Genomic DNA, 72,089 nt, shown 5'->3' on the forward strand with positions numbered 1-72,089 from the left:
CTTCCCTGCCCAAATCCAGTCTTTAATGATGACTGCACACCAAGTCTTGAGTTGCGACCCAAAGTAGCCAAACTTAGCATATCAGGTTGCAGATCTTGTAAGAAAAACTATTTTATCAGGTAACCAATGTGAAGCTTCCTGCCCCCTACCCACCCTGCCCCATCAGCTAGCAGGTTATCTAGACAGCATCGTAGATCAATGGCCTGTTGGACTCAAAGAAGCCACCCCCAAAAAAATTGTATAAAAAGATTTATTGAAATTTATCAATGACAAACAGACATAAAACTCAAAGTTTGGCTCTTCTGAGGGGGAGGAAAACCGGTGCAGATGTTCTTTTATACAGATGAAACATGGGCTAGGAAGTCACGTCACTTGGAAAGCAATCCAGAAGAGGGACAGGAAAGCAAACCTGTACATTCACTAGGAATTTGCAGTCATTTCAGATTTCCACTAGGTAAGAAAATACAATTTTGCGTTAAGTTTTTCCGTGCTCGGGTGTATGAAAAAAAAACCCAGCCGACATGCAGCAGTGTCTCCCGTGCCTAGGTCTGTAAAAATGGTCTAGGCCGAGCAGGACACGCAGAAGAATTCTCCTGTCATTTTGTAAAACAAAGCGTTCTAATATTTTACAGAACAAGATAGGGACAGTTTTGTTTTTTATATCTTTGAAAGAGGTTGAAGTTTGAGGGTTTGCTTCTTCTCTTTTAATTAGAATTACCGAATCCATTTTACTCCTAAACTCTGAAGCCTGCTGTTTCCAGCTCTCTGGCTCATCACTCAAGAGTGACATCAGAGTCTTCTCAGGAGAGCAAAGCCCACCACCGTCTGGGAAGAGAGAAAGGGGATGGAAGACGGGGAAGGTCCCCTGACCAGTGCCAAGATTCGCCTTTAGGTTGCTATTTACAAGCCAAGGCGCTTGCTGCCTCTAGCAGGCCGAGAAACGTGAAAATCATGGGATCCAGAACAAGAGGTAAGACGCGGCTGGTGTTCAGCCCTCCTGGGCTTTGAGAAACCAAACTGAGGCCAGCCCTGGCCTTCCAATCAACTCAAGAGACTTGGGAAGTATTAGGAAATGTCAGAGATCTCCAAATCGTCCTCTTTGAGGGTAAGGAACAAATGTTCACTTGTGTGTACTCAGCTATTGCATTTACAGGGACAGAACCAGACACAAAGAAAAATTAGGGGAAAAAAATAAAGAGTGGCAGTAAAAATAGTATTTTATTCCACCCCCTCCCACCCTCCCTCCCCCCACAACCCCCAGGACACTTTCCCCTCTCGTTCCCACAGCAACGTTACAATCAGAAAAAAATAAGTTTCGGGGGGCAGGATTTGGGGGGGTACGGGTAAAAACAGTCAAATCACAATAGGAATTTTTCAAAATAGGTTATTCCACTTAGTCATCGTCTTCTCCCTCATCTTCAGGTTCTCGTTTTCGCTTCTGACCCCTTTCTTCTTCTGGAAGAGTAAGGAAAAGGCATTCAGGTTAGACATGGATCTCGCCTCTGACTCCGTCCACCCACCGGGCAAGCAGGGATCCCAAGTCTAGGACGCTTTGCTGTCCCTGGCAAACTGAGGCCAGGTCCTCAGGGTCCAGCAATCTACTGTGACTGAAGGGGTCAGCCTGCTACCCTCGGAGAGTAAAAAGGCTGCCATACCACCAAGCTCCTCTTCATCTTCCTCATCGTCTACTTCCCCGTCATTATAACCTTCCTCATCCTCCTAGAAGAGAAGAAGACATTGGATTTTAGGAATGCCCTGGCCTCGGACATGGGGAAGAAGCCACTTTCCCCGACGCTGAGCTCAGAAAGGTGAAGGCCAGCCTCTCAGCACCCCCAAGGCTTGGTCAGGTGAATCTAAAGCAGAGGTTCTTTTACATGAAGGACGACCTTTATGAATCTGTAGAAAACGGGTGTTTCCGGAAAACACCTGTATCTCATACAATACCTGCAAGAATGGGGAGTGGGGGTGGATTCGATGCCCAGGTTAAGAATTCCTGAACTGAAGTCCTTGCAACTCGGGCAGTTCTGCAGTGTGCCCACCCAGGGGTAACAAGTTCCCCTGCCGACTCTCCATCACATGAAGTGGGCTGAACTTTCATCTGCCCTCAATCTAGTTTTGGTTCAAAGGAAAACCCCAATCCAGATTCCGTGGGTGGGTCCAGCCTCACCCTACCCAACCCCTTCACTTTCTTACAAACTTGGATCACTTGGGAGGAGAGGGAAAATGCCATGTCCTCCCCTCTCCTTGAAGAAAATCACTTCCAGCTCCTTGAGATTCAGCAAGGGGTGTGAATTCACCCTCAACCCAGGACCACACTTTATGCTGCTCCTGGGGGTCCAGGCTAGTTGAATCTGCATGATACTGTTCCTGAAGCATCAGGCAACCCATTGTTTAAAAAGAACTTGGCAATAGACTTCTTTTTGTCAAGGGAAATATCCTTTCATAATGTCACCAAATAGTTCCTTAATCAGTCTGTTTGCTAAGACTGTGTGTGTGTGTGTAAGCTCTCCTTTACTGGAAGCTGGAAATCTGCAGATGGTCAGTGAGATTACAGAAGAAGAAAAAAAAAACACACCACCACCACCCAATCCCAAAACAAAAACCTGCATTCTGGAGGTGCCTGTGACAGGAAGAGCAAGTCCGTTAGCCAAAATGCCTTATTGCCTTGTCCTGGCGGGGGAGAGGGGGGAGCCCGTTTTGCTGTCTCTATTTTTAAAATACACAATATTCTTTAGGGGTGAACTTAGCAGCCTGTACCTGGGCAGAGACACCCAGAAGCACCACTCGTGGGGAACCAAGCCTACGTCACCAGCTTTTCCTCTGACCCCGAGCTGCCTCTCCCCAGCATGAGGGACCAGCCAGGAGGTCCCACCTGAGAGGGCCTGTGTGGCAGATAGGTGTCCGTGCCCTTGACAGGGAGAGATAAGAAATTAAGGGAGAAGGCAGGTACCTTGTCTGTGCTGTCACCATTTTAAACCCCTCACTCTCTAACTTTTGCAGTCAGATTTAGAAAGCTGAAAAGTCAGGGAAAATGACTGTGTTCTAGAAAGACTCAGAAAATCCATCCAAGTACAAAACCAGGCACACAGAGCCAGGACCTTGAAGGGTGTGAAAGCCGAAAATAGTAAGTGGTCAAACACTCCCTGTCCTTAGGGGTTTTACTTACAAATTATTTTATCCTCTAAACAATCCAGTGAGTTGATCCCTATTTACAACCCAGCTGTAAAATGACACCTATGAAGAAACGGGCTCAGAAGGTCAAGCAACTTGCCCAGGGACACACAGCTAGCGAGTGGTAGAAATGGGCTGCACCCTGTCACAGACACATCCCAGACCTTGTTAAAAAAGAATGCCGGCCAGTGTGTTAGGATAATGGCACTTCAGCCGCTGTGTGCAGGGGACCCTTGCCACCCTCTTGTGGAATCCAGCAGTGTCTTATCCTATTACCCACCACTTCAAGGCAGTCCTTGGTTTTTCCCTAGCATATTATAAGTGCTCACTGAGAATCTGAAATAACACACGAATGCAAAAAGGTGGAAGATGGGGATGTGGATTCTATAAGAACTGATTCTCACACGGAAACAAATGCCAGGCTGTCTGAGAAGAGTACCCTCCTCACTGGCCTCCAGAATCCCCTCTTTCTTTTCCAGGGCCGACTGCATGGCTTGCCTCTCCCAAACCAGCCCAGTAACAGGCCCTAAAATGATTCAATACACATTCAGGGTTCCTGGCTGCTAAGGCCATCAGTGAGACAGTTAGTGCGACAGATTCAGACGCAGCAAAGCAAGTAAGGGGGGCTCCAAGAGATGGTCCCCCCAGCCCAGCCTCTTACCTCTTCCTCTCCACTCACGTCCTCCTCTTCCCCTTCCTCCTCCTCCTCCTCGTCCTCCTCGTCTTCCACTACCTGAGCATCTTCATCGTATTCTTCCTCTGCGGGTGGAAATGGGGACAAGGACAAAGGGGTGGTGAGCTGACCCCTCTTTCCCACAGTACAGGCCCCAGGTTGCTGGGCCTGGCACAGGAGATGCACTCCTTGATAAAGGGGCCACAACTCCCACACCCACCCAGCTCACAGCCTGGATGCTTTAATGTGACTGAACACAGCCTGAAGTCATCCAAAAGATAAGCATCCTAGAATGACCTCAAAGGTAAGCCCTCTTCCCAAGTATTCTGAAAAGGAAAAATCCCACATGGATGCTAAGATGGCAGAGAAAATGCCAGATCAGAGAGCCAAGTTACAGAGCCCAGGAAAGCCAAGAAGTCAATGCATTCAGAGACAGCATCGAGCCAAACTCCACAGGTGAGGAAGTCGAGTCCCAGAGGGGAGAAGTGACTTGTTCAAGGTCACACAAGGAGTCAGCTACCGAGCCAGGCTTAGAAGCCTGGTCTCAGGATTCCAGTCCCGAGACTTTTCTGTCCCAGCACAAGATAGAACAAACTAAGGCAAACAGGATGCCTGAATACCTAGTAAAATACTCCCACCTAAGAAGGGAAAAGCACTCTTATCTGTGAATTATTCAGGCAAGATCTCAACCCTCAACTTCGGCCACGAAGGACCTGCAGGGAAGTGGCGCTGAGCTGGCAGTGTGGAGAGGAGAGGAGACGGGAGGTCCTCCTTCCTTTTCCTTCTCTCCTTCCTGTAAGTCCCTGACTCCTTACTGCACCACTAGGGAGCCCAGGGTGCTGCCTACAACCTCCTCTGCTTCCAAGATCCCTGGGGCGCCCAAGTCCTCACCCCCAGGTCCTGCCATGGGGTCCTATGGGCGGCAGCCACCAGGGGGCCCCACAGTCTCACCGGCCATGACCTCATCTCCTCCACATGAGAAGAGGCCTTGCCCCAACTTCCTCCACCTGCTCATCTCCTCCCTGGAAGCAAATCCAAGCCCAGTGTCACACTAGAGAGACACTGTAGGATCTCATTTTGGGGAGGACTTTGGAAAAGGGAAAAAAACTGAAAGCAGGATTCAATTTTTTATTTTTTTTTGGTGTGGACCAATTTTATAGTCTTTTAATCTGTCACATCTTTTCTTTTTTGGCTGCAAGGCACGTGGGATCTTAATTCCCTGACCAGGGATGTCCCTCAGATGGTTTCTAAGGAGGTACCATGCAGTTGGAGAATCTCGGATGTTTCTCTGGGCTCAGGCCCTGTTATTACAGGGGTGTCAGTTAATGAGACAGACCACGACAGCAGTAAACAAAGTGGACAGCCTGCTCCCCTCCACAGCTCGAGAAAGAGGTCGACTGCTCTCAGGGACCAGCGACGCCCAGTCTGCCCCCCTGTAAGACCCGGCCTGGCCTCCCCTGGCGCCACCCACCATCCTCGTCCTCCTCGTCGTCGTCCAGGCCCTCCACGTAGCCCTCGGCGTCTGAGTCGGGGGCCTCCTTGTCGTCCCGGTCATAGCCATCAAGATACGTGAGCTGCGGAAGGAGCTTGAACACGTTTTCTCGGTAGTCGTTCAGGTTGGTCACCTCACAATTGAAAAGGTCTAAGCTCTTGAGGTTTTCTAACTTTTTCTGCAAGGAAACAGCAAAGTCAGCCAGTGAGCGGGATGAGGAGACAGGTGTGCTGACGTGAGACAGCATGCAGAACTCATGGGTGAGGAGCAAACTCCGGTTTGGCTCCGCTTGGCTGTGTCACCCCTGGCGGGGAGCCTCCTGTTCATTCATGTGAAAGATGGGGGGCTGGAACTGAGGATCTTCAAAGCCTCACCCAATGCCAGCACTTCTATTCTGCAATTACAGCCTTTGCCATAACACGGACAAGTTTGAAATTAACCTGGGGCTCTCTTGTTGCATAAGCCAAGAGCTCTGGAGCCTGCCCTGTGTCTAAGGAGCCACAGAGGAACTGAAAAGGCCACAGGAATGCAAACTACCTCCTTCTGGGAATAATAATAATGGCAATTAATACTGCACTTTGTGTATTTACTCAGTTAATCCTCAACACACCAATAAAGGAGAAATAATTATTAGTTCATTTTATAGAAGAGGAAGCAGAGGGCAGAGAACTGGGTTTTGATCAGGCAGTCCAACTTCAGACCTGTGATCTTACACTCTGCAGTACTGCCTGTCAAAGAGGACAAGAGAAAAACCAGTGAAGGATCCAGATTTTGTCCACAGTACTTAATAGCGATGGGTTTAGCTGATGGGCTCTGGTCCATGTCACACTTGTTGGGAGCCGGATTCTGATGCCCGGGAAGTGAAGGGTCACAGAGCTGGCAAGAAACAGCTACATCTTTCCAGTTCCCTCATCTTCCAGGAGGAGGTATCCCACCTCAGGCCAAGTCCCTGCTCCAGTGGGGCCAGGCCTAACTGGTGATTGAAGAAACTGCCCCTCAAGGTCAATGTCAGCAACAAGGTCACTCTCTTGAGATTTCCTGATTTGAGACCTGGTCATTTTCAATAGAAGGTCAAGGGTAGGGAGGGAGTTTGGGCTGTGGGCTGGGTGGGTGAGGCCCACCTCTCCCAACCAAATGCGGCTCCCCACTCTCAGGAGTGAGTGAAACACAATAATCACAAGAAACACAATAATCACAACGATAACCAGGGAAGAAACTACAAAGACACGAGTATTCTAGGCCAAAGGAACACTGTGTGTGTGTGCGCACATGTGCATACACAGTCTCCATAACTTGCCTCCCAAAACACACACACACAGAACTTGGAAGATTTTTTTTCAGTTTATAATAAAATTATGAAATCGAAGTTTCTAGCTAGATAAATATAGCTGCTTTCCCCTAGGAGATCAGAAGTCCTAAAAGAAAGTTCTATGGGAAATCTATTCTCGTAGTTGACCCCATGCCACAGACGGGCAGGTAAAGCCTGAGTCTGGAGGAGAAATGCCAGCCTCCCATTCTGCCACAGAGGCACATCAAGCAGCCCCTCAAGTTACCCACAAGGTACAAGGAATGCTTTTTGGACAAGAACCGAAAACTGAGAGAGGCCCCAACTGCCACCTTCTAGACCCAGAAAAAGGAAAGGTGCGAACTTAGCCAAATATCCTTATGGCCCTTTCCTGATTCTAAGGTGGCCAACTTACAAAGTAATTCTTACGTATATATTTATGCTAAATGTCAGTTTAATGCAGTAGTATCTCTATATTTCAAAAAATAGAAATCAATGATTAGTTAATCAAAAATTAATCAATGGTACATCTTACAGTTGATTTCCTTAAAGTCACGTGAATACATTCATTCGGATATGGGTAACACAGAAACTGCTATTCTGACCATGACCTGCCCTTTTCTGGTGAGTGTATCCTGAAGTCTGGGTGTGCTCAGCTCTATGTGGACAAGCAAAGGAAGACACGCTGCCCAGGTCTTTGAGTCCATGGTCACCATCTTAGCCAGGACTGCTGACCAGGGTCACTCTTCTCTACACCCTTTAGAGAAGTGCATGGGGCTCCAGTCATCCCAGGGCACCTGCATCAGGCCCAACCCACCTTCAGAGGCACCAACCTCTGGGCAGTGACCCAAGGAGAAAACAGGCAGCCACCTTCAGGGCCAGCTCAGTTCCTGGATGGCTCCTCTCTCCCCAGTGAAAGGCACAAGCCAGGCTCTAAGCCCAAAGAAACGACAGCTCGGGTTTCCAAAGCTGAGTGGGAACTCTAAGAGGAACAGCACCAGGACCAGAAACTGAGGCCTGGGTCCTACAGCATCCTTCACACCCTCAGGCTCTTGGTCAAGCTCTCTTAACTTCTCGAGGCCTCAGTTTCTCTACAGACAAAGCAGAATTCTATCTCGTAGCACATAATTAAACACAAAAAGCATGTCATACAAATGTAAAAGTAGTATTCCCTGGTATCAACCCCTCCCATCCCAGAGGAGAGGGGAGGCCCCGATGACTCACCAGTGGCTCTATTGTGCTGAGGTCTTTAATTTTGTTGCCACTTAAATTTAGATGCGTGAGGTTTGGACACTTTTCTGCCAATACTTCCAGGCCCCCTGAGATTCTGTTATCACTTAGTTCAAGCTAAAGGAGGCAGGGAGAGAAAAAGCAGAAATGACTCTTAAAATGAAGGCTCTGGGCTCAGGCATTCAGCTCTTTGCAGACGGGCCAGGAAGGGAGTCAGCTCAGGGAAGGGGCAGATGTGCTGGGGCTCAGCCTGGCCCCCCTGCAGTTATGCTCCCTCAACCTGGAGAAATGACCAGGTCCTCCTCCCTAGCCCAGCTCCCAAGCACACCCGCGCCTCCGCTCTATTTACCTTTTTAAGTTTGTTTAACTTTGGTAAGTTTGCGACTGAGGTGAGGCCGACGTTGATTGTACTCAAGAACTCCAGTTCTTCAAATTCATCTGTGAGGCCTTCGATTTTGCCTTCATTCGACCGACAGTTGTCCAGGACGAGCTCTTTTACCTGGGAAGGGAAGGAGGGAATGAATCAACCGGGGCGAGAAATGGGGGTTGAGGCCGGGGATGGGGGGAGGACAGGAGGCAGACCAGGAAGCCTCGCGGCGCCAGCGCCCACCCTGGTCTTTCTCTGCTTTTAGCAACACTGAGGCGGGGTGGGGAGAGGTGCTGCAGTGACTGGAACTGCAGAACCAGGGGGCACTTCTGGACAGGCATCTTGGCTGGACCGCTGACAGCAAGGTTGGGAGTCTCTTTCCAACCCTGCTGCTGCACCTCAGCCCCCAGGCTCCCCACTGCACCAGCCACAATGCTGTTAGGGAACCTCTGGGACTTGCCATTCCTTCTGAGCCCCTCACCCCAGGGTCCGCCATGGTCCCAGCCTGACCACCTTCCTGAGGCCCCCTACCTACCACGTCCCCTGCGCAGTCTCCACCGTCTTTTCACCTCTGAGCCCAGGACCCTCTGCGTGCGGATGGGTCCCGGCATGTACCCGAACCCTGTCCTGCCACCACAGTCAGAGCCAGCCCGCCCAGCCTGGCAGTCATCACCTGGTCACTGGCTTGGCCTGCCCCACAGTGAGGGCTGCAGACCAGGGACCCCGCCGACTCTCCATTCTGTAGACCAGTGCTGTCAAACAACTTCCTGTGACGATGGAAACCCATCCAGGAGAGGAGCCACTAGTCACATGTGGCCCGGTAAGGTGAGACTGAGGAGCTAAGCTTTAAATTTTATTCAGCTTTAATCAATCAAGATGCAAAGAGATACATCAAAGTTACCACATGGAATACCACAGTTCTAAACTTTGCTCTTCAGGTCCTGAGAGACAACGTGCAAGGAAAATGGACATCCACAAGCCCAGGATGAACCCACACAGAAATGCTGGGCTTGGCAATGTCCAGAAGTTAGTCTTTGGAGATACCTCTGTGGCCCTGCAGGCCTCCTGCCTCCCTGGAGGTGGTTCTGCCCTGTTAAGAGACCTTAGAGCCCCTCTCTTATCTTCTTATCCAGAAACTGCGCCCTAAGCCCTTTATTTCGAATGAGGGAGAAAGAACTGATAAAGAGCTACCATCTCACTGAGTTGCTAAAAGGCAGATTTGGCTACAGGAGAGGGTCCAGGCTCCAGCACAGATGGTAGGGAGACAGTCTGAGGAAGAGTCATCAGCTCTCAAGCCTGCCATGACCCAGGGGTGTCAGTAAGGGACGCCAGGGTGCCTGGCCTGCCACCAGATGCCCGGAGCTTTCCACTCCTGTCCTGAGCTAATAGGGGGCTGCTCCCCAGCCTTCCATGGATGGTGGGTGCCTTAAAGGTGATCCCTCCTGGCTGCACCTGGTGCTTGACACTGCACTTCCACCTGCCTGGTCTCTGCAGCCTCCAGGAAACGTGTACTGATGTTGCCTGGATCTGATGCTCCCTGGGACTCCCATCCCTAGGTTTAGATTTCTCACCCATGGGTCACTTGAACCAGGCCTGTCCTGTCGATAGCAGTCCTGCATTATCATTCCTGCCCCTCACAGCCTTTTTTCCTCCTGGATAACCTATCCTAACCAGTCACTGTCCAGGGCTGCTCCCCACCTCTGGGCAGGTCCATTTGCCCAGGGTGACTGTCCACCAAAGTGGTCCTCTTACTCGGGCATCACTGGGCATATGTCCGCATGGGAGAAGAGAGTCCCCAGCAGGTGCCGCGCCCCTCCCTCGGTCTGCCCTTGGCAGAGGTCAGACTAGGAGAGCTCAGGGCCTGTTTGGGCCACAGCGCCCTGCAGGCGCCCTGCTGTCTTCTTCCTTGGTGGAGAGAGGTGGCCTGCTCAACTCAGGACAGGGGCAATTTGGCAGGAGGGGTGAAGCCAGGTGCAGCAGCTCCTATCCAGAGCCAGCAAGCTCCTAGTCAGGCACCGGCGCCAAGGCCCACCTTTCCCTTGGATCTGAGACGGGGGAAGTTAAGTCCTTTCCCACTCTTCAGGGGAGGACAGATGTCCGGGTCAAGCCCCCTTCTCAAGGTCACCGGCAAGAGACGGGGAGTAAACCCCGGGAGGCCTTCTGCCCTGGGCAGGAGGTCAGCGCAGAGTCAGGAAGCCAGGTCTTTGAGGAGCGAGTGCCACCTCCTTCGTGGGCAGTTCTTGCTGGGGTCACACGACTAGGCTCCTTCAGTCACTCCTTTCCTTGGAAGGCCCTGGGAATTCTTTAAGTTCCATTACGGAAAGACAAATATGAGGAGGCTTTCCAGTCCACCTTCAAAGATTTCAGACATGTGGCTCTCTAGAGGGGTCAGGGCTTCTATTCTTGTGGCCACCAGCCAAGGAGGAGGCCTCAGTAAGGGGGGGCCAGGAGGCGGTGCTGCAGAGTCAAGGGAATTCCTCCGGGAAGTCTGCCTCTTTCCCAGAACGGCTCACTGCTGCCTGGGGATTCTCCAGATAGACCCAAGGTTCCAGTCCCAGCACCACGAAACGGGTGGCCATTCCTCTTGGGGACAATATCCTAGACACCACTACTAAGAACAATGATTGTTTCTTCATTAACAACAATCAAGGGCTCTTTCCTGAGCCCTCAGCAGGCACTCTTTGCAGGCACCGTCTCATTTGATCCTCATAATCGCCGCATGGCGTGCTCCTGGGGTGCTATCCTATTGTACAGCCAGATCAGAACCACTGATCCTGAAGCTGCAGGAACAGGCCCTGATGGTCAGTGTTGCCACTGATGAGGAGGCTTTCCTTGCTGTTCCCAAGCAGGGTACAGGTTCTCCCAGACCCCCGAATCCAATCCTACAAACTACCCTGAATGCACTAAACCCCCTTCAGCCCCTTTTCTAGCTGTTCCACTGGTGGGATGGGGGCTACTCCCAGCTGTCCCCCCGCCCCACCCCCGTTACACTTCCTCGGTAACCAAAGCACAAAACCTAACCCAGCCCCCATTCCAATGACACTGCAGTCAGGAGCAAGGATCTGGACAAAGGCCGGGGGCCTGAGACCCCGCTCCTCCCCAAGGAGCAAAAGGCTGCTTCCCGTCACTCGGGAGGGAGAGCCTATGGTGTCTGGAAGGCCAGGTGGCTGCTCCTGGTCTGTGGGGCCTTTGGGATCCCCACGGTTTCTGCATTTCCTTCCTGGCGGGGTTTCAGCACAGTCTGGGGAGAGATCAAAGTGGGTGGGGTAGGTGGGCTGAGGCTTACACCCTGAGGTTGCTGATATTACCAGAAAGCCCAAACCACGGGGGAAACCCACAGTTTCTTTGTGGGGTGATGAGTCACATTGGGGATGGCAGGTAAGCAGACTGTGATGTGTCTGTAATGGACCAAACAGGAAAAAACAAAAGGTCCAGTCCAACAGCTGACCTGTCGAAGGCATAGTATCCAGCCCTGTTCCACCTGCCTCCACGCAGGGCCGCGCTTTCTTACAGCTCCAGGGCGTGTTTCAAAACGTCCAACCCACCCCAAGCTTCCTTAAATTGACTCTTAGAAATCCTGCCGCAATTCCAGCCCACTTCCTCCCATCTCTCCTTAGTGCTGCTGCTGCAAACCCTTCCTCCATGTGAAGAGAACATCCTTGTTACATCCAGGGTGTGTTCTGCTTAAAACAGAAAAAAAAAAAGTAAGGCCCATTCCCCCCTGCCAAACCCTGGGTGTGAGCTAAGTGCAAAGTTAAAATTAAACTGAAAATTTGTACTTTGGGTTTAAACTCTCTCCCAATCCCACTGGCCGTTTAAAAATACCAAAATGTGGTGGTTACTCTCTCTAGAACCAACGACTGGACTTACTCTGCTTCTATCAGGAGCTTTTCAGTCACTCCAATGACAACCCTCCACAGGAGCCTTTGGCTCATTCCTCAAGTGTTGTATGCATATTCATACTCGGGCCCCCCTGGAGGTGTATGCATATTCATACTCGGGCCCCCCTGGAGATGTCACTAGGGCACTGAAGGTTCCTAAGAAACCAGACTGCCCGGCTCCGGCATTTCCTGAAAAACGTGTCCCCAAAGCAAGACGCGGCAGTCAATTCTCACCAAGGGGCGCTGAACCGTCCATGATAAACATGAACACATTATTACTCTAAGGAAGAACTCGTTGTTTGTTTCAAAACTGTGAATCTTGTCTTCACAGATCTCTCAAATTTGACCATTCTTCTCTACTGCCAGCAATGTGGTCCTGTTCACGGTAGTCTAAGTCACTCTAGATCTGATTCTGCTTCCAAATGGGGTCTCTGTGACAGCAGGAATGCTGGACTACTGGGAACAGACCTCCACCCGGAGGCCCGGCCCAGCTGGCTGAATGACCCTGACTCTATCCCTGAGGTCTCAGGCTCTGGCTTGCAGAAAAGGGACAATGATATCTGTTTAGCCTATAAAGCACAAACTCTGGCCTAGAAAACATTCTTGGCTTCCCGCCGCCTCCGGAAAAAAAAAATCAAGGTCCTAAATTGACCTAAGGAGGCCTTCTACTGTCAACCTCAGCCAACTTCCTCCAATCTCATTGCCCCCCACCCCACCTCTCACCTTTGCCTACAGACCAAGTTAAGCCCCCCTCCCCAGGAAACCTTCAGCGCCCAGCTCTGAGCATCCCAGGGCACCGAGGGCAGCTGCCACATGAATCATTTAATCGTGTATTAAGCATCCGATCCTCCTAGAGGTCAGGGACTGTCCTTCTCCGTAATCAGCCTAGTGGGGAGCGGACAGCCGAGCAACTGCTTAACAAATGTTCTGTTTATCGTGCCGGCCACAGCACTAGGTGCCAGGCATGCAAAAGGAGACACACCATTGTGAAATTAACAGTGCAACTGGTCTGACACAGGTTGAACAAGCCCTCCCTTTTATAAACAATAACAATGTGTTCTGGTGTGTCTTGCGTCTGCCAGGCAAGCCCTGTGAGGAGCTCAGTCAACAGTGCACCCTCCTCTTGACCTGACCCAGTGCTCTGCATGCAGGTTCTCTTGCCCGTAAGAAACCCCCTCTCTCCACCCAGTAAGCTCCTGTGATACTGTCCATCTAAGCAGTGGAGGGGACGCGGAGCCAGTAACAATCCACAGCTGGGGCCCCTGCCAGCAGGAGGTGTGGGGGCAGGCTAGGAGACAGACGGCAGGTAAACAACTCCGGTCCAGTGTGCCAGGGAGCAGGCCCGAGGCTGGAACAGGGTGCATGCTGCACATGCCTCTGCCCGGAGAGGACAGACACGCTGAGCACAGGCAGGAGGGACCCAGCGAGACCAAGAATTAGGATGCACTCTAGCAACGCCAGGGCTGGCCAGACAATCTGCAGGGCCCAGTGCAAGATGAAACTGGAAGATAAGAATCCCCAGACACTGACAGCAGCGCATTAAACCCAAGAGTGGGGAAGTACCTTCTAGACATGGGGCCTGTGTGGTCACACAGGCCACACGCCCGTGAAGCTGGCCTGGATTTAAATGGACAGCTTGGGCCTAGAGCAAAGCCCTCTGAAGGCTAGAACCAGAGAGAAGGAAGCTCAAGAGAGGACTGCTCTTTATTCTTCTAGCACTTTCCAAGGCAACATAGAGAGGTGGACAGAAGGCAGGCTCTGGAGGCAAACCGACCTGGCTCAAGTCCAAATTTCCCTTCGCAAGCTCATCACCTCACTTCTCTTGAGCTTCTGTTTCCTCCAACGACAATAGTGCCGTCACCCGGGGTTGGATTAGATGAAATAATGCGCAGAAGGCACCCCCAGCTTGGAAAAAGCCAAGCTCCTTGACCCCCAGCCACCTTCACTGCTGTCCACGGTCAAGGGACAAGAAGGCATCAAAGCAGGCCCGCAGCTCTGAGTCCCCTCTGCTGCCCGCAGGGCGCTTTCATGGAATGAAGGCCTCTCCAGGTTCTAGAGAGCTGAGAATGGTGTGCCCCGAAGACAGGCCTCTGGATTTTACAGCTACACCTCGTTTTCTTTAGTTTTTCCCACTCACCTTGATGTCTGATCTCTCCTTTCTCCAAATGGGCAGGCAACAAATATTTGTAACTGTGGTTTCAACCTTGTCAGTCCCTGACCAATCTAGTTTTCAGGTCCCAACCTTGCCACAGAAGAAGACTTAAATCAGATTGACCCCGTGTTTTTTTGCTGCTCGTGGGTTTTAAGTAGGTCAGCTTTTAAATGGGCCATCCCCTGTTGCAGATCCCATTTCTAGCTCGAAGGCCAACCTAAGACACCAAGGCAGCAGCGAAACGGGCTTCTTCCCAGAGGTACTCCATATGGATGATGGGTGACTGGTTTTATCCTTTTAGCCATAAAGTCTCTAGTTTTGCTTAACAATCAGTGTGGCAAAACCTGCAAAAAAATCAGTCAGATTCCATGGGGGGAACCATCAGGCTCTGGGGGAAAAGTTGGACATTGATTTCAAAAGCTTAGAAAGGCCTTCAGGGTCATCTAGGTCAGTGGCTTTCTGACCACAACCCACAGTAAAAAAGACATCGACACCTTGGCTCAGCACACATATATTTTCGTGTGTTTACATGCACACACATAGAAACAAAACTTACCCTGTTACAATTTTTCTTTTCTATTACATTAAAAGAAAAATTAACCTGACCCACAGTTTTCAAAATGTTGCTCTAGTTTAGCCCTCTTTTTCTAGAGGAAGCAGTAAGGTCCAGAGTTGGCTGAGAGCCCAGGAACCCCAAGCTGGGTGATTCTCCAGCCACAGCACACCACTGTTCTGATCAGAAATCACAGTCCCCAGTGGAAGACCCTGGAACCAACCATGAAGCTCTCTTACTTCTGCTAACAGGAGGTTATTCTGCAGCCTCAATGGTAGCTAAGACTGGGATCTCCACACTGCATAAAGATCTTCTAAATTCTTAACTAAGGGGCAGGGTCCTACCTTACTTTAACACAAAAAAATCTCTCCCAGAAAAAAGCATCTAGGTCTCTGGATTTTGTTTGTTTCCTACAATAGAGCTCTGAAGGCACTGGGTGGGAGCACATGGCCGCGGGAAGTCGGTGACGCCATCCTTATTATTTTAGGGAACCATGGAAGGCAGGCTGAGGCTCGCTGCGCCACTAATGAAGCTGTCGGCAGGGCCCGGGTAATAGGCTAAGCGCTGGCTGGGGGAGGGCCTGCATTAACATAAACCCTGTGACTGGCTCCCTCGCCGCCTGGAACCAGCTTCCTACCTCCTCCCCCAAGCGTGGGGAGGACTGGGCTTCTGCCTCAGCAAGGCAAAGAGAGGAGCTGGTGCCACTGCAGATGCTTCCCGGCCAGAAGATCGGACTCGGTGGTAAAGTGATGACTGGCACAGTTGGTGCAGGACCTGGCTGGGCAGCGGCCCCTCTCGTGTCAAGCCTTTGCTTTCCTCCCCTAAGCCTCACTCTTTCCTTCCAGCCAGTCAGTTCCCCCTCCTGCAGGAAGCCTTCCCTGACTGTCCACCCCTTGAACTAGCCATGCTTAATTTAAGAGCAGGTGAACAATTCCCAGAACAGGGGTTGGGGGGGGGGGGGGGCAGAAGGCTGTTTGGGAGACAGGAAGAGGGGAGGAGTCAAGCTGGGTCTGACTTTAGTGTGTGTGGGTGTGTGTATGTGTGTGTGGCGGGGGGACAGCACAGTGGGAACGGGGGAGCTGAAGGTTTTAGAACTGGTAAATGACACGATCAAGTGAAAATGTAGCAGGCTGCATCTTTTAAGTAGCTGCCCCTTGCTACCTTCAGTGGGTACTGGAAGGTGTGAGAAGGAGTTGGAAGCAGGCCCCAGTGAAGGCTTGGTCCTGCTGGGCTGTGTTTGAATGGAGACCGGGAGAAGGAAGGGTGGTAAGACGTAGAGAGGTACAGTGCCCAGGATGCTGGTCAGGAGGCCTGATGACCTGGACTCTGGGGCCCACTTCGCCACTACTTGCTGTGGGCCCCGAGGGGAGTTGTGTCCGACTCTCTGGACTGCTGCGGTACCCTAACTCGCACACTGGACTGACAGACACAAGATCCCTTCTAATTACAAAATTTTGAGGGCCCGTCGACTTTTAGGCTTAGCCCACATCCAAACTCAGTCACTCGTTCCCAAAAGGAGGTGGGAGATTTTATGGGCCAGAGAAGCCCAGTCTTCATCGTTGAGATGCCAAAAAGGAAATCTGGACTGCCAGGCAATTACCTGGATAATTACTGAAATTCGAAAATCAATCATGTTGTCTCTTAAAACACACCAGGATCATAACAACAGCCCCCAGGGCTCAAGGTGTTGGATTTCCAATGTGGGAGACTGGCACCACCCGTCTGACGCCTGCCACCTCACAGGACAGCTGGGAGCAGGCATCTCAACTCATGGAGTGGTTCGGCCTGCTCTGTAGTCCTGTGGTTCATAAAACTTCCACGATTAACCAAGAGCCACAGCACTGGCCCTGTGCAACACGAGACCCCGAGGAGACAAGAGCAAGGCCCAGAGGGCAGAGGGGTAACATCTGACACGACCTTCCCAAAACGCTCCTTTGATCACGTCAAGTCCTGTCACTCCTTGTCCACAAGCCTCTAATGGTCACGGGAGTCCAGTGTCAAATCCAGAGGAGGATCCCCAGCCCCCCGAACATCAACGCCTCCAACTAAAACCCTGTGCTTCTTTCAGGCGTGTCCCTGCCTCCCCCTCTGCCAGCCTCCCTGACTTCCCGCAAATACGGTGACACCACCTGCTGCTTCCTTCCCATGTTACACTTTACAAAGGGCTTCTCCAGGTATTACACTTCACTGAACCCGCTGGCAACTGGATCCCACCCCAGGGACACCCGCCCCCCGCGCCCGTCCACCCACCAGGGTCCTCAGGGAGCCGCAGCTCGGCCAGAGGATGCCTGGCTGTCTCTCCTCCTGTGGTCTCTCCTCCGAACAGTCTTGCTGAGGTCTGAGGTCTCAGTGTCCCCTGCTGGTGCCCTGCCCAGGGGGGCTGGCTAAGTAGTCAAACTGGACTGGGTTACTTGAGAGGAAAGCATGGAGTGGGGGAGGGAAATAGTTCTGACCCTTCATTCACTTTTGAAAGGAAAGCACCCGGCTAACTCCACTGGGGCAAATCAACAAAAGGTACAAAAATGGCTTCCTGGGCCCCTAAACCAATTTCCAGGGATTTCAGCCCAGCTGGGCTAGGACCACTTGTGGAAATCCCACTGAGTCCTCAGTCAGCAGGGTCTGAAAAGAGAACACGGCTCAGGGTCTCTGCCATGGGTCTGGTGTGGACAGTGACAGCTACCTACCCCCAGGTACCAAGTGGGTGAATGGTCGGCAAAACAGAAATTAATTCATTTCCTTAGCTTCATCACGCGGTGATCCATAGGCCGGCAGCTCACAGCTCCTGCCGCCCAGCCCACCTAAGACGACACCACACCTTCAGACACAGGGCTAGCCACTTCCCACAGCCCTTGTATGGGCCTCTGCCTAACTTCCAACTGGCTTTAGAAAAGTGCTTCAGAGAACCAAAGGACCCATCATCACACCTCTGGGGAACCACTGGATCTAATCCAGCTCCTTGGGCAACTGACAAAGCCAGGTGGAAACCAACCCTGTGACTTACCCAGGGTCACAGAGCCCACCATGGAACTGAACCCTGGACCATTCTTATCCTCCTAACTTAGGGCCCACACCCCAAAGTCGCAGGTTTCTCCATGGTGATCTCCTTGAAGCAAGAGGAAACAGAGGAGGAGAAACAGAACAGCTGTTAGGAAAAGAGCCCCAGGCCTGAACCTGACCCTCTTTGTGCCTGGCCTGCCTCCCCACGTGGCCCAGGAGGGCTGGCAGGGCAGAAGAGGTGGGGGAGGCTCAGTAGACTCGGAGAAGAAGCCCTCGACCTTGGCCTCCTTCCCTGCCACCTCTACCAAAACGACAACCGCATTGGCAACGACAGGAGCCGAGCAAACACCGATGTACGGAGGGCCTCGCGTCCAACCACCGATCAGAAACCGCTGATTTGGGCAGAAATGGGCACCAATCATGCAAGAAAACCTGAGGCTGAGGACCGAAAGCTTTCTCTATCCAAGACCACAAAGCAAATTAGCCAAGGGTCACACATAAGAAGCGATCTAATCTCTTTCTCCCTTAGAGAAATGGCAGCTTGCCTTAGTCTGGAAATTAAGCGCTTGTGGTAAAAGTATTGGTGACGGAAGTGCAGGAAAGGCTAAGGAATAATGTTAGTTCCATATGCCACTAGCTGGAAGGGGGAACACGGAAGAGCAAGGACGGAATGGGAGCTGAGCGGCGGGTGGGAGGAGGCAAGAGGGCTGGATCATGGAGGGAGAGGAGGAGAAAGACAGACACTGGGAAGAGGACACGGGCAGCCAAGAAGGGCAGAGAGGGAGAAGTTAAAGGCTCTGTGGGTTTTTCTTTACTTTCAGAGTTCCAGCTTCTTCACCTCAATCTTGGTGGTAGAACTTTGCCCGTATTGACTGCTTTTTTAAAAAAATACAGTACAGGTTGAATTCACTGCTTTTCACAGATTTATAGCTGCTTTAATCTCGAAATGCCAAAAACAAAGACAAAACAAAACCTAAAAACCTTTATGATTCTTAAAGAGTTAGGGAGGGGCTGGACAAAGAGACGATGTAAAAAGAAGAAGAAAAAAAAAAAAATCTAGGGACTTCCATAGTGGTTCAGGGGCTAAGAGCCTGCCTTTCCATACAGCGGACCTGGGCTTCACCTCTGCTAGGGGAACTAAGATCCCACTTGCTGTAAGGCAAGTGAGCCTGCATGCTGCCACTCCTGAGCCTGAATGCCACGATGAGAGTCCGGGCGCTGCAACAGAGCACGTATGCACCAACTAAGACTTGATGTGGCCCAAAATAAATAAACAGAATAATGTTAAAAAAAAAAAAAAAGAGCCTAGAGATTTTACTCTTCATCACAAGCTCATAAAGAAGCTCCCTGCCAAGGCGGTTAACACAGACAAGGCCGCCCCTGATTGTGGTGACAGAAACAAGGCGGTGGACTGAGGGTCCTCGGTCAGGGTCCCAGAACATTCTGCTCTGACGGGACCAAACCTTAAGTTCCAACGCCTGAAACAAACCTGAGGAAGGCGACAAGGGTGGGGAGCCTTCTGAAAACTGTGACACTGGAAGAACAATGGAAGGAACCGGTGATGTTTAGGCCAGAGCTGAGGTAGACTCATGATAGTTGACTCTCCAACTGTTTAAAGGAGTGAGTCCTCTGCAAATACATTTATTCTGTGTTCTCCAGCGGCTCAAGAGCCAAGATCAGTGTGCAGGAACTACAAACAGGCAGTTTTCAAGCCCAGCGTAAAACACAAGAGGGTATTTAAATCTTTACAGCTGTCCCACAAAAGAAAGGGCTGCTCTAAAAGAAAAAAAAAAAAAATCAGTGCGTCCCCTGTCCCCTCCAGTGTGTACGCGTACACGTTGGAGGCTGCTCAGTGACTGCAAAGAACTGTACACATCAACAGCACTGAACAATTATTAAATGAATTAATAATATTGTGTAACGAAGCTCTGCAAAGAGATGAGCCTCGGGTCTTTTCACCTCTTAAAATGCTATTACTTAATGTTTAGGCCCGATTTACTCATTCAACAATATTTACAGAGTATCTGTCAGATGCTGGGCACCCGTCGTAGGCAGTGCCCACACAGCAGTGGCCAAACCTGGGTGCCTAGCACATGGATTTACCATCTAGCGAGAAGTGAGATAATAACACAATATGTGTATATGTCTATTATCACTGTTGTTGCTCAGTCGTTAAGTTGTGTCTGACTCTTTTGGGACTCCATGGACTGCAGCCCTCCAGGTTCCTCTGTCCATGGGATTTCCCAGGCAAGAATACTGGAGTGGGTATTTCCTTCTCCAGGGGATCTTCCTGGACTAGGGATCGAACCCATGTCTCCTGCATTGGCAGATGAATTCTTTACCAGTGAGCCACTTGGGAAGCCCATATGTCCATATACAACATATATAAATGCTCCAAAGGGGGGAAAAAAGAATCACAACCGTGATGAGGGAGACGTTTACAAAGTCTACCAGGGAAGGCCTATCCGAGCTGAGCGTTCACTGGGGACTTGAAGCCAAGTGAAAAGAGGGCAGAAGGAACAGCCTTGGAAAAGAAACCGAGCAGGGGGCTTGCTTGGTCCTTTTGGGGAACGGCTAGGACAACAGGTGGTGGGAACAGAATTTGTGGAAGAGAAGGAAAGTGGTGGGAAGAAAGCCACTGTCACACGCACTCGTGCACACCCATGGACATTCTACACCTAACTGGTGAAGGATGATGGGTTTCACAAGCAACAGAAGGCAGAACTACAACTGTCTGAACCACAGCAATGGCAGTAAGACCCAAGAGCTGACCATAAGCCAAGATTTCTTTTGCTCTTTCTTAGAGGAAAAACAGAGTGTTAGTCAGGATTGTGCTCACCCAATGTCTCCAGTATACCTGCTGCCTTGGCTACACCCCTGGGAAATAGCCTATGGCAGAAGGTTCTGCTTATGAGTGTGTGGGTGCATAAGAAGTAGTTAGAAGACGTGGTTTCATTCCAGGCTTTACCATTCAGAACTGTGTGGCTTAATTTCCTCATCTGTAAAATGGGGAGAATAATATCCCTAAAAACCCCACAGGTCTCTGTGGGACCAGATGAGGTAAACCGTGGTGTCCTGCAGGGCACAGGGAGGAATTTTACAAGCAAGTTTTATACCCAGAACTTGGCACCCCAGGGAGCTGAGAGGAGGTGTTATGTAGCTCTGATTTCCCCACACTGCCTTGCACTTAGCTAGCAATAAATGTTTGCTGAACTGAAAAGCATAAAAATAACCTGGGAAAACATTCTGCCATTTTTTCCTTCCTATTAAACGGTAGCACTTTGCCAGAATGCTCAGAACAGTCTCTCTTCTCGGAGATCCTTCACTTTGGGGGAAGAACCAACTGAGTCACATCAGGGCAGAGTGTTCAGAGGATAAAGTCCCAGGATGGGGACAGGAACAGGTCTGACTCCTCTGCAGAAGGCTCCTGGCCCTCTGTGTCACCCCAGGCTTTCTCCAACAGCCTGAACTGATCCAGGTCCAGGCTACCAATGGAAGAAGGGACTGCAGACTAGGATAGGGTCGGCAGCTCTTGGAAAAGCCCATGAAAACCAGAGATACACAACATATACAACATGCCATCCAGATGGAGCCTTGATCTAATCAAACTGCCTTGATGCAGACAGGGAGAGAGAAGACCAGATACACAGAACAGCTGAAGTAATTTCCACTCTTTCTTTTTCAATAAGTAACACATTCATTCTAAAGGTCTCAAAACCAAAAAACATAAGATACACAGTTCATTCTCCCTTCCATCCTGTCCAATTAACTATTAAGTATCCTTCCAGAGTTTGTTTACATACGTACAAATTCAGAATCTTATTTTTCTCTCCCAAATTAGCATATTGTATACTGATCTTTGCCTTGCCCTTTTCCATGAAGTTTGTGTTATATATCTTTTGCTGTAATGTTGCAATATAGATAAGCTGGCACATGTCATTTTGCATTCATCCAGCTTATTAACAAACGATATGGAATCAAGACCCCACTTTTGATCTGCAGGGCAGCAGTCGTGGAGACTTGGGAGTTCTAGAATCTAATGGGTTCACCACGGTACCCGTGTGGACAAGTTATCTCACCTCCAGTCACTCACGACTACTACTTAGAACCTGCCAAATGCTACTAGCTGCACCAGGCTCCAGTGGTAAAGGTATCCTGCCCTTTTGCCCCCAGTGTCCAGTGTGGGATGGAAAGGCAGAAGGGACCACTACAGCACCCAGAAGCAAGTGTACTGTGCCTCAAAGGCCAGCTGACCTCTGTGGACTTATCTCGCTATCTGGTAATGGGGTGGCCACATCTGCACCTTAGGGGATATTTAAAGGATCAAAACATAGTATCTGCCAAGTACCTGACATGAAGCAAGGCTTGGAGCAGGTGCTCAACAAAGGACAAGTCTAACTCCTGTCACAGGAGGAGTCTTGCTGATGGCAAGGACAGCAAGGTGTTCTAGGCAAAATACACAGCGCTGCCATGCCGTTCACCACACTTGCCTTACAGGAGGCTGGAAGGCACTATTAGTTTCTGAGGCAGCACTCAGGCCCCTATTTATGTCTTAGCTCACTTTTCTTGGAAAATGGTTTGGCTTTCTCCCACTTTCCAGACTCTCTTTCATAGTTTGAGGTCTCCTGGGTATGGCCCTCATTTGTGTGCACAAGCTCTCCTGTTTGAAGTACATTCAGAGTGGCCAGACACATATTTGTTAAGGCCCTGGCACAGAAAGGCAAGGATAGGCATGTGGAAAGTTGATTTTCCTAGGATTTCACTGACAGTGATATAAAATAATCATTTAAACGGAAAAAAATCTAAAGGAGGAAAACCACTGAAACTCACATTTGTTTTGTTTACTCTGAAATGTGTTCTCTTTCACAATAATACACTTAAAAAAAAATCAGAAATTCTGGCATCATCTGTTTTGCTTTCCTGGGGGAACAAATGCAGCAGACTTTATAACAGAAAAATAAATGGAAGTCAGGAGTCTAGAGTATTTCCATACTAGCAGCAGCTAAGAGGAGGCAAGAGGTCAAAGTTAAGATGCAAGGTTTCATGCACTACTGTGATGCCAATGACCTGGCTTTGCACCCAGCACAGCTCCTCAGTACTATGTGACCTTGAGCTAGTTCACTAGCTTTCTGAGCCTCACTTCCCTCCTCTGCTAAAGTGGGAATAACCTCATTTTGCAGTGTTTCTTTACAGATTAAATAAGAATAAATGAGCATCTATGTACCAGACACCGTTAACAGTTAAAAGCAAACAAAACACATAGAAAAGATATTACTTTCAATACTTATCAAAAAAAGATGAATTCTAGTGCCTTTAATTTGGAAGCTTAAAGCAGAACAGTAGGCATCAAATTATCCAGCCCCCCTAATACTGGGACGCCAGGCTCCTAACAGGCTGATTAATGAAGTCTTACTTCACCAGAAGCTCCTTTCATATTCATGCAAGACGCCAGCTTCCAGATGAAAACTCTCAGCCAATTAAAGCTCATCATGGTCCTTGGGAGAGGTGGGTCACAGCTGGATTTGTGACCTAACTGTGGGTTTCGCTCTCTAAAATAAGCCCCAGGACCTGTGAGTCCTGCCTTACCACCCTTCATCAGAAGGTTTGGCAGTGTCTCCTTCTCCCACCCAAAGGCATCTGGCCCAACAAATCAAGTGGGAGGGCCTGAGAGGTCCAGATGGAATCCAAAACGTAGCAATAGGGCCCCTCAAGAAACTATTTCAGAAGGACGGAGAGAAGGTGTGCTAGGCAGGGAGAGCCTGTGGCTACCCAAACAGGGCCACATCTCTGCCGAGACAGGAATAAGACCAGTTCCAGGTGGTGAGCCCGTGCCTGGGAGGCTGACTGGCGCTTACAGATGTTTCTGTTTCCCACCCCCCAACCCCAGCCATGAATGAGGAAATCAATCTACTACTGTTAATAAACATGATTTGGAAGTACCAATTTTTCAAAGTATGAGGGTCAGCTGGCTTGGGGAAAGGCCTAAGGTTGTCACTCTTTTGTATCATGTCATTAGCTCGTGAATTGGCATCTTAACCTCACTAGGTCTCAGCTTGCTTCTAGCAAGATGATTCGTAGACACTTTCAGATGAAACATTCTAAGGTTCCGGCTCCTGGGGGCCAGAAGTCTAGTGTAGGTTACGAGTCTCTGTCAAATGCCACCTCCTCAGGGAAGCCTTCCTGGATTACTTATCTCCTTTAATACAGCCTTATCTGTCTCCGTGGGACCTGTCACAGGAGCAGTCACACCTTTGTCTGGCTTATTGATGGTCTCCCTCTGTGGAGTGGCAGCCTGACGTGGGCAGCCCAGATAATGTCCTTCTCCTGTTCACTGCTGCATCCAGAATGCTCAGGACAGAACCCAGCACATGGTAGGCATGCCATCAATACTGTAAGTGAAAATGAATGACCCTGCAGTGTTTTCCATCTGCAGATCTCCCTCTCACAACTCTTGTTAACAGGGACTAGTCAGCCAGCACTGCTCACCATCAGAGATATCTGGAGCCACAACGAGCCTCCAGGGGCTAGCAAGTCATGTGCCCAATACAAGTCTGGCTTCCAGCACAGTGGACACCTTAGACCAGGATCCAGATCCCACTGGAGTTTAAGGCCACGGGTCTGGCTCAGAGGTGCTTTTTCACTTTCACATCCAACTTTCCTGGGTGGTCACTCCTGACAATGACCACACTGGCCACGGGAACTGAGAGGAGATGGCCGAGTGCTGCAGAGGCCAGCTGTCTGCTCTGAACCAAGTACTCCCTCGGTTTTAAGAAGCCAGAGTGCCACTTCTGCTCCCGGACCAGCTGCTTTCCCCCCAACACTGCAACCCCGGAGGGTCCCACCCGAGAAGACTCCCCAGGCTCCTAGACCACGCCTCAACGTACAGCACTCGTCTCCAAGACACACAGAAGCATGTCTGCAACAGAGCCGCAAGCTAGACAGGGGCTCAGAGGAGAACCACTCATTATGGCAGCAGGCCAGCCTCTGCAGAGGCTGAAGGATCAGGCCTCCCAGACAGCGGAGGAACTCCACTCAAGTCCACGCCTGCCCACTCTCCCTGGGCACCAGGGTACACCCGAATCCCCACGGGGAAGGGGAGACGCGCAGCAGGGCAAGGAATGCCCTGGTGACTGCGATGGCCTGTTCCTGGCCCTCCATGTGGAACAGGCCCCTGTGCCAGAACAGACAGATCCTCCCACCAGCCGCCAGGCGGGAGGCTGGAGGCCACATGACATCATCACAGCGCCTTCCCAATGCACCCAGCTGCAGGCGAGCTGTGCTGGGCTCTGCAAACCCTCAGTGCTGCCCTCCAACAGGGGGACTTAAAAGACACTGACCAATCCAAGGAGAGAAGAGCCACCATGTGCACCCCGAGGAGGTGATCCCAGACTTAGTGGAAAGCCAAACACTGCTGCGTGACCTAGAAATCCTGGGGACTTGTACATCTCGACATCACCTGGGATGGACACAACTTCCTCCCCTGCTTCCAGTGAGCCAAGGAGGGCTTCCTGGAGGAGACTTCTCAGGAGCTGTTTGAAGGAAAGATGAAGGCCCAGAGGTCTGTAGCCAGGATGGAAGGTGAGAGGCGGGAGGGGCTGCTGACACACAGCACTCCGCGTAGAGAGCCCCTAACCCCAATCCCTGAGATGGGAAGGGGGAGCCTGGAGCAGGGGATGTCACTCTACCCCACCTCAACAAAAAACTGGGGGCTAGGTCCCTTGCCCCTCCTGCCCTCGCCCACTGCCTGACAGCTCCAAGTAAGGTCTCCTTCTGAGGCGGGCAAGGACAGCACTCCCAAGTACTCCCACCACACACAAGCTCAGACACCAAGCAAGGGGGGCTGCCCCCCCCCCGCCCCGTTCCAGCAGCTCAATCAAGCCCAGGCTGGTTAGAATCTACGAACCTTTAGGGGCGGCCCACCTGGCATAAACCTTATTTCTTTTGGTCCTGACAACAGCCCCTGGGAAGAAAGTGTTAGTCCCATTTACAGATGAGGCAACTGAGGCTCAAAAAAGTGCCCTGCGATCGATCCTCCAGCCACCAGGCTCAGCAATCCCCGCACAGCTCAGTGCGTCTGACTGATGGCCCTCTGGTTCTCTCTTTACAAAATGCCCACTGGCCTTGGTCCCTGGAGATCAAGGATGGGCCAAGTCCAGCCTTGCACAATAAATTCCACTTAGCACTCAGCAGCAGCCTCATGAGTACAAGTAAATGAAAACTTGCAAGTGTGATGAGCAGGAATGTGGGCACGTGTGAGATTTGTGTGGCCACAGTAGGTGGCGAAGTGTGGGACCCGGGGGCAGGGGGAAGGTTAGCAGGCCAAGGACTGGCTACCAGCACTCCAGTAGCTTAAATTCTGCACCCTCTTTCCTGTTTTCCGCACTCCATTTTGCTCTCTTTCAACCACTTAAGTTTACCTCTTCCCACCTGCTGTGAAGCTCCACACCCTGCCTCAATGTGGTAGCTCCCAACCGCATTTCAAAGCCCCTTTAGAGGATTCTAAAAATACACAGACTGGGCACCACCCTCAGAGACTGATTCTGTAATGGGGTAGACTCTGGGAATTTCTCAAAATGCTCCCCTGGTGGTTCTGATACACAGTTGGGGTTGAAATCAGCCTTACCAACCACACACCTTTCCTCCTGCCTAATGTGCTGTGTTACATACACCTCCCAACTCTACCCCTGCATCATTCTGGATGCTGTGGACACAGCTCACGCCAGTGGGCTCCCCTCATCCTCCCCTCCACAGCCCCACCATTTACACCTGTGGGTCAGACAGTAGCTCAGGTGGAAGCTGCTTACATTACATGGATGAGTCTCTCCCCAGGATGCACGCCCCGAAAGAAATCTACAAGTAATCCCTTTAAATTTACTGTAAGAGTTGCGCTCCCCACCAGCCCTCTCTCTCTCTCAGGCAATTCTTGCACCTTCTGCAAGAGGCATTAGGATCCACCGATGCAGACCTTCAGGGCACTTCTGACTGTACAATCCCACCCAACCCTACTGAAGTGTTCCCCAGAAACACACAGGAACACCGGCAGACCTCTCTCCTCCAGGCTTCCCTCGGTCCTCCAAGCCTGCTCTTGCTGCCTGCAGATTCTCTGACTCATTTCCAGCCTGCGGGTAGGTAGGAGAAAGCCTCCTTCCCCTGCACTGACCGGCTGAAATCTATGGCTGATAAAAATTCTCTCACCTCAGACACTTGCGGGCTTTTCTAAGCATCTGCAGGAGCAGCCTAGGGGGCAGTTTTACGGAACCAAGGAAGACCCAAGGGAGCCTGGATGGGCCTGTGCAGACGGTCTGAGCAAGCAGAACCCAGTTTCATGCAACAATGGATCCCCGAGCACACAGACACATGCATTTCTTGTATGGTGTGAACCTTGGTAACCAAAATTACAAATAAAGTAAGCAATTGATTGGAGGAGTGGTCTCCTAAGTGGACAATCCTCAGACATTCCACTGGGGTACTTGGGGTTTTAATATTTTTTAACTTTTTGGCGTTATTTTACAATGTACATATTTATAGGTAGTGTAGTGAATGCGTGCTCAGGCCCTGCAGTGATATCTGACTCTTTGCAACCCTATGGAACGTAGCCCACCACGCTCCTCTGTCCACGGAGTTCTCCAAAGATGAATACTCAACTGGGTTGCTATTTCCTTCTCCAGGGGATCTTCCAGACCCAGGGATCGAACCTGCGTCTCCTTCACTGCAGGCGGACTCTTCACCGCTGAGCCACCGGGGAAGTCCAGTGTATGTGAATAATTCCTAACTAAAAGGCAGACATACCAGGGCAGGGACTCCGGTTCAGGTTTTACTGACACAGGATATAAAACCCAGGAAAATGGGAGGACCGCTGGGCTGAGAAAGTGTGAATCAGCCCTGCAGAGGCAGGAGCTCACAGCGACCCAAGAAAACCTGACACCAAAGCTGGTGATGTTTCAGATGCTTTGTTTCAGCGGCTCCGTGCTTGACGCACCAGACCGTGGGTGATGAAGATGACAAGAGCGTGCAAGGACCACGGCTCCGTCTCTCAACCAGCACTTCTACAACGCCCGACACGTGCCAAGTGCAGTGCTGAGCCCAAACGGGTCCCTTCAGTCATGCAGTCTACCGGCTACAAGGGGACAGAGATGCTATTTTGAACACTCACATGCAGGAATGCCTAATTACAAACTGAAGCTCTTTGAAGGCAATTTCTGTAAGAGTTTTAGAACAAAAGAACGAGACCGACAGCTGAGGAGGGTTGGAGAGATGATTAGCTGCTAAGGAAGTGATGGGGGCAGTCCCCATGAGTAGATTTGAGGGCATAAACTGTGGCAAGTAGGGCCAGTGCAGTGCAAGCGGGGGTGGGGGGCGGGGTGAGGAAAAAGATGAGAGCAGGAGGCAGACCACACAGGACCCTCACAGGTCTTACTCAAGCTTTTGGGCTTTATCCTAAAGAGAACAGTGCACTGTTAAGTACAGGGTGACACGATTACAGCTGCATTTTGCTAAGATCATCCTGACAAATTTGAGGCCTGGCTTCAAGAGGGCTGTGTGCAGGGGCAATCTACTGGCAAGCAGTAGAGAGTGCTATTTTGAATCAACAGGATCTGTGATGGATATAAAGATCACATGTGTGCATGTGGGGGGATGGAGGAGGCTGCAGAGGTCATGGGTTCCCACTGGACATGCTGAATGTGGGGTGCGGTGGGGACACTCAGGGGGAGACACTAGGTGCATCCTGAGCTCAGCCAAGGGGTCAGATCAGAGATGTTAACAGTAAACACCAGACCCCAGAAGGACAAAGCACCTGTAGCTGTCAGTGGGGAAGAACAAGATTTTTGTGAGGACAGGGAATACAAAACAAGAGAGCACTCAGGGCCTGGGCTTGACTGGGTCCAATACTTCACGTCTGCAGAGGAGAGTGAAAGGACCCCAGAAACTGAGGAGTGGAAAAAGCCATAGGAGGGGTATTGGAGAAACGGAGAGGTAACGGGGAACATACCTCATGAACGTCAAGGGTGGGGATACTGCCGCTGAGGAATCATAGAAAAGACGACAGTGAAGGCTTCTGGGATTGGGGGAGCTGTTTAGAAAGCCAACCAGACTGAGGAGGCTGAGGTGTGAGAGAAAGTAGAGACAATTCAGGAATTTTGAATGTCAAAGGGAAGAGAGTAGCAAGAGTGAGACAAAAGATCAAGGGATGTTTGCTAAGACGGGAGAAACATCCCAAGCTTGAGAAGGATCCAAAGGAGTAGCTAGGCACCCAGGAGGAAGAAAGAGGTAAGTGAAGGGCAGGCCCAGGTGAGACCCAAAGGACAGCTGAGATGGGCACAGGTTTGGTCTAGAAATCTCTTGGGAAACCTGGAGGTTTCCACTTTCTCTGTGAGAGGAAAGTAGACATACTTTTCTGCTGGCTGGGAGGCACAGAGAGAGTGGAGGGTCGGTGGGCAGTTTGAGGAGGACAGTCTGAAACAGTTGCTGGCGATAATGACCAGGCGTGTCCAGGAAAAGGGCAAGTTGAAACTACTTGGAATTCAGTGCTGGGGCTGTTCCTTGACATGTAGATGCTATAAGTACACAGCGAAACAACACATTCACTGTTGAACTGCTTGTGGGGAAAAACAACTTCTGGCAAGTTTGAATCTCTAGCGTCTAACCTCTTTTCCCCATTGAAACAAATGTTACTCTTTGATATGTCTGTTGATAATGTAAGCTTTTTTTTTTTCGTAAGTGAACGCCAACTGTGGTGTTCCAGCAGAACAGACCATAACAACAATGACATCTAACATTTATTGTATGCTTACTGTGTGCCAGACTGGGTGGTAGGTGCTATTACATCATCATTTTACAGAGACGAGCAGGGAAGGTACTGTGAAGTGGAGGGCTTGCCCAAGGGCTGGAAGTGGGGGCTACAGAGTACACACCCAGGCAGTCTTGGGGAGAACAGGGGCCAAGTGCACCCCCCACCCTGGAAATCTTCAAGCCCCCAGGCACCCAGTGCCACACACTGGAGTGGTGGAGGGCAGCAGCAGGTGAGCAGAGAGAATGGGGTGGAGGAGCATGCTTGGCGGAGGGTCACTGGCACATTCAGGACACTTGGGAGGTATCCATCCAGGTGGGAACTTAGGACTGTTGTCTAGTCGCTCAGTTGTTTCCGACTTTTTGTGACCCCATGGACTGTAGCCAGCCAGGCTCCTCTGTCCATGGAATTTCCCAGGCAAGAATTCTGGAGCGGGCAGCCACTTCCTTCTCCAGGGGATCTTCCTGACCCAGGGATCGAACCCATGTCTCCTGCGTTGGCAGGTGGGTTCTTTACCACTGAGTCAATATAGGATAGTGACTCCATAATGCTGGGAGAAGGTGAGGGTTGGGAACGAGTTAAGGAGAGCAGCTTGAGAACATGGGACCCAAGATGAGCTGACTTAAAAGCAGGAGGAATCACTACAGACTCTTGGTGGAGAGATTTTACAAAACTGCAAACGGCATTCCCATCACCTTCCCCCAAAATCAAACCACAAAATATTTGTGTGAAGGAAACTTAATATTCATCTTTAACCGTCTTTCAAACATTAACAAGTAATGAAATCAATTTACGGGTTAAAGTCAGCACTTTTTTTTTTTTTAATGAATAGAGAAGTGTTTTATCCATAAAGGAGTATACTGTCAGCTTTTCAGATAGCCTGTGTATGTACACATAAACTGTAAAACATTTACTATAGGAATGAAAAGCTTGAAAGTCACTGATCTCACTCAAAATTCCCATTTTAGAGTGGAGAAAACAGAGGCCCAGAGAGGACAAACAACTTGTTCAAGTTAGTTAATACCAAAGCTGAGAACAGCACCCAAGACTCTAATAGTTCTCTGGTAATTTCCTCACCAAACCGGAATCTCCAAAGGCAAATTTCTCTGGGAAAGACAGCCCAGACTTTAATCCACATTAAAGTCATAGTGGGGTAAGTAAACTGATCTCTTAGATCTGCTGCCGGAGAGAAGTTTTGGTAAAGAAAGCAACAGATGGGTGCACCAGGGCATCTGCTGAGTCAAAACAAAATAAATTTGCGCGAAAACACAAAGGTTGCAGGGTGTGGCCAATAGACGCTGGATGGGGCCCACTGCTGGTGAACAGATACATCTTATCTGACTTCCCAGGCTTCACCGTAACAAATGTATTCAGGACAACTGGTTCTATGCAAGCTGCTTCCAGTCTGGGAAGGGGCCCAGGGCCACTTTGCTCATCTACCTTCAACCCATTTTATTACATGAGAAGTTTGGAATAACAGATGCCTTCACAATTCTCCATCTCTGGCAGACTCCATTTCTTTAATGAAAACATCACTGCTGGGTATTTATCATCTGTCATTATTTCAATATATGTAATATAAGATTCAGACTCAGGTCACTATTTCTTTACTGGCTTGTGGGAGGAAGGCAGTGTGATGGGGTACCAGGGAAGGGTACTTTCCAGGAGATTAGAGTACTAGCTAGAATAGAGGGCAGACAGGTCAAAATGTGTGTGTTGCCAGGGAGGGCATGGCAGTGAACATCTCGAAGGGAGGACCCTGTCTGGACACCAAGAGTAATAGGCCTTCTCTTCACCAAATCAGAATACAGACTAAACAACTGGGTCAAAATCTTTCAACCAGGGCTTGTAACCACTCAGCAACAAGCTCTCTGCCCTTTTCCTAAGTGATACACTAGAGTAGAGGGCAGGCAGGTGGAAAGGACGCATCTGATGAACATCCTATACAATCTCCATAAAGGATACCCAAAAGTTCTGAGGTTTTTTACTTCAATGTGGTAAAATTAATATTAAATAAAACTCTGGATGACCAGCCCCCAGAGCTCAATCAGGTGGCTGAAGGATTATGTAAGTCCAGAGCAAGTCATCTTGAGAGGCTGGTGGTGCAGCAGCTGCCCAGAGAGGAAACTGGATTTGCTGTTCTTAAAGTACAGGCCACAGTTATGGGGACTGGGATCTGTGCTCTTAAGATTTATCACCTCCTCCCGAGGTCTGGCCAATCTAGCCATACCTTCATCAGCTCAGGCACAAAAGGCTACAGGTACAAAGAAGGGTTCTGGAACTCAAAACCACTTTGCTGCTGGTCTATCCCCAGGCAACATGCATGATGGAAGAGCAGCAGGCCCAAACTAGAGATTTCAGGATTATCTGTGCTTTTCAGTAAACTGTGCTCTGAGGGTCTGATGTCAGCCACCGAGTACACAGCTGTGGTACCTTCCAGGTCTCAACTCAAACCACTGCAATTAAAGTTCCTTCCCTCTACCTCTAAGAAGACATCTAAAACTTAAGAGTAACTATTTAACTACAAGACATGCAAAAGCCTTTTGAAATATCCTGAATAGGCAAGATAAAGAATTTTGGTTGGTTACACTGAACAACTTATGGATAGAAGGGATGCCCAATTTTACACCAGCAACAAGTAGGATTTCTCTTCTTTTGCATGTTTATGGATCAAGGCAGATTTCTACTAGACATTAATGGCACATGTAAAAGGACTTGTAAAGACCCCTAAAGCACCACCCACATAAAATTAAAAAACTTAAGAATTAAAAAAAATTTTGAAACACCCAGATCAAAAGGTCCTTACCAACAATCTGTTAAACCAGGGATTACCAAATCTTTTCTGTATGGGGCCAGATAGTAAACTTCACCTAAAGGCAAAACTGATATACTACATAGGCACTTTTTTATAATGAAAGAAAGCAAAGTCCACAATTCTTTTATTGATAAAATTCAATATATAATATGAGTACAATTCTTTTGGTAATAAAGGTCCAAGGAGACAAGTGGAATTCTTTGCAAGGGGGAAATGGGGATAACATTTCACTTAATTGGGATTCAAAGTGTTCCACATTATCAAACTGATTGCAGTGTTTACATGTACAAAGTATTCTTAGCTCACAATACAAAAACAGGCAGCTCACCCCAAACTTGGCAACGCCTGTACTAAATCAAGGCAGGAGACCCAGGTTCAATCCCTGGGTTGGGAAGATCCCCTTGAGGAGGGCATGGCAACCCACTCCAGTATTCTTGCCTGGAAAATCCCATGGACAGAGGAGCCTGGCAGGTCACAGTCCACAGGCTCCCAGAGTCATACAGGACTGAGCATGCACGCACGCACGTGCTTAAATCAGAGTCTAGGGATGGGGCCAGGAATCTGCATTCTACATGCTCCCCAGATGATTCTGGGGATGGGTCACATTTGAGACCCAATCAATTAAACAAAATTCAAAGGTCTTCCTTCTAACTAAAGGATCTCTGGTTTTACAGTAGGAGGAGAACCCAATTCTGCTATGTACCAGCTGTTTGACTTTCTTTCAATCTGAATGATTCACCCTCACAGGAGAGGATGTCACCCTCCCTGGCTTACCCTTAAGGAGCCAAGTGATTAAGTGAGATGATCCAAGAAGTGTTATTGGTAAACTAGGTCTTGGAAACCAAGGACGTGCCAATTCTGTTTAGCTTTGTGTCTGCAGAAGGAGACTAATAAATGTGGGGAAGCATTACATGCACAATCCCCCACACACCACCGCATGACTGGCTCCTGCTTATCCTCTCATTACTCACAATGTGTCCCCCAACACCTAAAAGCCCAGATTTCTTTCAGCTTAACCAGATGTGATGTGCTAACCCAATCTAGGGAAGTAGATGCTTGACTCCTCCTCTCCCCTCCCCAACCCAACCCCCATAAAATCCAGAGAGCCTCCGATTCTGCCCACCCACCTCAGTATCTTCAACTAGGAAGCTGTCCAGTCTTCAAACTTTCACATAGGGTAGCACCATTTCAAAACCAGGGAAGAAAAAGCTTTTCCTCACTGTACCTTACAAGTAAGGGTGCTTCTGGGGAGGCAGTAGAGATTAGAGATGGAGTTTGAAGTTTGGCTGTGGTAACATCTTTATGCCTCGATTTCCTGTGTTTATATAAGGATATTTTAACAATAGTACCTGTCTCACAATGCTGCTGTGGGGACTAAATTAATTGATTTGTGTAATCCACTCAGAACTGTGCCAGGCATAGATGGGTGCTATACAAGCATTAGTTATTATTATTGTTCTGTAAATTCTATAGAAGCACAAAGTTGTACCTCACTGTACCCCAATATCTGAGAAATAAAACTATCACATACTGAGCACCTGAGGGCCAGATCAGGCCAGTTTTGTCACTGACTTATTAAATAGGATTATTCCCGTTTTACAGGTGAGAAAACCAAGGATCAAAGAGGTTAAGTTAACCTGCCTGAGATCACAGGGGTAGGTAAACTTTTCTTCTGTGGCAGGAGGAATTTAAACTCAGGCCTGTGTGGTTCTACTACCCACCACTCCCGTGAAGCCCTTAGGCTCAAAACTGCCATCAGCAGCAACAACCCAGTAACAAAACATAACTGACCATGACCATACAGAACTCACGCTCAATTTTCTGCCCCCGGATCCCTGGTAGGCTTGCACAAACTGGAGTTAATATCAGGCTACTTGAACCCAATTAGGCAGTAAGTCAGTCTGGAAAACATCATGCGATGTATTCCAAAGGTCAAAGTTAAAAACCTGGCTTCCTGGGCAGCCTTGGCCGGCCACTGCCATGAAAGCTAGTCTCCATGCAGACGTGTACCAGGGTTTAACCAGTGAGGTGCTTAACTAGCATGGGTATCAGCTTTAAAAAGTCCCAGAGAGACGTTGGCGACGCGGATGACTTGCCTGGCTCCGCAGTCAACAGCCAAAGAAAGGCAGTTGGAAAAAGATAACATTGACTTTTTAAAAACCAAGCCTCATTCCCTACTCTTCTAGGTTTAGGATTACATTTACTACTGTAGCCGCCCTCCCGCGGGCAAAAATAAAAGGGGGAGAAGCCGAGGAAGAGCGAGAGGGCCTCCCCTAGCAGCCAGCAGGGCGCTGCAACACCCACCTGAAACACGGAGCGCGACCTACCTTCCCGGAGAGCCCAGCCCCGAGGGCGTTTCCCCAACGCATCAACTCGTCCCTCCCGGGTAAGCGGCTGCTGTCCTTGGCTCCAGTCAGGGCCGCTAGAGTCGCGTCCGCATCGCCGCCCGCCCCTCCACCCCAACCCTCCAAAGAAACCTCGTATTTAATTTCTCCCCGTACCCTCCTATCAGTTCCGCCGAAAAAGCAAACACCGGGTCGACCCGTTCGTCTTTAGGGTCACACTGAACTACCTCTAAAACGCCTGCCGGAGGAAGGACGAAATACCGGAGAGAAGGGGGGCGGGGGAGGCAGGGAGCGCGCTGGGGGGTGGGGGGAGCACTCGCAGGGAGGATCGTCGCCCTCCGGGAGCAACGGCCGCCGCGACGCTCCAGAAGAACCTCAGGCCGTTGGCAAGGAGAGGGGACCCCCCCCCCGATATCGGGGCCCAGAGCACGACTGGGGGTCCCCACAGCCCGTTCCCCTTGCTGCTTCCACGTCCGGGGCCGTCGGGGCGATGGCGCAAGTCTGCGCCCCCACCCCCCCACAGCGACAACAGCCACGGTGACAAAATGGCAGCCCGGCGCCCGGCAGTCCTGCCACAGGCGTGCAGGGCCCTGGCGGCCGCCCCTGGCCCCCAATAACGCCTCGGCGCCCTTCGGGTTCGGTCTCCGGCGGGCCTGGCCGTTAAAAATACAATAATAATACAACACCTCGAGCTCCAAACCAGCTCGGGAAGCCAAAAGGCCCGCCCGAGGGCCAGCCCCGCGCGCCCGCGGCCCGGCTCGCGCGCCCGCGGCCCGGCCGCCCCGTCGCCCGGCCGCCGGCCCGCGCCCCGCGCCGCATGGAGCCCGGCGCCCGCATTCGGAGCCCCGCGCTCGGCGCCGGCCGCGCCATGGGGGAGGGGCGGGGCGGGCCGCGCGAGACCCGGGAAACATGGCTGCTCGTCCTATTTCGGCGTCGCGGCGTGGCCACCAGCCCCCGGATCAGAGTTGGGAGAGGCTCCCAAGGTGGGTGTGATGGGGGGTCCCGGGGGGAGCAGGGCGGGGAGGGGTGCAGGGGGCGCTCTCCGGGAGCTATTTATTTTAAGAACGTTAAAAAAACGAGCCCCTCCTCCCCCACCCCTTTTGTCCCTCATTAGCTAGCTTTCTCCCCCTCCTCCCCAAACGGGCAGAAAGTGCCCCCTCCACCCCCACCCCGCCTCAAGGCAGGGGGCAGGCGTGTGGGCCGGGAGGCGAGGGGGCGAAGCGTGAGAAATCGCTCCCTGATCGGCGCGGCGCGTTCCCCTCCCCCAGCACACACTCGGGAAGTTTAAAGAGCCGGTTCGACCCGCTTTCGATCTCGCTCCCAGTTGGCCAGCTGCGGGGGTAGGGTTGGCCGCGCGAACCGCGCCTCCACACCCTCCCGCCGCGACCCCGGCCCCCTACTTGGCGCCCTTCCCCCTCCGCACGGGGGGCTTCCGGAAAGTACGCGGGAAGCCCGCGGCTCGGGCCCCCTCCCCCATCACCACACCCAGCCCCCCAATCCTCTGGCTCGGGGTCCCAGCTGGGATGAAACTGGCCAGAGAAACGCAAACCGCCGGCAAATTGTTCGCGGAAACTCCAGCGTCCTCCGGCGGGCAACCCCTCCCCTCCCTCCGCCACCCCCTCCCCGCCCTGCGCGCCATAAGGCACTGCACGTCTACAGTCCACAGCTGCGTTATGATGGGGGGGGGGGGGGCACAAAAAGGATCTTGTTTTCAAAAGTCTCACTCAGGTTTGAGGGAGGAACTAGAGAAAAGAGGAAGCAAGGCCTGCCTCCGCCAGGGATTCGGGTTTTAACGGGTTGGAGGGGCGACAGGTCAGCGCACCGAGCTCCCCAAACTCCGAAGTCTGTGGAACCCTGGTCACCGGGGCTGGGGTGGGGGTGTCCACTCGCCCGCGCTCCGCTGGTCCCGGAGGGGCCACCAGAGGAGTCAGCCAGCGTCTCCGCCCCAGACCCGGGGTCTCCTCCGCTGAGCCGCCAACTCACATAAAACAGTGTTTGAAAGCGAGAGGAAGACAGAAATAAAAACGGGCGTCCGAGTAACCCACCCTCACCTTTCCCCTCCTTGGGGGTGAGCTTTCGCCCGAGCCTCCCAGTTCCCATCCATGTAAGTTTCCTCCGGCTGTACTCCCGCTGCTGCCCAATCAATAACGGCGACGGGAAGGCAAACTCCCATCCCCGAGCTGCGTGTCTGCTATGCCCGCATAAATCTGGACCCAGCCAATACCCACCACGGGCACCAGCTCTGGGCAGCTCGCGTCCTGACAAAGTTTCCCGGGCCCACTTATTAATCGGGCGCCGAATGGCTGCCAAGGAGCCCACCCTAGAGAAAAACGGGCCGGGGGTCGGGGCCGGGGGGCGTCAGGGCTCAAAGGCTGGCATCTTAGGGAGGCCGGAAGGAGCAGGGGCGAGGGGGACCGGGACGTAGCCTTTGGGTAACTTGCAGTAGCGATCGCGCGAGGTGGGGAGGCGCGGGGATTATCTGTGCCTTTGCACGTTCGAAAATCCCTCCCCCCCCCCCCCCCGCTTCTTTCCATTTATCCTCCCTTCGGAAGGAAAGGAAGAAACATCAGCATCTGGCCCGAAGGTGGGGTGGAAAGAGTGAGGGAGACAGTGGAGGAGAGGAAGGGAGGCAGAGAAAGGGAGGGAGGGAGAGAAAGGGCGCGTTCACGAACACTACAAAGTTACAAATATGGCTCCCCCGTCTCTCGCCTCATCACTGCAAAGAAATGAAGACGCACTTTAAACTCGAGCCATTCCCAACTCCGCTGCAGCCCCCTCCCCACGCGCTCTCCCCAGGGGCCTCGGCCCACATTTATCAGAAACTAAACCGGACTCGCGAAGCCCAAAACTTATTGTGTGTGTGCGAGAGAGAGAGAGAGAAAGGGAGGGGGAAGGCGCGGGAGGGGGGAGGAAGGGGGGATTCATTTATAAAATATAAAACCCCCTTTTTTTGTTGTTAAATCCAGGAGGCAGCCCCTCTCCTCCTCCTCCCTCGTTAATCTTTCCCCCAGACGGAGTCACGGGAGCAGAGAGCTCAGAGGGTTATTTTGCCTCATTCTCTCCGACCCAAACGCGTGCGCCCGCTGGCCCCCGATGGGTGCACACTCGCACGCACACTCTCGCACCCACATTCGCACACGCGGGAGCACACGCACAGGTAGTCACACACCAAGGGCAGCGGCGGCGGCAGCCGGAACATGCTTGGATGGCATTGCAACCCCCCAATCTTGCAATTCATTTGCAGTGCGACCCCCAAACCCACATCTCCCGGGCGCCCCCCCTCAAAAAAAAAGTGCCTCCCCCTAACGCGCACACACACAAAGTAGGAGAATGGACCGACAGAGATATTTTTGGCAAATGCTCACATCAGAGGGCGTCCTGTTCCGCAGCTCTAAATGAATCCGTTTGTCCATGTCCATCTCTCGCGCTCTCTCTCTGCAGAGGCTCCCGCGCCGGCGGAATTCAATCAATAAACCCCGAACCCACGGCCGCGCGTTTTAGGACTTTGAAGGCTCAACCAGCTCCGCTCGGTTCTCGAGCCCCCAGCACCCGCGGCGCACACTAACCTGATCACCGTGGAGGCGGGATCGGCGGCCCCGAATGAGTGGCAGCAGCGTTAGCCAATTGCCGCCGCCGATCTCCGGGCAACAGCGAATGGTGGTGGAGGCGGGGGGGGAAGGGACCAATGGGCGGGCTGCGCAGCCGGCCAGGGAGGCTCAGCCATTTGGTTGTGGTGCCGGAGACGGACCCCTTTAGATTTCGGGGCGGCTGAGGAGCGCGGCGGCAGCTCGGTGGCTGAGCGAGGGGGGTGGGCGGAATGGCGGGGGAAGGGAAGGCGACTGTGCCTGGAGGGCCGAGCCGCCCGGCCTCGCCAGCCCGCCGCCGCCTCAGCTTTTGGCCGGGGGCGGGGCCGCAGGTGCGTTACACGAAAGGGAGGGGTGCGGCCGGAGGGGCCGGGGGTAGGGGTCCTCGCCGGGCCGTGGGCTTCGCCCCGAGTCTACCCGCGCCGCACGACTGGGCCGTGGAAGGAGGCAGGCGGCGAGAGGGTTGGGGGCCGCGGACTGCCCGGCGGGCGGGCAGATGAAAGGCCTGGAAAGAGGGGGGAGGGGTCAAGGGTGCAGTTGGGGGAGGGGCTGGTCATTTTCTGGGTCCAGAGGACCGAGCTAGCGGAGCGAGGCTGCTGCCCCCCATCTCCGCGGGTTCCCACTCCGGGTCTGCGGCTCACAATCCGCGCGACCCTTCGCCTCCCTCCTCGTCGTCCAGCCGTGGCCATCGCAGCCCCTTGAATACATAAGTAAATAAGCAAGATGCGTCCACCTTTGAATGACTTACCTCGCGGTCTAGACCCTCTACTTAGAGGGTCTACTTAGACAACATTTCAGTTTGTTGTCATGTAAGGTCAGCTTGGAAAGAGGGATCTAGAGGCACCGGCAGTCTTGTTTAGTCAATAAATGAGTGAAGACCATGTATTAAGAATTGATGCTGAATATTCTGAATATTTTTTAAATGGAAAAGGAAGGTGCTAGTAAATCTGGTTTTCTGGATCAAACATTATTTATGGGCTTTATTGACCTAGTGAAAGAAAACGGCGCACGGTTTTTAATTGTCCACCTGAGTCATTTGGTTCAATTTGGACTGCCACAGAGGCTCTATTTGGAGCACTTTCTCCAGGTTTTAGGGTTTGCTTGCTTTGGGGTTTTTGAATCACAGTTGTTGTGAGAGATCTTAAAGCCTTAATTCTCACTTGGTTATCAACGGATTGTGGCCAGTTCTAGAACATATATTGTGTACTAAGTTGGCTGCCTATGTCTGTTAACAGATCATAGGGACTGCTGTCAGCAGGACAAATACATCTCCACACAAGCATTTTTCGATTCTTTTATTTCTACACCTCTACACTCTTCCTCATGTGCTCCAAGGTAGTTCTTTTGGATACATTGTATTTATTTTTCAGAGACATGGGTTCAAGGGATAGATAAACCAATATGTATGTATGTTGCAAGTTTGAAATATTTTTACATAACTCCTATACAGTTATATTCTTGAACATATAAAATTTAGGAGGAAATAAAAAGTGACAATGTAAATAAAAGGCACTATAGAATGCCTACACCGGGGAAGAAACTGTAACTTTAAAATTGTAACCTGATGGATTGCAAATGTGAAATCCTGCAACTAAGCATTTTACTCGGTAAGTTCTTTCAGGTAAAATATTAAGTGGAATTTGAAAAGGGGTCATGTTTACTTTTTGAGTAACTGGGAGATGCAAAATAAAACTGGAAAGCCATTGTTGTATTTCATCTGGGTATAAGTATTATGGGGTGTTTTATTTGACTTGTGTTAGCAGATGTCATTCATCAGTTTTGTTAATTTAATGACATCAATTTGTGTAGTTGGAATTTATCGTTTTAAAATATATTGGTTTCATTATAAAAAAAAAAAAACACACACAGGGACCCCAAATTACCTCTCTTTGCTAGAGTCAGTTATTTCTGGATATGGTATTTAAGGTTGCTTGAAAACAGAGCTCTTCATCACAAACACATAATGCTAAAATATGATATATAGAATCTATGTAACACAAGAGTCCTGAAGTTTATATTCTCTCTGATGGTAAATGCTCATCTTCAATTTAAAATTTTAACTGCAGCTAAGTCCACTCCACTAGCAGTGTGGTATGAGACAGTATCTTTCCAGAGAAGTAATCCTTTAAAAGTCAACCAATCAAATGCAGAGCTACCCATCATCCAGCTCTGCTAAACTGCAACAAATAGCTCACTTTAACATACAAAGACTGGAGAGGAGGACTTGGGAGCCCAAACCCCTGTTAAAAAGAGTGTACAGGACCAAATCAGAATTGAAAAAGTCGTGACTTGATTACTAATCAAAATATTAAACTTATAACAGCTTTTGTACTGGTTTTAGAAAATTGAAGGCTTTACTGGATGTCAGTCATTACAGAAGTTAAAATATCCAAAAAGTGTATTTAGCCAATTGAATACTTAACTTCCAACATACTTTGAAAGAAGGGATTTTTCTGTCACTCACAAACAGATTTGTCTGTAGTTTATTTCTCAGAAAATTCTAGTGATTTTGATTTTTGTTACCAAAAAGAAATGATATAGCTCAGCCAAAGCTAAGCCATTTGCCCCAGGCTACTTAACCAAACATCAAAACAAAACACCACCACCGCTGTCCTTATAGTCCCTATTTTACAGAGTTGTTTCTTAAATTGGACTTCATTGCATATTACAGGAAATAAATGTTCCCTTAATGGCTCTGAATATCAGACATAGTAAGAAGAGAAGCCCCATATCAAGGAATGTGGCTGAATTTTGGAGTGGGAAGATGAGTTCCTAACTCTTGAATGATTCTACAATGGGAGTTAGGTTATGAAAGATACAGAGTTTGTAACTTCTGGAACTGGATTTGATTCACCTTGAGAAGAATAAATGAGATACAATTCAAAAGTTTGAGCCCCTGGGGAGAAAGATGGCCTTCAAGTAAGGAAAGATACCATCCTGCCTTCCAGAACAGGAAGGATATTTTCCTTCAAGAACCATTCTCAGCAAATGAGCAATCTTATTCTCTAAGAGGTATACGCAATGGGTGTCCTTAGCCTCTTGATACATTTTGAAAAGCACTGTTTTATAAGTAACCCACGTTGATGCTGCTGCCGCCATTTTAACTCATTTACCCTTGCCCGGTCTCTAAAAGTGGAGACCCTCTGGTTAGCATCCTTTTATGAGTCACGTTAACATATTCACAGTTCAACTTCTTGTTCTTCAGCTTGAATCACATACACTGGAACCTGGCCATGGTACTTTTTCACCTACATCATGGTTTTGCTCCCTGGACCCCAAAAGACAATGATATGGAAAGACTCCAGCTTAGTTATGTTTTCCTTCTATATAAATGTTTTCTATATAAATGTTTTCTTTCTATATAAATAGCTTTTACAAATGCAGATTATTTCCCCCCCCCCTTTTTTTTAGAAATGTAAATTATTCTTCTGAAATTCATGGTAACAAATGTGGAGGCTACTGCATTTTGATTTGAATAGCAAAGGCATGTTGAGGTTCAGGATCTAAAAAGTTAAACATTCTTAATTCTTTTGCTTAATAAAGCACTGGATGATTTTATCATTCAAATTACTGAATTTCAGAATTACTGAATTTTATTAAATTACTGATACCTTATCATTGTATTGGTTATGGAGAAAAAGCACTGTCATTATGCAATATATAATGAAAATAGTCATTATATATGATTTTTAAAATAGTAAAAAATCACAAAAGCAGCTTAAAGGTAGTTTATTTTGAAAAGAAAAAAAGAACTATCACCTATATACTTGTTAAGAACTCACTAGAAATTTTGTGAGTCTGTTTCTTTAATATACTTATTAAAGGTAGTTTGAGAGTAACAATAAGGAAAGTTTGTTTACCATTCACTGGGAAGAAAACCATAGCTATAGGCTCTTATTTTTAGTATTAAATATGGCTATAAAAGAGCTTCCCTATGGCTTAGAGGTAAAGAATCTGCCTGCCAATGGAGGATACCTGGGTTCGATCCCTGGGTTGGGAAGATCCCTGGAGAAGGGAATGGCCTAGAGAATTCAAGAGGAGCCTGGTGGGCTACAGTCCATGGGGTCGCAAAGGGTCAGCCTGGACTTACTGACTAAACAACAACAACAGTGCCATGAGAAAAAAAAAAAGATGCGTTAAATGTAAATAATGGAATGAAGAGACACAGAACAAGGCTGAGGGCAACAGAGGTTGAAAAAATAAAAATGCATTTAGAATCTATTAATTCATCTTAATCTATCTGGGGTTGAAGTTATCTCTGAAGAAGTGTACTGAAGTCTATTAAGAGGGAAGAGGTAGAGAACAGACTTTCTTAAGAAATCTTAATATATTTACTATCTGCAAATAGTCTCTAAGTTTAAGCCTGCTTGGTAAAGTTGTCCTCTCAGCTTACCTACTTTGTAATGGCAGTTATTTGTATATAAAAGTAATTATTTAAAAATGTATATTCTATTATTCTTCTTAGAGATCAATATAATGCACTCCAAGAAATTAGTAACTTTTAAATTATTTCATGGAAATATTAGGTCCTCAGAAGAGTATACCTATAACCTGAACTTACTCTGAAATTCTGAATTGTAGCAACTTGAATATAAAAATTACATATCACTTGACCTCACCAAGAGTCATATGAGGATTTTTACCCAGCAGAGGAAAACTGTTGTCTGAAATCATTTTATATGCCTTCTTGTGTAGGATAATTATGTCACTTCTACATATGTTTATTCAAAGGCAACTTGTCTAAGGGTGACAAATACTTTTCACAAGGCTGGACCAACTCATGATGTCTATATTCAAATTCATGGGGAGAAGCAGTATTATAAATGAGGCAGAATAGCAGGTAAATAACAGCCATGTTGATCACAGTGTGGCAGCATTTTTTTGTAATAGCTAAATAAACAGAATATGTTCACATATCCAGGGAAAAGTCTAGGATAGTATGCACTAGAACATGCTTAAAACTTTTTACAGAGGTTCTCTGTGGGTGATGAGGTTACACTGTTTTTTGTTCCTGTCTATTTAGTTTCTAAGGTTTTCAGTTGATAAGTAATTTTTGCAAGAAGAAAACATTATTTTTATAGGAAATATAGATTTTGGGGATGTTTGTGCTAGTAGGAATTCTTAGTTGCAGACAATAGAAACTTTCCCTGGCTGAAGAAGCAGTAGGCAATCTCTTATATCACATAACCAAAGACCAAGGTAGAGGAAAATAGCAGTAAAGCTGAGTGATCTGGAGCAGTTAATGTGGTACTCTAGGTATGACAGAAGTCAGCTCTAGCCTGTGGACTCTACACCCCTCCACTGCTGTGAATGATTTTTCAGAAGCCTTCATTTTTGTGTCACACCTTCAAGGTTCAAAGCCCTGGGCACGACCATTTGCAGATGCCCCAGCTATCAAAGGAAAAGATTATCTGCCCCCTGTAGCTTCTACAGTGCTGCTTCCCATCTATTTAAGAATCCTGGCCAAAGAGTATTCTGATGCTAGATGACCAAAAGCAAAATCCACTGAAATATTTTGATGAAATAATACTGTGAAGGTTTCCTAAAAATCCAAATTAGCCTTGTCTGAGCTCCTCCCCTGCTCACTACTATTTACCAGGAAGAGACTTGCTATGGTCTGAATGTTTGTGCACCTTCCCCTACAATTCATATGTTGAAATCCTAATCCCCAAAGTGTTGGTCTTAGGAAGTGGGGCCTCCTCCCATAGGACGTGACTAAATCATAAGCCCTCATGATTGAGATTTGTGCCCTTATTAAAGAGGCCCCATAGTGAGAAGTCTGCAACCTGGAAGACAGCCTTCACCCAACCATGCTGGTACCTGATCTTGAACTCCTAGCCTCCAGAACTGTTAAACACATTTCTTTTAACTTATAAACCATTCAACCTGTGGTATTTTGTTAAAGCAACCCAAAGAGACTAAGACAAGATTGCATCACCTATCTAGGATCAACCTAAAACAGAACTAATAGCTGAACTCTAATTTTCTTTCAAATGCTTCCCTCTCCAAACCTGAGGCCACAAGAAACAATGGGATGTCAACAAACTACTTAACAAAGCTGAGCTGGTAATAACTAAGACGTTGAGAAGAAGGATCTGCAGTAGAGATAATTGATTTTAAGTCACACAGAATTTAGTCCTAAGGGCTATGCTAAAGATAGGAGTAATCTACAAGTTATACATCATGAATAAATGCAGAGATCTCTGGATATCAGGTGATGTAAGATCATAAGTAGTGATGTTTTTACTGCTGTTGGATTTCTGTCTACTTCTGTGAACGTATGTTCAGGTTCAGGTGCAGAACTAAGCTGAAGAGTATGAGATTTGTAGTAAAAATTTATTTGAAATAGGCAAGTGGTCACAGGCTAAGTAAGGGTTCACAATAGGATGCAGTCGCTTTAAGGACAATTTTGAAGAAAAAATGCTGATGGGGAAAGAAATGCAAAAACCACAAACACATCAAAGAGGCCCATGTTCCTGGGAACAAAAAGGAAGGTCGGAAAGGATCTGCTTATAGAAAACATATTAATCTTGGGAGGCTGTCCTTTTTCCTCTTGCCCCCCATCATCTCAGGTCACTTAGCTTAGATTGCTTTTCAGCTGAAAAAAGCAAATGATACCCTGGCAAGGACTCTGCACAACCTTATAGGAATTCAACTGTTTTATTTTTACAACTATTAAAGCTTGGTTTAACTCTTACATGAATAGACGTTCCTTATAAATGGCAGTAACTTCTCTCCAGAGATGCAGTGCTCAAGATTCTATTCATTGACAGACTAAATGCTCTTCATGATCAAGTGCGTCACTTATTAGAATTTAACTCTTTCTCAGACAATTTATTAATAATACAAACCATGGCAGACAGCTAATTATTCAACCAAATCCATTTCCTCTTCTTCCTGGACATAAAGCTTGACTGTGCCTCCCAGCTGCCCGTGTTAGATTGAGCTATATATCTGAGTTCTAGCCAGTACAGTGTGAGTAGAAGTAATGTTTGCCACTTTGAGGGATGAAATCTTGAATGCATGCTGACTGAGATGGAAGAGACACAGTGACTTTAGAAGCCATGTGTTGTTCATGAAGGTGGATCCCCTGATCTGCCTGGGTCTCCCTGGAGAGCCATTCTACCAACCTGTTCACTTGCTCATCGAGAGGTAGAGTGTGACCAAGTTAGAGACTTTATGGTACTGTGCTATTACATGGTTGTTTATTTGTTACTGAAGCCTCGGCTAACTAATACACTAATAAAACTTTTTTTCAGTCTTAGTTTTTGATTCATTTATGATTTTGTAGATCAGTTGTAAATTTTAGATATTTATTACTGTTTTTGTGATATATCTTTGAATTAGAGGTTCTAAAGCAACATAAAGAGAAATAAAATAGCTATAGTGTTGACTCTTGAACAATATGAGTTTGAACTGTGTACGTCCACTAATATGCAGATTTAAAAAAATAAAGGCAGTAGAACACAACCGAGGTTGGTTGAATCCATGGGTGCAGAGGGAAAGCTTCAGAGGCCAACACTGGGACTCAAGCATCCTCAGATTTTGGTATCTGCAGTGGGTCCTAGAACCAAACCCCCATGGACCCCCAAGGATGACTGGATTAAGAAACAAGTACTTAATGAAGAAAAGACCATTGTAAGGGAGTCTGTATAAATGACACGCAAATATATCTTTTCCCCCAAAATTTAGTGCTTAGCTCATAGTAGGTATACAATAAATATGTTCTTTCATCAAGAAATCTCTCTTCCAAGTTCCAGACTGACATTTCAGTTGCCCAACGGACATTTTTCAAGTTTCCTACAGGATCATCCACAGAACATTGCCACAACTAAAATGATCTGCCCTGTTAGCCTCTGCCTGCTTTGAGCAAGTGAAAGTTGCTCAGTCGTGTCTGCCTGTTTGTAACCCCATGGACTATACAGTCCATGGGATTCTCCAGGCCAGAAGACTGGAGTGGGTAGCTGTTTCCTTCTCCAGGGGATCTTCCGAACCCAGGGATCAAACCTAGGTCTCCCACATTGCAGGCGGATTCTTTACCAGCTGAGCTATCAGGGAAGCCTGATTCTGCCTGCTTTGCCTCTACCAAAATACCATCATTTCCTCACTCTCCTGTTTTTATTAGGGCACCTTTCGAATTGTCCTCTGTTGACTCACATAGCCAAATGGTGACTTCATCTTCTAAGTTTTATTCCCCAAATATCTTTCCTCCTTTCAGCCCACTTTCTCCATTCTGTCCAAGAGTACTCAACCAGCTCTAATTGAACCTATATGACAATAGCTCCCAGGCTTTTAGTTTTCTGACCAATAATATTAAAAAAAAAGTTTTAAGGACAAATATATGATTGCCAACTTTTAATTTCACCAAATAACGTTATTTTAAAAAAAAGTTTTAAGGACAAATATATGATTGCCAACTTTTAATTTCACCAAATAACATTATTTTAAAAACTTCCTTTTTATGGCTGGATAATATTCATATATAAATATATCAAACTTATATGTATCACATATGTTAACATTTATAAATAAGTATATATCATAATTTTTCCATTCATACACTGACAGTTTGTTTCCATGTTTTTTCTGTTGTAAATAATGCTGCAATGAACATGGGGATTTATCATATATTTTCTGTAGACTATTTTTTAAATAGTAGAATAGAGAAGGCTAATTTCAGAATATAGGAAAGTCTTTTACCTTAAGTAAATTAAATTTTATGCAAATCATGACATTCTCCAAGATTTTCTACTCATGTAGTTAGCGACTTCTGTGGACCAGCACTGGCCCTGCGGTCCTGATATCCTCCCACGACCAGATGAATAGTTCTGAGCTCTAGTCACAGTGTTCCTTCCATCAACAGTAGCCTCTTTGGTTCCAGGTGGCTTACACCCCACAAACTAGCATTTAGTTCCCCAATGAGAAGACCCCACACTACCTTCCCATTGTTATCTCTAATTTCTAGACAAATTAGATCATCTGCTATTCCCCGCTTTTCTACCTTTGATGCGACTCTCCCTTTGTATCACTTCGATGTGATATGCCCTTTCCTTTTTATTCTTACCAAAGTTCTACCCAAAATTTAAGATCAAGTTTGACAGCACTGCATCATTTAACGTTTTATGATCCACCCAAACAAATAAGGTCTTTCCTTCCTTGAGCTTTTTTAACACTACAAAAGTTATCAAGAGACCACTTACTTCCATGTACTATGTTCAATTACCCCTCCCACAGTAACTAAAGGTAAGAATGTTTGACACATTTGGAGGATCTGACATAATGGAGGGGTAACAAAAATGTGTGAAACATTATATATATTTACATATGTCTAGAGCTTCCCAGGTGGTGCTAGTGGTAAAGAATCTGTCTGCCAACGTGTGAGACACAGTGAGACACAAGTTTGATTCCTGGGTCGAGAAGATGCCCTGGAGGAGGGCGTGGTAACTCACTGAAGTATTCTTGCCTGGAGAAATCCATGGACAGAAGAGCCTGGAGGGCTGCAGTTCAAAGGGTCAGAAAGAGTTGGACACAACTGAAGCAGCTTAGCACAGCATAACACACACACACACACGGCTAAATGAATGCTTCGAGCATAGTTGGCACTCTACTTTTAAAAGTTTCTTTGAAACGTTTAAATCAGTGGTCCCCAACCTTTTTGGCACCAGGGACTGACTTCATATAAAACTGTTTTCCCATGGACTGGGGGTGGGGGGAGGATGGTTTTGGGATGATTCAAGGGCATTACGCTTATTGCATGCTTTATTTCTATTATTGTTACATCAGCTTCATTTCAGATCATCAGGCATTAGATCCCAGAGATCAGGGACCCTTGATTTAAATAACTTTGATCTTCAATGTCACATAAATAGCAATAGGGTATTGAAGAAACAAAGATGGCTAAGCAACTTCTTTATTCTTTCCAACATGAGGGAAACAAAAATAAATTCTTGTTTCTATGACCATAACACAGAAGTTTTTCTACTATAAAATTTTTATTTTAGATTCCTACTCAGGAATCGTCTTTTATTTTAGGCTTCTACCCAGGGATTGAATTGTCTTAAAAGATAATTTGTAGGAGAGATGGGAATTACAGAGCTCCCAAACTCTAATTTTGTGTCTCTGCGAGTTTTAATGAAGGTATACAATATTTATTCCTTTGGGTTTTACATTCATCAAAAAGCAAGACAGAATGATATGACAAAGCTCAAAGACCTGAAACCACAACATTTCTAGACAAAACCGTAGGGGTAAATTCAACACTGATTTTCACTGTGATTTTTTGGATTTGATACCAAAAACAGGCAATAAAATTAAAAATAAATGGGTAAGACTACATCAAATTAAAAAACTTCTGCACAGCAAAAGATACTATCAATAAAATGAAAAATCAGAATGGGAGAAATTTTCTGCAAATCATGTATCTGGTAAGGGGTTAATAGTCAAAATATATAAACAATAATTCCATAATAACAAAAACAAAAAGAATCCAATGAAAAAAATGTATAGAGGAACTGAACAGACATTTTTTTCTGAAGAAGACATATAAATGGCCAACAGGTATCTGAAAAGGTGCTCAGCATCACTAATTATCAGGGAAATACAAATCAAAACCTCAGTGGTCTATCATCTCACACTTATTAAAATTGATCAGAAATACAAGAGACAACAAGTGTTGTCAAAGATTTGGAGAAAAGGGAACACTTGTGTACTGCTGGTGAGGACGTACATTGGTGCACCTGCTATAGAAAACAGTATGGAGTTTCCTCAAAAGATGAAAAATAGGACTATCATATGATCCAGAAATTTTACTTCTGGGTATACAGCTGAAGGAAAAAAAAATCACTGCCTGGAAAAGATATCTGCACCTCCATGTCCACTGCAGCATTATTTACAATAGCCAAGATATAGAAACAACCTAAGTATACACTGATGGATGAGTGCATTGCAACAACATGGATCAACCTTGAGAGCATTATCCTAAATGAAAGAAGTCAGAGCAAAATAAACACTGTGTAATCTCACTGTTAAGTGAAATCTTAAAAAACTGAACTCATAGGTGCAGAGAACAGACTGATGTTGCCAGAGATGGGGGATACCAGGTGGAGAAAATGGGGAAAGGCAGTTTTTTACCTTTTGGTACAAACTTCCAGTTATAAGTCCTGGGGATGCAATGTACAGCATGGTGACCAAAGTTGACAATACTGTGTTGTACATTTGAAAGCTGCTAAGAGAGTATGTCTTAGAAGTTCTTATAACATGAAAAAATAACCCACAAAACTATTTGTGGTGATGGATGTTAGTTAGCTAAACTTATTGTGGTAGTTGTTTTGCAATATATACATATATCAAAGCATCATGTTCCACAACTAAAACTAAGGAAATCTGTTTTAGCACTTGTACTATTGTGTTCTATCTTTGACCTAAGAAATCTAACTTTTTGTCTGTAATGCTCTATAAATATGAAAATCAATATGCAAATGTTTTTGTTTCACTCCAATTTTATGAATAGAAAATTTAGCAAAGATTAGAATGAATTTATTTTATTAAGCTATTAATTATGTTAAGGGAGGCATGAAAATAAAGGGGAGAACTCTAAAATTATAAGACTTTCAGTTTGGAATTTGAATTTGAGTGGCAGCAGTTAATAAGAGGATCTTTATGCTTAGCCTTTCTCTATGGTTACAGATGAGAAAAAAATAAATGTCCCTTAAATTCATTCCCTTTACAAAAATGAATCTCCTGATTTCCAGCTCCGATTGTGATTGAGTACATGATATTTGACCCACCTGCCTGCTATAAACAACAATAAAAGTTAGACGGATGGTATAAAACAATGATTGATGACACTGGACAGCAACCAAGGCAGAAGAAGGAAGCACTTGAGGCCAGCTGCATGTTCTTCCTACCCCAGGGATGTAGAGCCCAAGCAGAGAACAGGAGTGTCTCGGGGCACAGGAAAGAGATCAAACTTAAGACCTGCTAACCCAGCTGGGTTTGGAGAGCAAGGTGCCTTAAAGAAGGGAGCTGCAGAGAAGAAGCCCTCCAAAATTGCATAAAAATTTCCCTTAGTTACTTGGCCCACTGTTGAGATGTCAATGAGCAAGGCAAGACTCTAGGAGACCTAGCAGAGAACAATTTCTGGGAGGCTGAGAGTTGAACAGAGATTTCAGAGGTTTCACAATATGGGGAGACATGAGAGGTTCAGTTCAGTTCAGTCACGCAGCCATGTCCAACTCTGCGACCTATGGACTGCAGCACACCAGTGTTTATCCTGCACTATCTCCCAGAGTTTGCTCAAATTCATGTCCATTGAGTCAGTGATGCCATCCAACCATCTCATCCTGTGTCACCCCCCTTCTCCTCTTGCCCTCAACCTTTCCCACCATAAGGGTCTTTTCCCATGAGTTGGCTCTTCCCATCAGGTGGCCAAAGTATTGGAACTTCAGCTTCAGCATCAGCCCTTTCAATAAATATTCAGGACTTATTTCCTTTAGGATTGACTGGTTTGATCTCCTTGCAGTCCAAGGGACTCTCAAGTTCAAAAGCATCAATTCTTCGGCACTCAGCCTTCTTTATGGTCCAACTCTCACATCCATACATGACTACTGAAAAAACCATAGATTTGACTCGATGAACCTTTGAAGGCAAAGTGATGTCTCTGCTTTTTTAATATGCTGTCTAGGTTGGTCATAGCTTGTCTTTCAAGGAGCAAGTGCCTTTTAATTTCATGCTGCAGTCATCATCCACAGTGATTTTGGAGCCTAAGAAAATAAAATCTGTCACTGTTTTCATTTTTTTCCCTATCTACTTGCCATGGGACCAGATGCCATAAACTTTGTCTTTTAATGTTGAGTTTTAAGACAGTTTTTTCACTCTACTCTTTAACCTTCATCAAGAGGCTCTTTAGTTCTTCTTTCCTTTCTGCCATTATCATGGTATCACCTGCATATCTGAGGTTGTTGATATTTCTCCCAGTAATCTTGATTCCCGCTTGTGAGTCATCCTGCCTGCATTTTGCATGATGCAAATAGATGGGGAAACAGTGGAAACAGTGGTTGACTTTATTTTTCTGGGCTCCAAAATCACTGCAGATGGTGATTGCAGCCATGAAATTAAAAGACACTTACTCCTTGGAAGAAAAGTTATGACCAACCTAGACAGCATATTAAAAAGCAGAGACGCTACTTTGTCAACAAAGGTTCCTCTAGTCAAGGCTGTGGTTTTTCCAGTGGTCATGTATGGATGTGAGAGTTGGGCTATAAGGAAAGCTGAGCACTGAAGAATGGATGCTTTTGTACTGTGGGGTTGGAGAAGACTCTTGAGAGTCCATTAGACTGCAAGGAGAACCAACCAGTCCATCCTAAAGGAGATCAGTCCTGGGTGTTCATCGGTAGGACTGATGTTGAAGCTGAAACTCCAATACTTTGGCTACCTGATGAGAAGAGGTGACTCATTGGAAAAGACCCTGATGCTGGGAATGATTGAGGGCAGGAGGATAAGGGGATGACAGAGGATGAGATGGTTGGATGGCATCACTGACTCAATGGACATGGGTTTGGGTGGATTCCGGGAGTTGGTGATGGACAGGTAGGCCTGGCATGCTGCAGTTCATGGGGTCGCAGAGTTGGACATGACTGAGTGACTGAACTGAACTGAACTCACTTCATGGCAAATACATGGGGAAACAATGGAAACAGTGAGAGACTTTGTTTTCCTGGGCTCCAAAATCACTGCCAATGGTGAATGAAATTAAAAGATGCTTGCTCCTTGGGAGAAAAGCTATGACCAACCTGGACAGCATATTAAAAAGCAGAAACATTACTTTACTGACAAAGGTCCGTCTAGTCAAACGTATGGTTTTTCTAGTAGTCATGTATGGATGTGAGAGTTGGACTATAAAGAAAGCTGAGTGCTGAAGAATTGATGCTTTTGAACTGTGGTGTTGGAGGACACTCTTGAGAGTCCCTTGGACTGCAAGGAGATCCAACTAGTCAATCCTAAAGGAAATCAGTCTTGAATATTCATTGGAAGGACTGATGCTGAAGTTGAAGCTCCAATACTTTGGCCACCTGATGCAAAGAACTGACTCACTGGAAAAGACCCTGATGCTGGGAAAGATTGAAGGGAAGAGGAGAAGGGGATAACAGAGGATGAGATGGTTGGATGGCATCACTGACACAATGGACATGAGTTTGAGCAAGCTCTGGGAGTTGGTGATGGACAGGGAATCCCAATCCTGGTCTGCAGTCCATGGGGTCGCAAAGAGTCGGACATGACTGAGCGACTGATCTGAATTGAACTGAACTCTGCATATAAGTTAAATAAGCAGGGTGACAATATACAGCCTTGATGTACTCCGTTCCCAATTTTGAACCAGTCTGTTGTTCCATGTCTAGTTCTAACTGTTGCTTCTTGACCTGCATACAGGTTTCTCCAGAGGCAGATATGGTAGTCTGGTATTCTCATCTCTTTAAGAATTTTCCACAGTTTGTTGTGATCCGCACAATCAAAGGCTTTAGTGTCAAATTTTCCAGGCAAGAATACTGGAGTGGAGTGTCATTTCCTACTCCAGGAGATCTTGACCCAGGGATTGAATCTGCATCTCTTACATCTCCTGCACTGGCAGGTGGATTCATTACCACTAGTGCCACCTGGGAAGCCCTGCAGAATGTATAAAGCTTCACAAATTCCTCCACACTAATGAAGGCCCCAGAAAGGCTACAGCATAGCACTAAAGACCGTGAACTAGCAGTGTTACCAGCAGGAGTAGACTAGACTTAAATAGACACTTGTTTCCAGAACAAGATTCAACCTTAGAGGGAAACAATATAATCTAGAACCTCTTCATTTTGTTAACCACTGTATTAACTAGTGGATACAGACACACACATATACATGCCCAATCCCTGAATGTGTAGACGGAAAAAAAACCCCACAAATCATCATGAAATAAAGCAATAAAAGAAACAGACCCAGAGATGGTTCATAAATTAGAGTTATCAGACAAAAACTTCAAAATAGCTATATTTAGTATGTTAAAAATAAATTGAAGGAAAAGATGAACAAAGTTGATAAAAAGAGTACTTCAGTAGAGAATTTAAATCGAGGAATAAGAATCAAATGGGCCTTCTAGAAATGCAAGTTGAAACATCTGCAATTAAGAGCTAATTGAATGGTTACAGTATGAGTCTAGATTCAAATACAGTCATATAAAATACTTAAACTGAGGACAAAGAAAAAGTATTGAAAAAGAACAAAGTATCACAGAGATTTGGATCACAGGCAAAAGGTTTAACAAACATGTAATTGGAGTCCCAAACAGAGAGGAGAGAGAGACAAGACATATGTGACATTTGAAGATTGATGGCTGAGATTTTCCTAATTTAATGAATGATAAAGCTCACACATTCAGAAAGCTTCATAAACACCAAGCAGGATAATAAAAGAAAACCATGCTTAAGGATACGACAGTCAAACTTCTGAAAAGTTAACTTACAAAGAAAATCTTTAAAGTGGTCAAGAAAAGCCACAGTACCTCCTGGGGAAACTATTTTAAATATAATAGTTGATATCTTAGCAAAAATCTATGGACACTGAAAAACAATGAAATAACATCCTTAAACTGCTAAAAGGGATTCCCTGGTGGCTCAGATGGTAAACAGTCTGCCTGCAATGCGGGAGACGGGGTTTGATCCCTGGGTCAGGAAGATCCCCTAGAGAAGGACATGCAACCCACTCCAATGGGTTCTTGCCTGGAAAATCCCATGGACAGAGGAGAATGGTGGTCTACAGTCCATAGGGTGGAAAAGAGTTGGACAGAACTGAGCGACTTCACTTTCACTTTCAAACTGCTAAGGGTCAAACAAAAACAACAAAAAAACTTGTCAAACTATTCCATATGAAGAAAAGAATGCTTCAAATATGAGAGTTAAAAAAATGTTCTCAGATAAATAAGAGCTGCAGAGTTGTATCCCTAGCAGGCTTACATGATTAAAAAAAAAATCAGGTTAAAAGGAAAAGATCCTACATCATCATACTGAGTAAATATAAGACTATTGAATAGTAACAATAATGACAAATATTTGTGGGGTTTATAACATAAGTAGGAAATCAAACAAATAAAATCAATAAAAATATGTGCGTGGAGATGAAGATAAACTGTTCTAAGATTCTTCCATTATTTGTGACAATGGTAGGTACACTGCAATAAGAATACACTTTTTTAAAAGATTCTAGGATTAACTGCTGAAAAGATTGACAGTTAAAGGGAAACAAAAAGATAAAATAGGATATTAAAATACCTGATTGATAAAAAGAAGATATGAAGGGAAGAAGAAAAGAACAGATGGGAAAAATTGGGGAAAAAAAATACAGGACACTTAACCCTGGCAGCAGTCCGTAGGGTCACACAGAGTCAGACACAACTGAAGCGACTTAGGCAGGCAGGCAGACTTAACCCCAATTTAATTATGTCATCATGAGAGTACGTGTAAATGTCAAGGAACAAAACAACCAATAAAAAACAGATTGGCAGAAGATTAAAAAAAGGAAAGACCTGGGACTTCCCTGGTGGTCCAGTGGTTAAGAATCCGCCTGCCAATGCGGGGAACATGGGTGTGATCCCTGGTCTGGGAAGATCCCACACGGCACAGGGCATGTGCTGCAACTATGAAGCCCATGCACGAGCTGCAACTGCTGAAGCCTGCATGCCTAGAGCCCACACTCAGCAACAAGAGAAACCGCCACGATGAGAAGCCTGCGCCCCAAAACGAAGAGTGACCCCTGCTCACCACAACTGGAGAAAGCCTGCATGTAGCAATGAAGCCCCAGCACTGTCAAAAGTGAATGAATAAATAAACTAAATCTTAAAAAAGACCCATTACAGGCTGCTTACACAAGACATGCCAAAATGCACAAAAGTATGAAAACACAAATAAGTTTTGTGTGAAAAGACAATTCAAACACGTCATTTAAACATGTCATTAAATGAAAGAAAGCAAGTATGATCACATTAATATTATCATATGTAATCAAATAATCAGAGAAAGTAAAATTTAAGCCAAGAAGTTATAACTTGAAATAAAGAGAAATTCCAAATTGATGAGAGTTAACAGGAAGCAATAACAATGCACCTAAGAATATAGCTAAACAATGCATGAAGCAGCAGTTGACAGACGAAAAGGACAGACAAATCCACAATCATATTTGGAGAGTTCAATACAATACAATTCCCACGTGCCACAGAGTGACTAAACCTGCGTGCCACAGCTATTGAGCCCACACTCTTGAGCCTGCGAGCCTCAGCTATTGAAGCCCATGTACCTAAAGCCCATGCTCTGCAACAAGAGAAGCCACGGCAGTGAGAAGCCTGCGCTCCCCAAGAGTAGGCCCAGCTTGCCGAAACCAGGGAAAGCCTGTGCACACAGCCAACAAATAAATAAATTTTAAAAAGATAATATTATGAAAACTTTATGCCACCAGTTATGAATATTTAGATGAATGGACAAATTGCTTGAAACACAGTTTACCAAAATACAATCAAGAAGAAATAGAAAATCTGAATAGTCTTATATCTGTTAAGTAAGTTGGTAGCAAACCTTTCTAATAACAAACATTTTCACAAAGTAAACTCCAAGCACAGGTGGCTTCACTGATGAAATCTATCACATATTTAGAGAAGAAAAGATACTAATTTATATAAATTCTTTCAGTAAATAAAGGATAAGAGAATATTCTCTAATGCATTTATGAATTCAGCATATCCTGGATATAAAACTTTACAAGGATATTACAAAAAAGGAAATCACAGATCAACATCTTTCAGGAACATAGGTACATATTCCTAAACAAAATTTAGTCAATGAGATCTATTCCATGGTGACAAGAACAGTTTACCATAAGAAAATCAGTCAAAGAAACTGGTCACAATAATAAGGTATAGGTAAAAACCCATGTCATATTCTCAGTAGATTCAGAAAAAGCATTCAGTAAAAGGGAGCATCAGTTCACAACTAAAACACCTTAAACTGGCATGGCAGGGAGTTTCTTCAACCTGATAAAGGACATCTAAGAAAATCCCAGAGCTAACATGATACAATTATGGTGAAGTGTTGAAAAAATATTGCCTTAAAGTCAGAAAAGGGCAAGTATTTTCACTATTGCCACTTCTGTTTGACATTGTATTGGATGTCCTAGCCAAAAGACACAGGAATACAGATTGTAAAAGGTTGAAGTACAACTGTCTTTACTACAGAAAATATGATAGTTTACACTGAAAACTCTTTTTCAATCTATGAAAAAAAATTCTAAAATAGAAGTGTGAATTTAAGAACATTGTATGAACACTCATGGCAACCCACTCCAGTACTCTTGCCTGGAAAATCCCATGGATGGAGGAACCTGGTAGGCAATAGTCCATGGGGTCGCAAAGAGTTGGACACAACTGAGTGACTTCTCTTTATGAACATTCTTGGTGATAGGTTTTTTTCACTTTCATCACTTTAAGTATACCTGGAGGAGGAAATGGCAACCCACGCCAGTATTCTTGCCTGGAGAATCCCATGAACAGAGGAGCCTGGCAGTCCATGGTCCATAGGGTCGCAAAGAGTTGGATACGACTGAAACAACTGAGCACTTTAAGTATATCATGTCACTCCCTTATGGTCTGCAGTTTCTGCTAAAAAATCAGCTGATAGCCTTAAAGGAGTTCCCCTGACTGACAAAGGTCTGTAAAATCAACGCTATGGTTTTTCTAGTAGTCATGTATAGATGTGAGAGTTAGACAATAAAGAAAGCTGAATGCCAAAGAATTGATGCTTTTGAACTGTGGTGTTGGAGGACACTCTTGAGAGCCCCCTGGACAGTAAGGAGATCAAACCAGTCAATCCTAAAGGAAATCAGTCCTGAATATTCATTGGAAGGACTGGTGTTGAAGCTGAAGCTCCCATACTTTGGCCACCTGATGCAAAGAACTGACTCACTGGAAAAGACCCTAATGCTGGGAAAGACTGAAGACAGAAGGAGAAGGGAACAACAGAGGATGAGACGGTTGGATCTGCCACCAAATGGACTCTCACCCACTTGATGAACATGAGTTTGAGCAAGCTCCAGGAGTTGGTGATGGATAGGGAAGCCTGGTGTGCTGCAGTCCATGGAGTCGCAAATAGTTGGACACGACTGAGCAACTGAACTGAACTGAACTGTATGATATTTACTGCTTTTCCCTTGTTGCTTTTAATATTCTCTCTTTAACTTCTGTCATTTTGATTATAATGTGTCATACAATATTAGTCCTCTGTGGGTTAATCCAGTATAGGACTATATGTAGCTCCTGGACGAGGTTAATTGTTTCCTTTCCCAGGTTAGGGAAGTTTTCAGCTATTATCTCTTAAAATATTTTCTCTGGACCTTTCTCTTTCTCTTCTCCTTCTGGGACCCCTACAATCCAAATATCAGTTTGCTTGATGTTGTCCCAAAGTTCTCTTAAACTTTCTTCATTTTGTTTCATTCTTTTTTTCTTTTATCTGTTTGGTGGCAGTGATTTCCATTACTCTGTCTTCCAGCTCACTGATCCGTTCTTCTGTCTAATGTAGTCTATTTATTCCTTCTAGTTTATTTTTCATTTCAGCTATTGTATTCTTTAATTATGTTTGGTTATTCTTAATATTTTCAAATTCTTTGGTAAAAAAAACCTCTAGTTTCTCATTCTGTGCATCCACTCTTCTGAATTCTTTGATCCCTTTTTTTTTTTTTTTTTCTTTTTTACCATTTTTTTGTTTGTTTTAAAAATTTTTTTGGCCTTACCACATGGTGCAGTGGCAAGCGGTATCTAGTTCTCTGACCAGGGATTGAACCCTGCAGTGGAAGTGTAGTCTTAACCACTGGACTGTCAGGGAAGACCCCTATGATCATCTTTATAATCATTACCCTGAACTCCTTCTCAGGTAGACTGCCTGTCTCTGCAGTCAAGCCTTACTAGCCTTCACAGTCAAATGCTCTGAGGGTTCCTCTAACCATTTCTAGACCTCCACGCTGGATCGGGGGGCAGGTCTGACATGGGGCTCAGAACTCTCACTCCTGTGGGAGAACTTCAGTAATATAATTATCCTCCAGCTTGTGGGTGGCCTTCCCAGGGGGTATGGGATTTGATTATATCACAAGTCTGCCTCTCGTACTCATCTGTTTTGTTTCTGTCTTTATGTCATTAGTTGTAGAAGATCCTTTATGGTAGGTTTTCAGTCTTTTTCATCGATGGTTGTTCAGCAAATTGTTGTGATTTTGGTGTTCTCATGAGAGGAGGTGAGCTTAGGATCCTTCTACTCTACCATCTTGGTCGATCTCCCCTCCAGGTTTTTCTTAATGCAACTCCTTCACCTTCTGCTGTTTTGGTCAGGGGTCCCAGGCTTGCCAGTGCAGAGGACATGGGCTTGATCTCTGGTCTGGGAGGATTCCACATGCCATGGAGCAAGTAAGCTCATGTGCCATAAGCACTCATGCTAGAGTGCATGAGCTACAACTGCAGAGCCCACGTGCTGCAACCACTGAACCCCCTGCACCTGGAGCCTGTGGTCTGCAACAAGAGAAACCGCTCCAATGAGAAGTCCAGCAACACAACGGCAGTGGTGCAGTCACTGACACTTGTCAGTGAATGACAAGTGCCCCCCACTTGTCACACAAGAGAAAGCCCTCGTGCAGTAATGAAGACCCAGTGTAACCAATCAATAAATACAGAAACAAAAAACAGAAGAAAAGGTCACAACTATAAACAAGAAAATTTCAAAATGGAAAGTCTCACTGGTAAAGGCAAACATGGAGGAAATCATCCACACACAAAGCTAGTAGGGAGGTTAAAAGACAAAAGTAGTAAAATCATCTGTATCCACAATAAGCAGCTAAGGGATGCACAAAAAATAATTAGATGTAAAATATAGTATCAAAAACTGTAATCATAGGGGAGAAGAGTACAACTGCAGGGTATCCAAAATGGATTTGAAATTAAGAGACTGGCAACTTAAAGACATAAAAATACAGACCCCTAAAAAAATATTTCACGGTAACTGCAAAATAAAGATATATAATAGATATACATACGAAAAAGAAAAATGAATCCAAATATAACACTAAAGATAGTCATCAAATCACAAGAGAAGAAAAGAAGGGGGAAAAGACAAAAACAAAGAAGAAACAATTCAAAACAAGAAACAAGAAACAATTCACAAATAGGCAATAATTACATATGTATCGATTATTACCATAAATGTAAATGTATTAAATGCTTCATCCAAAAGACACAGACTGGCTGAATGGATATAAAAACAAGGGCCAAATATTTGCTGCCTACAAGAGACTCACTTGAGATCTAGAGACATATACAGACTGAGAGTAAGACAATGGAAAAAGGTATTCCACACAAATGGAAATCAAAAGAAAGCTGGAGTAGCAATATATCAGACAAAATAGAGTTTAAAATGAAGATTGTTAACAAGAAACAAGGAAGAGCACTACATAATGATCAAAAGATCAATCCAAGGAAAAGATATAACAATTGTAAATACATATGCACCGAACATAGAAACACCTCAATATGTAAGGCAAATGTTAACAGACAGAAACAGAAAAATTCATAGTAACACAATAAGAGTAGGAGACATTAATATCCTAGTTACAATGGACAGATCATGCAGACAGAAAATCAATAAGGAAACACAGGCCTTAAATGATACATTAGACTAAATGGACTTAATTGATACTTACAGAGCATTCCATTCAAAAGCAGCAGAATACACATTTTTCACGTGCACGTAGAACATCTCCCAGGTAGATCAAATGTTGGGTTACAAAGCAAGTTTCAGTACATTTAAGAAAACTGAAATCATATCAAGCATCCTTTTCAACCGCAACGCTGGCTACAAGGAAAAAACTGCCAAAATTACAAACACGTGGTGACCAAACAATATGGTACTAAACAACCAATGGATCACTGAAGAAATCAAAGAGGAAATTAAAAAATACCTAGAAACTTATGAAAACGAAAACATAATGATCCAAAACTTTTGGGATATAGCAATAGCAATTCTAACAGAGAAGCTAACAGCAAAACAGGCTCACCTTAAGAAATGAGAAAAGTCTTAATCTCTTTAACAAGTGGTGCTGGGAAAACTGGTCAACCACTTGTAAAAGAATGAAACTAGAACACTTTCTAACACCATACACAAAAATAAACTCAAAATGGATTAAAGATCTAAATGTAAGACCAGAAACTATAAAACTTCTAGAGGAGAACATAGGCAAAACACTCTCCAACATAAATCACAGCAAGCTCCTCTATGACCCACCTCTCAGAATATTGGAAATAAAAGCAAAAATAAACAAATGGGACCTAATGAAACTTAAAAGCTTTTGCACAACAAAGGAAACTATAAGCAAGGTGAAAAGACAGCCTTCAGAATGGGAGAAAATAATAGCAAATAAAGAAACAGACAAAGGATTAATCTCAAAAATATACAAGCAACTCCTGAAGCTCAATTCCAGAAAAATAAATGACCCAATCAAAAAATGGGCCAAAGATCTAAACATACATTTCTCCAAAGAAGACATACAGATGGCTAGCAAACACATGAAAAGATGCTCAACATCACTCATTATCAGAGAAATGCAAATCAAAACCTCAATGAGGTACCATTACACGCCAGTCAGAATGGCTGCTATCCAAAAGTCTACAAGCAATAAATGCTGGAGAGGGTGTGGAGAAAAGGGAACCCTCTTACACTGTAGGTGGGAATGCAAACTAGTACAGCCACTATGGAGAACAGTGTGGAGATTCCTTAAAAAACTGGAAATAGAACTGCCATATGACCCAGTAATCCCACTCCTGGGCATACACACCGAGGAAACCAGATCTGAAAGAGACACATGCACCCCAATGTTCATCGCAGCACTGTTTATAATAGCCAGGACATGGAAGCAACCTAGATGTCCATCAGCAGACGAATGGATAAGGAAGCTGTGGTACATATACACTATGGAATATTACTCAGCCATTAAAAAGAATTCATTTGAATCAGTTCTAATGAGATGGATGAAACTGGAGCCCATTATACAGAGTGAAGTAAGCCAGAAAGATAAAGAACATTACAGTATACTAACGCATATATATGGCATTTAAAAAGATGGTAATGATAACCCTATATGCAAAACAGAAAAAGAGACACAGATGTACAGAACAGACTTTTAGACTCTGTGGGAGTAGGCGAGGGTGGGATGTTCTGAGAGAATAGCACTGAAACAAGTATACTATCAAGGGTGAAACATATCACCAGCCCAGGTTGGATGCATGAGACAAGTGCTCAGGGCTGGTGCACTGGGAAGACCCAGAGGGATGGGATGGAGAGGGAGGGGGGAGGGGGGATCAGGATGGGGAACACATGTAAATCCATGGCTGATTCATGTCAATGTATGGCAAAAACCACTACAATATTGTAAAGTAATTAGCTTCCAACTAATAAAAATAAATGGGGAAAAAAAAGAAATTAGAAAAGTCTCAAATAAACAACCTAAGCTTACACCTAAAGCAACTAGGGAAAGAAGAAACAAAACCTAAATTTAATGAAATCATAAAGATTAGAACAGAAATAAATGGAATAGACAATAAAAAAAATAAAAATAAAAAAGATCAATGAAACTAAAAGCTGGTTCTTTGAAAAAATAAATAACTAGGAATAAAACTACCATGTGTGTGTGCATTAGTTGTTCAGTCATGTTTGACTTTTTCCAACCCCATGGACTGTAGCCCTCCAGGCTCCTCTGTCCATGGAATTCTCCAGGCAAGAATACTGGAATGGGGAGCCATTCCTTTTTCTAGAGGGTATTCCTGACCCAGGGATCGAGCCCAGGTTTCCTGTAGATGGCAGGTAGATTCTCTACCATCTGAGCCACCAGGGAAGCCCCAAACTACCATGTGATCAGCAATTCCATGACTGGGCATATACCCTGAGAAAACTGTAAGTGAAAAATTCACATGTACCCCAGTGTTCATGGCAGCACTATTTACAACAGCTAGGATAATGTAGAAGTCCATCAACATGTGAATGGGTAAAGAACATGTACATATATGCAATGGAATATCACTCAGCCATAAAAAAGAACAAATTTGAGTCAGTTCTAGTGTGGTAGATGAACCTAGAGCCTGCGATACAGACTAAAGTAAGTCAGAAAGAGAAAAACAAATATATTATACTAATGCATATATGTGGAATCTAGACAAATGGTATTGATCCTATTTGCAGGAAGGAGATGGAGACACAGATATAGAGAATGGACTTGTGGACACAGTGGCAGAAGGAAAGAGTGGGATGAATGGAGAAAGTAGCATTGACATATATACACTACCATGTGTAAAATAGAGAGCTGGTGAGAAGTTGCTATATGAAACAAGGAGTCCAGCCTGGCCCTCTTTGATGACTTAGAGAGGTGGGCTGCAGGAGGGGAGGGAGGTTCAAGAGGGAGGTGATATATGTATAATTACCAACATAACATTGTAAAGTAGTTTTCCTCCAATTAAAAAAAATTTAAAACTAAACTTAAAGAATAAATAAATCAAATTGATAAGCCTTTAGCCAGACTCATCAACAGAAAATGGAAAAGGGCCCAAATGAATCAAATTGGAAGCTAAAAAGAAGTTACAATCAACACGTCAAATAGACGGAGAAACAGTGGAAACAGTGGCTGACTTTATTTTGGGGGGCCTTCAAAATCACTGCAGATGGTGACTGCAGCCATGAAATGAAAAGACGCTTACTCCTTGGAAGAAAAGCTATGGCCAAACTAGACAGCATATTAAGAAGCAGAGGCATTCAGTTCAGTTCAGTTCAGTCGCTCAGTCGTGTCCGACTCTGCGACCCCATGAATCGCAGCACACCAGGCCTCCCTGTCCATCACCAACTCCTGGAGTCTACCCAAACCCATGTCCATTGAGTTGGTGATGCCATCTAGCCATCTCATCCTCTGTCGTCCCCTTCTCCTCCTGCCCCCAATCCCTCCCAGCATCAGGGTCTTTTCCAATGAGTCAACTCTTCGCATGAGGTGGCCAAAGTATTGGAGTTTCAGCTTCAGCATCAGTCCTTCCAATGAACACCCAGGACTTATCTCCTTTAGGATGGACTGGTTGGATCTCCTTGCAGTCCAAGAGACTCTACTTTGCCAACAAAGGTCCGTTTAGTCAAGGCTATGGTTTTTCCAGTGGTCATGTATGGATGTGAGAGTTGGACTATAAAGAAAATTAAGCGCCAAAGAATTGATGCTTTTGAACTGTGGTGTTGGACAAGACGCTTGAGAGTCCCTGCCGCGGTCCACAGGGTTGCAAAGTATCAGACACGAATGAGTGACTGAACTGAACTGAACAATCAACACCACAGAAATACAAAGGATAAGAGTCTACTATGAACAACTATATGTCAATAAAATGGACAACCTAGAAGAAATGGTACAATTACAATGTACAATGGTACAACTGTACCTTAGAGAGGTACAATCTTGTGAGGCTGAACCAGGAAGAAATAGAAAATATGAAAAGACCAATTACCAGTACTGAAATTGGATCAGTAATTTAAAAATGTCCCCAAAGCAAAAGTTTAGAACCAGATGACTTCACAGTTGACTTCTACCATACATTCAGAGAAGCGCTAACACCTATATTTCAGAGACTATTCCAAAAAATTGCAGAGCAAGAAAAACTTTCAAACTCATTCTATGAAGTGACAATTACCCTGATACCAAAACAAATATATCATACACAAAAAAGGAAAATCACAGGCCAATAACTTACTAATTATGATGTTTAAGTAGGAGGATGTCCTCATTTGTACTAAATGCACACTAAAGAATTAGGGGGAGTTGGGGCACCAGGTTGGCCACTTTTTAAAATGGTGAAAGAAAAATATTCTTTGTATTGTACGTGTAACTTTTGTGATTGTGCTATTTTTTTTTAAAAATTAAAATTATAATGACACTAAAAAGATAATACCGAGTATGGTGAGGATGTAGAGCAGCTGGCCCTGGTTGATGGTTAAATGGTACAACCACTTCAGAAAATTATATGTCAGTTTCTTATAAAATTAAAGTTACATCTACTTTATGACTTAGTAATTTCACTCCTAGAAAGATCCACTAAAGAGCTTGCACTAGCATGTTCTTAGCAGATTCAGTTGACAACAGTCTCCAACTGGAAATAACCCAAATGTCCATCAGTAAGGTAACGGATAAGCTGTGTTGTTTATCTCACAGTAACACAGAGGAACTGCTATTACACAGAGCAAATGGTTTATTCTCAAAAAATTATGTCAAAGCCAGACCTAGATGAATTTATACTTACGATTCCATTTATATGAAGTTAAGGAAGAGCTAAAACAAAACCACAGACGTTTCACACTGTTGTACAACACAACTAACACAACAGTGTTGACTAACACAACATTGTAAAGCAATTCTCCTCCATTTAAAATTTTTAAAAATCTAGAGATTGAAATTAGAATAGTTGTTGCTTTGGGGAAATAGGGATTGAATGGAAAAGGATGAGAGGGAATATTGTGGAAATTTGTATATTTTGATTGGATGAGGGTTATTTGAGTGTATGTATTTGTCAAAATTCATCAAACTATGCACTATACACATGTTATTTGTATACTTCAACTTAAAAGGCTAATTTTAAAATATTCACTAAATCATTATCAATGGTTAGCTCTAGAGGATAAGACTTTTGGACTTTTTTCAACAAGTCTGTCCTACTTATCTAAAACAGGCACATCTAAAATCTAAAAATAAATATATATAATTACATAAAAGTAAGGATTTGTCCAAAGGGTACTCAAGCAACTCAAGAAACTAGTTGTTATGGGAGAAAATTAAGTTAGATCTTCTCCTTTTAAAATATAACCCCCCAAAAAAGTTCAGGTAAGTCAAAGAGTTAATGTATAAAACCAAGCCATAATTTTAAATCAAGCCATAAATAATAGAAAATAGAAGTTAATACTTATTTGACTTCTGAATGGCAGATAAGTTATTTAATATTAAAAACAATGTCGGAAACTCTAAAGGAATAGATTTCTGCTACATAAAAATATGGCTATATAATAAAATATAAACAAAATGAAATGCAACAGAAATTGGGAGGATTTATAAAAAACATTTGATAGACTTATAGGCAAAGTATATGAATTCTAGAAAGGAAGGAAGAATGGAGGGAAGAAAGGAGGGAGGGAGAAGAAAAAGGAGGAAGGAAAGTCAGAAAAAAGAGAAGGAAAGGAAAAGAGAGCTAAAGGGAGGAGAGAGGGGAGAAGGCGACGGAAGTCAGGACAGAAAGAAAGGAAGTGGGGGGGGGGCGCTGGAGAGAACAGAAATGGCTAATCAACAAGTGAATAAGAAATAAACCTGAAATTTTACCTTTCAAATAGCACACATTATTGCTACATTATAGTATCTGACGGCAGTCATAGAGTGGCAAGAGGAATACTTGGTCACTGCGTGTAGGAGTATAAATTACTACATTTCTGGAAACCACTCTAGCAATGTGTATCCATAATCTTTAATGTTTCTGTTCTTTGAATCAGAAATATCTCTTTTTGTAATCTGTCTAAAAGAGATAATCGAAGAAGTTGTTCTTTTTAGGATTATTCATAATAGCCAAAATAATAAAAATGTAAAACAATATTGAACTAATTCGTTAAGTCACGTGATATCTGATAATGATTCCACCATTAAATGGTGCTTACAATGAGTTTTTAATATCACTTTTTAAAAAATGTTCATGATAAATTAAGAATAGCAAGCCAGGACTCCGGTTTGGCTCCGAAACAGAAATTCCCCGTTGGTGAAAAACAAAAAACACTGTCTGTCTAGACACATCACATTTCCCTATCTTCGTTATATTTTAAATATTTCAAACGTTATATGGTACCACTGTCCCAATACACATGTGTCTTGTTCAGGGTTTGTTCAGGAAAACATAAGGCACTTTACGTACGTCTTTGGATAAAAGGGGCTTAATATAGCTTTAGGGGCTTACAGGATTGTTGGCTGAGCGGAGGGAGCGGAACTCGGGGCAGCTGCTGCGAAGGTAGAAGTGGATGTGGAAGGTGTCACAGCTTGAAGTAAGTGGTTAGCTCTTGAGAGCTTGCTGGGAAGCCTCGGTCACTCTCACATCTGTGCCGCATCTGGCTTTCGCCACCTCTGGAGAATGATAGATTCCCTTTCCTTTCTGCTTTCCAAATTTCCCCCGAATTCCCTTCGTGCAAACGCCAACCTGGAAGCGGAGGTGGGGGAGAGTTGGGGAGGGGGTATTCTGGGAAATGTAGTTCCCCGCTGCTCTGCATTGCGGAGGACGGGTGGGAGGGACGCTGATTGCTGAGACAGTCTAGCCCGCGCCGCGCGCAAAGTCTGAGACCTCATCCCCATATTTTCCTGTTGGTCAGGAGACTACAGGTGTTAGGGCTGAATAGAAAAATAACATCGTTTACAGATATCAGAGGTAGTACGACATTTTTATTATTGAGATAGTTTTTTCCCACGTGTGGCATTCCCAGCTTATTACAAATTTGCAAAGCAAAACATAAACTGTATAACTTGAACCCAGTTACACAACCTTTTTAGAAAGTTTCAAAAATGACAACATTAAAAAACTTCACCTGAAACCTTCACACACTGGCAAGAATGTGAAATGGTGCATCCACTGTGGGAAATCTTGACAGTTCCTCAGAATGTTAAACAATAGAGTTACCTTATAACTTATCAATTCCACTCCCAGGTATATTCTCGATAACAATGTTAAATGTGTGTTCACACAAAACCTTGTACACTAATATTCATAGCAGCATTATTCTTTCTTTTTTTAATTGAGGCATAGTTGATGTTGGATAAGGAAATGGCAACCTACTCCAATATTCTTGCCTGGGAAATCCCAAGGACAGAGGAGCCTGGTGGGCTACAGTCCATGGGATTGTAAAGAGCCGAACACGACTGAAGTGACTAAGCATGCATGTACACATACTTGATGTACAATATTATATGTTTCAGGTGTACAACGTGATTCACACTTTTCAAAGGTTATACTCCGTTTATAGTTATTACAAAGTATTGGCTATGTTCCCTGTGTTGTGCACTATATCATTACACCTTTTTAAATTTTTATTTATTTATTTATTTAGCTGCACACTGTGCAGCTTATGAGATCTTAGTTCCCTGACCAGGGATCAATTCTGAAAGTCCTAGGTTAGGTGAAAGTCCTAACCACTGGACTGCCAGGGAATTTGCTAGCTTTTTTATTTTATACATAGTAGTTTGTTCCTCTTAATCCCCTATTGGTATCTTGCCCTCCCTGATTCCCTGTCTCCACCAGTAACCACTAGTTTATTCTTTATATCTGTGACTCTGTTTCTTTTTTGTTACATTTACCGGTTTGTTTTATTTTTTAGATTCCACATATGAGTGGTATCATATGGCATTTATCTTTCTGTATTTGACTTATTTCGCTTAGCATAATACCCTCCAAATCCATTCACATTGTTGTAAGTGGCAAAGTTTAATTCTTTTCATGGCTTAGTAGCATTCCATTTATAGATCCTTCATCTTCTTTATCTATCCATCTGCTGGTGGACACTTTGGTTGTCTCCGTATCTTGGCAATTGTGAACATTGGGCTGCATGTATCTTTTGAAATTAGTGGTTTTTGTGGCTGTATACCCAGGAGTGGATTTGCTGGGTCATACAGTAGGGTAGTCCTATTTTTAGTTTTTGAGATAACTCCCTATTCTTTTCCCACAGTGGCTATATCAATTTACATTCCTACCGATAGTGTATGAGGGCTCCCTTTTCTCCACATCCTCCCATCATTTGTTGTTTGTGTTCTTTTTGATGATAGCCATTCTAACATGTATGAGGTGAAATCTCCTTGTGGTTTTAACTTGGATTTCCCTGATTGTTAGTGATGTTGAGCACCTTTTCATGTACTTGTTGGCTATCTGTATATCTTATTTGAAAAAATGTCTATTCAAGCCTTCTGTCCATTCTCTAAAATTTTTGTTGCTGTTGTTTTTTGATGGTGAGCTGTATGAACTGCTTATATATCTCAGATATTAACCCGTTATAGGTCTTATTATTTGCAAATATTTTCTCCTATTCAGTAGGTTGTCTTTTAATTTTGTTGATGGTTTCCTTTGCCGTGCAAAAGCTTTTATGTTTAATTAGGTTCCATTTTAAAAGTTTTGCTTTTATTTCCCTTGCTTTAGGAGACACATAAAAAAATATTGCTACAGTTTATGTCAAAGAGTGTTCCACCTGTTTTCCTCAAGGAGTTTTATGGTTTCTGGTCTTACAGTTTGCATTTATTTTTGTATCTAGTGTTAGAGAGTATTCTAATTCCCTTTTTTTTCAGGTAACTGTCCAGTTTTCCCAGCACCACTTATTGAAGAGACTTTCTCTTCTCCGTTGTCTATTCTCGCCTCCTTTGTTGTAGATTAACTGACCTTGAGTGTATGGGTTTATTTCTGGGCTCTCTCTTTTGATCCACTGGTCTGTGTATCTGTATTTGTGCCAGTACCACACTATTTTAATTACTGTGACTTTGTAACTTTGTCTGAAGTCAAGGAGAGTTATACCTCCAGCTCTGTTCTTTGTTCTAAATATTGTTTTGGCTACTCAGGGTCTTTTTTGTCTTTGTACAAATTTTAAAATTATTTGTTCTAATTTTGTGAAAAATGCCCTTAATAGTGTGATAGGGATTATATTGAATCTGTAGCTTGCCTTTGGTAGTATGGTCTAATATTAATTCTTCCAGTCCATGAACATGGTACATCTTTGCATCTGTTTGTGTCATCTTTAATTTCTTTCATCAGCATCTTAATAGTTTTCTAAGCACAGGTCTTTTGCCTCTGTAGGTAGGTTTGTTCTTAGGTATTTTATTCTTTTTGAAGTGAATATAAATGGGTTGTTTCCTCAGTTTCTCTTTCTGATAGTTTGTTGTTAGTGTATATAAATTCAACAGATTTCTGTATATTTACTTTATATCTTGCAACTTTACAGAATTCATTGATGAGCTCTAGTAGTTTTCTGGTAGCATCTTTAGGATTTGCTATGTATTGTATATAGTATTATGTCATCTTCAAACAGTGATGGTTTTACTTCTCTCTTACCTATTCAGATTTCTCTTATTTCTTTTCCTTTTCTGGTTGCTGTCACTAGGACTTTGAATACTATGTTGAATAACAGTGGTGAGAATGGACATTTTTGTCTTGTTCTTGATCTTGGAGGGAATGCTCTCAGCTTTTTGCCATTGAATACAATGTTAGTGGTGGGTTTGTCATGTGTGTGTGTTAGTCAGTCAGTTGTGTTCAACTCTTTGCAGCCCCATGGACTACACTCCACCAAGCTCCTCTGTCCATAGAATTCTCCAGGCAAGAATACTGGAGTTGGTTGCCATTTCCTTCTTCAGGGATTTGTCATATGTAGCATTTATTTTTTTGAGATATGTTCCCTCTGTGGATTTCCCAAGTGGTTCTGGTGGTAAAGAATTCACTTGCCAATGCAGGAGACATGATACATGGGTTCAATCCCTGGGTCAGGAAGATCCCCGGAGGTTGGCATGGTAATCCACTACAGTATTCTTGCCTGGAGAATCCCATGGATAGAGGAGCCTGGTGGGCTACAGTCCATAAGGGTTGCAGAATCAGACACAACTGAAGCAACTTCACATGCATGCCTGTTCCCTCTCTGCCCACTTTCTGAAGAGTTTTGTTCTTTTTTTAATCACAGATGGATGTTGAATTTTATCAAAAGCTTTTTTTGCATCTGTTGAAATGACCATATATTTTTTAAATCCTTTAATTTGTTAATGCAGTGTATCACATTGATTGATTTGCAGATATTGAAAAATTCTTGCATCCCTGGGATGATTCCCACATGATCATGGTGTATGATTCCTTTAATGTATTACTGGAGTTGGTTTGCTAGTATTTTGTTGAAGATTCTTGCATCTATGTTCATCAGTGATATTGGCTTGTAATTTTCTTTTTTGTGTGATATCTTTGTCTGGTTTTGGTATTGAGGGTAGTGGTGGCTTCATAGAATGAGTTTGGAAGCATTCTTTCTGCAATTTTTTTGAATACTTTCAGAAGGATAAGTGTTAACTCTTCTCTAAATGTATGGTAGAATTCATTTGTAAAGCCATCTGGTCCTGGAGTTTTGTTTGTTGGGAGTTTATTCTTTTTAACTTACTCAATTTCAGACTGGCAATTGGTCTGCTCATATTTTCCATTTCTTCCTGACTCAGCCTTAGGAGATCGTACATTTCTAGGAATTTCTCTATTTCCTCTATGTTATCCATTTTAAGTATTAATAGTCAAAACATGGAAGCAATCCAAATATCCACCAACTAATGAATGAATAAACATAGGTTGTATATCTATACAATGGAATATCATTTGGCCATGAGAAGAAATGAATTACAGATACAACATGGATGAATCTTGAAAATAATATGCCAAGTAAAAGATACAATGGCCACACAGTTCGTGATTTCATTTCTACTAAATGTCCAGAATAGGCAAATATATAGAAATAGAAAGTCAATTAGGATCTGGGAAAAATGGGGACTGAGGAGTGATTGTTAATCATAATTGTTAATACCAGGTTTCTTTGAGGGGGGATGATAAAGGTGTTCTAAAATTATATCTAAAACACTTTGCTTATCCATTTGTCTGTTGATAGGCACTCAGGTTGCTTCTGCTTTTTGGCTATTTTGAATAATGTTGTTATGAACACAGGTGTTCAAATATCTTTTCTAAATCCTGCTTTCAGTACTTTTAGGTATATACCTAGGAGTGAAATTGCTGGGTCATAGAGAAATTCTATTTTTCATGTTTTGAGGAACCTCCACACTGTTTTTATTAATTGCTGCACTATCTTACATCCCCAGTAGCAATGCACATGAGTTCCAGTTTCTCCACATTCTTCCCAACACTTATTATTTTCTGTTTAAAGGAAAAAAAAGTGTTTTAAATGATAGTCTTTTTATCATATATTAATTATATCTCAAACTGAAAAAACTGTTCACCACTGGACCCTACACTAATTGAACACGCTTAATGTCCAGATCTTGGCTTCCAAATCTTTCTTCACTAAAGCAGCCCCAGTTTGGGGCAGAGAAGGTAGAAAGTGAATCTGGGACATTTCATTGTGTCAAAAAGCAAGGAAGACCTCAAATAATGATGGGGGTATGTCTAAAGGACACCAGCCAAATTTGGAACAATTTGAGCATCAAAATGAATGACTGTAATTGATTGTAGTATGCAAAAATAACAACCTATGAATTCATGATAATAAAAAGGAGAGAAAGAAAAAAATGATTTTTTTAATAGAAGAATGCAAAGAATGATAGAATTTTAAAATCACCATTTTTTGCAGCTCCTAATGAAATAATTGGTTCAAGCAAGGGCTGGTAGTAGATGCTATAGCCATTAGGTGAATGGTTATTAGGAAACCAAATATCCACATGGCATCTCCCCAGATTACATATTAATTGCAAATAGAATCACATACCTTTGCAATGGAGAAATCTGGTGATTACAACTTTAAATAAGTGATCAAATTCAACATGGCAAATTGTAGAAAAGTTTGATATTTGTGCTTCCTAATATGATGCAATACTAAGTATGCAACATTAACTATTCTTACTAAAATGTGTGGCCTGAACATAATCAAGCTTTTCTAGATA

At 45.2% G+C, this 72,089-nt stretch overlaps 1 protein-coding gene across 2 annotated transcripts; it reads right to left on the bottom strand.

The window, feature by feature from the left end:
* Positions 1-236: 236 nt before the first annotated feature.
* ANP32A (acidic nuclear phosphoprotein 32 family member A) lies at positions 237-38,310 on the bottom strand. 2 transcript variants are annotated; one of them, XM_065940199.1, is made up of 7 exons: positions 38,115-38,310; positions 8,201-8,350; positions 7,846-7,968; positions 5,316-5,514; positions 3,833-3,930; positions 1,656-1,719; positions 237-1,455 (listed from the first exon to the last, which is right to left on the bottom strand). In XM_065940199.1, exons 1-7 carry the CDS (start codon positions 38,166-38,168, stop codon positions 1,394-1,396), a joined length of 750 nt encoding a protein of 249 aa, XP_065796271.1. In that variant the 5' UTR covers positions 38,169-38,310; the 3' UTR covers positions 237-1,393. The 2 variants fall into 2 exon arrangements, with proteins under 2 accessions (XP_065796271.1, XP_065796272.1); XM_065940200.1 differs by lacking the exon at positions 38,115-38,310 and adding an exon at positions 34,732-34,894.
* Between the last annotated feature and the right edge of the window lie 33,779 nt (positions 38,311-72,089).

Source organism: Muntiacus reevesi, chromosome 7 (genome assembly GCF_963930625.1).
Source record: "Muntiacus reevesi chromosome 7, mMunRee1.1, whole genome shotgun sequence".
NCBI classification, from domain to species: Eukaryota; Metazoa; Chordata; class Mammalia; order Artiodactyla; family Cervidae; genus Muntiacus; species Muntiacus reevesi.

Bases quoted from the DNA above. Each gene is read 5' to 3' on its own strand.
- ANP32A (XM_065940199.1), bottom strand. From the start codon at position 38,168: ATGGACATGGACAAACGGATTCATTTAGAGCTGCGGAACAGGACGCCC. The intron at 8,351-38,114 runs GTGAGCATTTGC...TTCCCTTCCCAG, and splicing joins GGAACAGGACGCCCTCTGAT to GTAAAAGAGCTCGTCCTGGA. The intron at 1,456-1,655 runs GTATGGCAGCCT...TTACTCTTCCAG, and splicing joins AGATGAAGAGGAGCTTGGTG to AAGAAGAAAGGGGTCAGAAG.